The 70,948-nt window shown below is 47.4% G+C and overlaps 1 protein-coding gene across 1 annotated transcript; it reads left to right on the plus strand.

Moving 5' to 3' along the window:
• The first annotated feature begins 910 nt into the window (after positions 1-910).
• On the plus strand, positions 911-26,300 carry LOC120760918 (heparan sulfate glucosamine 3-O-sulfotransferase 3B1-like). The gene is made up of 2 exons (XM_040081686.1): positions 911-1,403; positions 25,263-26,300. The coding sequence occupies exons 1-2, from the start codon at positions 961-963 to the stop codon at positions 25,879-25,881; spliced, it is 1,062 nt and encodes a 353-aa protein (XP_039937620.1). The 5' UTR covers positions 911-960; the 3' UTR covers positions 25,882-26,300.
• Positions 26,301-70,948: the final 44,648 nt, after the last annotated feature.

Consider the following 70,948-nt stretch of genomic DNA (forward strand, 5'->3'; position numbering starts at 1 on the left):
TCAGGACCTGTTCTGTTGGGTTCAGTTTCTGTGTGTTACTCCCATAATGTGAACTGTGGCAAATCTCACCAGGGATTTCAGAAAATACAGCACAACAGAAGGTGCAGCTGATTAAAAAGGCAACTAATCAAAAGAACAAACAAATCACAGTATCATAGAATAGTTTTGGTTGGAAGGGACCATTAAAGGTCTTATAGTCCAGCCCCTGCCATATGCGGGGACACCTTCCACTAGACCAGGTTGCTCCAAGCCCCATCCACCCCGGCTTTGAATGTTTCTAAGGATGGGCCATCCACAGCTTTTCTGGGCAACCTCAGACTGTTTTCTATCACTGTCATTGTAAAAAAATTCTCCCTAATATCTAATCTAACCCTGCTCTTTGTCAGTTTAAAACCATTATCCCTTGACTGTGCTAAAAGGTTTAGTTGTTGGGTTTTTTTTGTTTTGTTTTGTTTTAAATAATCCCTCCTTAGGAACTGAAAGTCCACAATAAAGTTGCCCTGGAAACCTTGCTATCCAAGTATTTGTGGGTAAAGGAGGAGAAAAAAAATTACTGAGGTGCCCGCAGGGTCACGGCGCGCGCAGCGCGGGACCGCCAGCCGCGGCTGCCGCGCGGGGACGGGGCGCGCGGACCCCCCGAGCCCCCGCCCACGGCGCGACCCTCCCCGCCACCCGCCAATGGGAGCGTCCCCTGCTCCCTCGCCCCGCCCCTCCTCATTATGCGAGAACCCGCGCCTGTGATTGGCTGAGGACGCCGCCCGCCCCTGGGCCCCGCCCCGCCCCGCCGCTGCCTCTGCCCGCGCCGCCGGCGGCGGGAGACGGCGCTGGGCGGGCGGCAGCGCCGGGTACTCGGCGGCGATGGGGCCGTGCTGAGGCTCCGCGGGGGCCCATGAGGCGCCGGGCAGAGCAGAGCCGAGCCGGGCGGGCTCCAGCCATGCATCCCGGCGCGCCCGCGGGCACATGGGGCAGCGCTTGAACCGCTGCCTCGATGTCCCCGTCACGTTGCCGCCGCTGAGGCGGAGGCTGCTGCTGCTCTTCATCATGCTCTTCCTCTGGCTCTATATGTTCTACTCGTGCGCCGGCTCCTGCGCCGGGCTGACGACCCGCGGGTCACCCGCGCCGCTCCGCGCCGCCCCGCCGCTGCTCCCGCTGCTGCCGGGAGAGCCGGGCGAGGACAGCAGCCTGGAGGAGCAGCGGGCAGCGCCCGACGCCGGCAGCCCCATCTCCAGCTTCTTCAACGGTTCCGGTACCAAGCGGCTCCCGCAGGCCATCATTATCGGCGTAAAGAAGGGGGGGACGCGGGCGCTGCTGGAGTTCCTGCGGGTGCACCCCGACGTGCGCGCCGTTGGCGCCGAGCCCCATTTCTTCGACCGCAACTACGAGCGGGGACTCGCCTGGTACAGGTACGGGCCGGGCCGGGCAGCGGCCCCGCGGCGGGCCGGGGCTGAGCGGCGTCCCCGCCATCCTGCGCTCGCCGTCCCGGCGCGGGGATGCGGCAGCCCCGGGCTCCGGAGCAGGTCGGGGAGCGCCCGGGGTGGGTAAGAGAAAATGTTCCGCTGAATGCTTTCACTCGAAAAACAGCCCTTAAGAGTATATTAAGCTCAGCGAGCAACTGCGGTCCCCGTCAGCCCAGGCGGCAACGGGGCGTCTGCAGGTTTTCCGCGAGCCAACCCGTATTTGTATCTATATAAAGGTTAAATATTAATTTAATATTTTTAAACACTCTTATTCCGCTGTACTTCCAGGTCTTTTTCTGGAGCCTATTTTTCCTCCAGCTCAGGGTGTTGCTGAGGGATGACTGCTGTGTCTCCCGGGGCTGCACGAGCTGGCGGGCGGTGCGCTCAGCGACCGCAAGTTTGAGGGGTTTTGACTCGGTGGGTTTTTTTGTGGGTTTTTTTTGGGGGGGGGGGGGGGGGTGTGGGGTTTTTTTGTTTGTTTTTGGTTTTTTTGTGGTTTGTTTTTTTTTTTTTTTTTTTTTTCGCTTTTGTGTGTGTGTTTTGTTTTGTTTGTTGTTTTGTTTTACCTGTTGGGGTGGGATTTGACCCGTTTTCTTTTTCCCCTTTTTTTGTGTGGGGGAGGCAAAGTGGGGAGCGTTTACCCGTTTAGGAATTTTTTGATACGTTTGGAGGGGTTTGACCCATTCCGGGAGCGCTGCTTGGGACTGGCATGCGGCAGCTCCACGTTCCAGATAAAACTTCCTCACTCGCTCTCTGCGTTCAGTCTCCGTTAACTTTCTCCTGCCCCGTAATCATCTCTGGAACTGATCGATCGCCCGAGGTCTCGGTCGCCAGCCCGGCGCTGGACTGCGGGAGGAGTGAGGCGTGTAGTGGGTAACGGGCGCGTCGGGAACGGGATGAACCCCTTGGACTGGGAGAAAATGATAAATTTCTGCCTTGCATCCTGTAAGGATGGATGTAATTCTGAGCGATTTTGCGAGGAGCAGCCCGGTCCGGGATATCTGTGTGCGGGTGGGCTCGGCGGAGGATGCGGAGAAGAGCGATCGGACACCGAGCGAGGGGCGACGGCTGTTTCGCTGCCTTTCTCACCCTTTTCCGATTTAAGTTCCTTTAGCAGGAGTATTTTGAGTATGTTTTTCTACTGAGCGTTTACAGGAATGCTAAAGGAGCAGGATGGAAACTTTGAAGCTAGATGCGAGCTGTGAATTTACGAATTGTAACCTCTTTGAAACTCCCACCCGGCAAGTCCGATTAGGTTTATGTCTCTTTTTTTTGATGTTGCCATCTCTCAGCAGTTAGTGAAATGAGTGCAGGATAAGATCTGATGAGGAAGAACTAACATTTGAAAGCTGTTTTGTTTTAGGAAATTCTGTCATCTCGGTGTAGGATGTAGCGTGTTGTCCCACAGCAGCCCAAATGAAAACTTTGTAGATTCCAGTGAGTTTTAAAAAGTATTGATCTTGCATTTTGAAAGAGAACTTGCATATAACAGAGCAGAAAACCTGTCAGGATTTATTAGCAAAATGGTGTTGTATGTGTTGAATTCTGTTTTTAATTAGGCACCTAAATTAGACCATAAAATGGTTGATTAATCTTTTACAAGTAGGAGGTGGAAGGGGAGAAGGAGGGAATAATGCTTACGACCGAGTTCATCTGTTATCCCAGATGTAGTGGGTGAAAGCCAATATTTAAAGGATACACATTATTTTTAAATTTGGAGAACTGGTGTCAAAGTTGTGTTTAACTTCCTAAAACTGCACCTTACCAGCTCCTGGATTTTAAGCAGTGTGGGCCCTATCCTTGCAAATACACTGTACTTTTTCATTAGTACCTTTGCAAAAGGGCTGGTTTAGCTGAAATCTGACAAATCTTGAGGTCTGAATGGTGGTGCTCTCAAGCAGCAAGAGTAAGTGATGCTGGAAGCTTTGTAATCAGTCGTGTGTGATTCACCCCAAAGATGGGACTGTGTCTGTCTTGCTGTGGAACCCCATGGGACCTGGGTCACTTGGGGGGGACTAAATAATGCAGAATACTTGGGGGAGGATGAAAATCGGCAGACAAGTTGTTATATATTGTGCATTATTTCTAACTTAATTAGAATTAAACACAGAAATTTGTTCCTATGCATTTTGTCATTAGAAGTCAGATCCTATACAATAGTAACTCTAAGCTCTGGCTGATTTCAGTGAATTTTGGCTTCTCAGCACTCCTCAAGAACATGCTTATTCCTCCCAGACCTAATGAGGCTTTTATTTATTATCTTAGTATCAATAAGGAGTTGTGTTTATATTTTGTTAGTGGTTCAGTACAGTTGGATTAAAGATGCTATAAAAGGTGCGTGGTGTCAGCATCATTCAGTGAGCTGGACAAGCCTCATCTCTATTTTTCAGATACTTTCGCTCAAATCAACTGAACTTTGGAACTGGGGAAGTTACTGTGTCCTCAGCACTTGGAGTGTGGTGTAAATCCAATTGCTTGGCTTTGAAAAGATGAAGATAGAGTTTTTGACCGGTCTCATTTGACGTGTGTTTTAGCCAACTGGATATATTTGTTTATATTTGTGAGGAGGTTGTTTTGTTTTGTTGGTTTTGTTTTGTTTTAGCTGTTCCTGCCATCCAGAATCTTTTTCAGCTTTTCAAGATGCAGAGGAATCAGATTTAATTGTTTAGCTTGATGAATTCTTATTTTTGGAAGTAATTGTGATTAATACTGTTTAGCTACTTATTTCTTTCTGAAGTTTTCATCTATTGAAAATAACTTTGGAAGGTGGGAACACAAACTTGTTCCTTGCTCCATTTCTGTCAAGTGAAATGAAACCTGTTGGTTTGTTTCTGTAGTGTGGAATGCAGAACACCATCAAGTGGTGCTGAGTATCATTCCTGAAAAGCAGGGGAAAAACCGGAAAAAATTAAATGCCTTTTTTTTTAAATAGTGAAATAACTAAAATTTGGTGGAAATAACTTCTGCATGCACACTGCAGGGTTCCTCCCCACCCCCGCAATGAGTACAGCATGTTAACTGCTTCTAGTGAAAATATGTACCATGATATAGGAGAAGTGGGATCCAGCCACTATTGCAAACTAATTTCATGAAGTGCCTTGAATTTTTGGGTAGTAGAGAAGTTCCCTCTTTGCGGCAGTAGGGAGTTCAACTCGACAGCCTGTGTGCATGTGTCTGGCTGAGCAGCCTGCAGGGATGTCGTTGTTCTCTTTGGGGTTTACTGTAGAGCTTGGTGGGGAGGAAAGGAGTGTTTCTTGCAAGCCTAGAAAATCAGTTGTTGAATTTCTCTTACTATTTTCTTCATTTGATCGAACAATGATGCATTTTGAAATTTCCTAGGGACTTGAAAGCCTGTTGTCCTATAATTAATGTAAGAAAAAGGATTATCATTAATGTTACATGTTTTGAGTTTTTTCTTTTTTTTATTATTATTTTCAGCCCAGTGGGCTGTAATGCCCACTCCTTCCTGCCTTGGGCTGGGTGTTGCCAGCCCTACTCAACATCACTGATTTATATTTCAAGTCTGCAGCTCTCTGCTAGGAACCCCTGTGCCGCGGCTGTGCAAGCTGTAACAGCGACAGCAGGGCTAAGCTGAGCTCCTCTGCCTTTAGCACTCCACCAGGGAGACCTCTTGTCCTGTTTTCTTCTTTTCTCTTATGGAAAATTCTTAAAATGCTGATGCTTTGTCTTCCCAATACTGCTAAGTTGCCTTAATTCGTTCTCCATGCTGAGACTGGGTGATTTGGATCAGCAGGATCAGGCCCTGTGGTCTGGTGGTGCGTGATAAACTGTTTCAAACATGCATTTCTTAGACTTCCAAATTGCTTGGACTTTGGTGTGCAAAGTTCTGCTCGACAGCAATTCCTGTGTCAGGAGAAACTTCCTTATTTTTTTTATTTTTTCTCTATGAGCCTCCTTTTTTTCTTTCCCCCAAGGAATTGTGTGGGGGTACAAGCTGATGCTTGCAATCGGCCAGGCTGGGAGCAAGGGAAGAATAAGGAAATGATGGTTAAAAGTTTGGGATGAAAGTCCTGATGATCCAAATCTTGAGCAAGGCAGGATTTTGCCCCTGTGTTTGGCCATTGTCTATAATCTCAGCTTTAGTGAAGGTTTAATACCTGCTGCTTAATTGCCTTCCCAGTGAAGCATGGACCCGGCAGCACAGACAGAACCGTGGCTGGTTTCCACAGAGTGCCACATGGTTGATTTGGCCCAGGAAGTTTGTGAACAGTCCTGATACCCCTAACTGGACTTTGGTTGCCAATGACTGCACCTGGGCAAAGACCAGTTCCCCCTCTGCAGTCCTGTGAGTTGTGCTGAGTCAGAACAACCATCTCCTAAATGATGGTTGTGTTCTCTGGGAAGGTTTTGCCAAACCATTTTGGTATTGAGATTTTTCTTTTCTTGATGTGAAAAAGTAAATTTAAAACTCAGCTATTGACCCTACATTGTGTTGTGCTTAAGCAAGTGGAGATTTTTAATGGTCGCCTCAGAATGTGCATGGGGTTCAGTGCCCCCTTGGCCGCTGCAGCGGCTCCCTACGACGTGCCCTGAGCTGCTGTGTAGCGTTCGGAGGAAAGTGGCCCCCCAAAAGAAGGGCTGGGCTGCTATAATCAGTCAGCAAGGCCCTTGTGTTTGCATGGGATCATTCCTTAGATCTGAGGAGGGTTGAGTTGCTCAAACAGATGGCAAAGATTATTCGTGTTGCTGGGGTTTCAGTGCACTGTCTGTTTCAAGCATGTTGCCTGATATGACGCACGTGACAAGTTCTTCCCAGCACGACGCTGGGGGGATGACATTGTCTGTTGTGATCGGGTTTCATGGCCTCACCTGTTGAGCTGCTGAACTTTTCAAAGTTGACCAAGCGTTGGGGGTGACGGATGTGCATGGTGGATCTGCCTGGCTAATCGTGTTAGCATGGGACCAGACGGCCTGCCGGGAGCGTTGTGCTCCTTGGCGTGAAAATGATGGGCATGAAAAACCCACAGGCTCAGCTCTGGGTTTGGGGTTTTTTTATTTTTTTCTTTTCAAGTGGGCCATGGCAGGTGTCTGCAACACACACCTTGCACTGGATATCTCAAGGCACTTCCAGACAAGGGTTTGTTTTTAAAAGCATCCAGCGAGCTCTGGGTGCAGTGACTATAGAAACTCTACCTGAACCACTGTTCTTTGGAACTGTATTTCCAATCTGCCTGATGATAAGAATGTCCTGTCTTTGGGCCTCTCTTGCTGAGCTGCTCTGTTCACTAGAGCCTGGGTTTGGAGGCATTTACCCATCCCAACTAGGAAGAAATCCGATTTAGTGATCATTCAGCACGGGATTCATGTCTCCTGGTGGTGTGACCATGGGTGACCAATGGGTTCAGGTGATAATGAATGGGCCAGGGCCATGTGGGATGGGCAACATATGGGTTCAAAGAACAACATATAGTGGGGATGTTGTCTCAGTGTTGTAATTAGTGGGTCAGGGGCTATAGGCTACTATCTGTTGTCACTGCATGGTGTGTGAGGACAGGCTGGAGAGGTTTCTTCCTCTGTTTGTGGGAAATGACTAAGTGCTGTGCTGGGTCCTGACTTGCTGCTGATGACTGTACCGGGGCTTGCCCTAACCGTTGCAATTCCAGGTCTTTCAGCAGCTTGCTGTGTGTTTAATTAGCTTGCCAGAAACACCATGTGCTTTTTAAAGGTGCTCAGCCCAGCAGCAGCCAGAAGGTGACGGGGTAAATGGACCTTATCTTAGCTTCCTTAATGGAAACGAGGGGTCCTGTGATGAAACATATTGATTATCAGCAGGCTCAGGGGAAAGGTGGGGTGAATTCAGGACCGGTGTTTGTGGTGGTGTAACTTTGCCACCAGGGAGCTTCTCCCAGTCTAAAGTGGTGGGAAGGGCTGCAGAGACAAGTGGGGAAGGGCATCACATTGTCCCGTGGGTCAAATGAGGGGAAGAAATTGGGAAAGAGGTCAGGAGCACGGTCACTCTGTCTCCACCTAGGGAGAGCAGGGTCTGCTTGGCTGGGATGATCAGTGTACCTTAGTCCATTCATAATAGTGATCCAATGGGAACAATCTCTCCTGGTGCCACTCTGGCTTTGTGTGTTCCCCATGGTGGTTTTCCTCTTAAGAATCGCACTGAAGGAGGAGGAAAATGAACTCAGTGATGATGATTTAGCATGTGGTGCCTTTGTGCTGGGACGGTCCAGAGGTGAGGAGGAGCTGTTTGCTGGCTTGCTTGGCTGCCTGACCTGTCTTCCTGGCCCTGTGGCCTCAGGAATCATTCAGAGAAGACCAGAAACTCAGGTTCAGATGATGTTGGTGGGAATGTTAGAGGAAAACAGGTGTACAGGTTTTGCTGGCAGATCTCATGCTGATTTCTGGAGAATGAATAATTCCATTTTTAAAATTTTTCCATCAAGATATGTGAGCATGGCAGTGCCCTGCCACGTGGTGGCTAGTAAAACTTTGTTTAGAGAGAAATAATTCCAGGTTCTTCTAAGTGCCTTACATCTGCATTTACCTCCTTGGAAATGCCCTGGAATTAGCCTGCTTCTACAGCAGCTTTGTTTTCTCCTCTCTGTACAGAAAAGGGAGTGAGGAAGAACATCTCTGCAGAGGGATGGTGTGACCCAGCCCTGGCATCACGGGAGTCATGGCTCTGTTTGGTGGAAGGTCTGACCCAGAGTTTAATTTGCAGCCTGTCTGGGATGCAGAGCACCGTGGCTGACCCTGCCCTCGGTGTGGTTTTTGCAGTGTCACACACGGCGTCCGGCTTTGCTATCCCTCTGCTGGTGGGTGTCGTCCTCTCTTGTCCTGGTCTTCTTGTGAGTGTTGTGCTGATAAAATTCCAGAAGTTAGAGTTGTAATGTGACCAGTCTTCTCTGCTGGTACTGCTGGGGATTTCTGCGAACCCACCAAAGCGGCTGGTTTGTAACAAAAGTGAGCAGTTGTAACCTTTCCCTGGAACTGGCACGGACTTTGCATTCCTGTCAGTGCCGCAGGCAGCTCTTCCAGAAGAAAGGGAGAATTATTGTGTGCGGGTTTTCATTTTATATGCCAATGTACAATATTGTAGGTGGATATGTGCATTTGATAGATCCCTCCTGAAAGTGAACAGGAGGCCAACTCCTGTATTGCTACAAACATGGTCCTGAGTGTGACTGTATTCTGCTACACTAGTTCCCTTTAAAAAATATGCTTTTTCATGTGGGAAGTTGGCTCTGATGAGGAAAAGAGTCTACAGGAGCATGTGGTGACAAAGACTGAACCAGGTGGTGACAAAGACTGAACCAGCTCCCCAAACATTACTGTGTCTAATGCAGTCCAGGACTCTGCCTAGGGAAGGGCTCCAGGATCAGACCTTCAGTGTGTATCCATGTGACTGTGCAGAAAACATCCCCACAGAACCCAAAATCCATTACAATTATTAACTTCAATAAATAAAGCTGCTTGACAAGCTTTATATTAAAGCTGCATGCTTTCAGCCTCTTTCAATTATCAAACACAAACTTGCATTAAAGCCTGAAAGTCTTGAAATTTGAAAACGTAAAACTTCAAGTTTGGGTGAATGGCACGGGAAGGTGTAGGAAATCTTTGGAAAATTGCTCATTTAGTGAAAGGGCAGTTGCACTGGGGTTAAGCTGCAGTAGTATTTTTGATTTTGAATCGGATCCAGGGGCTGTGGTGGCTGAGCAGGCTCAGAGCACGGATCCTCCTGTCACTAGGGGGAGGACGAAACCCCAGCGTCTTCCCCATCAAGTGCTTTGCTGCTTCACTGAGCTATTAAATATTTGTTTAAAAACTGACAAGGCCTGCAGCTTTGGCATGCCTTCAGTTTGTTTTCCTAAAGGTGTATTAGACTTGGAAGAAAATCAGGTGGTGTTGGAGTAAACAGGAGGTGTGTCCCAGTCCTTCGGTCCCGGAGTGGCTGTACAGGGTCCTCAGCCGGTTTGCACACAGGGCTGGGAATGTTGTTGCTGAACGTGAATTGCAGAGGGACCCTGTGACTGTGCTGTGCCCTGCGCCTCTGTGTGTTGGAAAAAACATGCTGCCTGACACTGAGGTGCTGTGCCTCTGCTCTGAACGCCCTACACACACCTCTGGTGCCACGCTTAGTGAATTGTGCCAGATCGGAGGCAGTCTCCTGAGTGCTGGGGGGTTCCCATCTTCTGCAAGTGGGTTGGAATGGAGCAAGCTTGTGAAGGTCTCACCTGGGACCAGTGGGGCAGTGGTAGATATCTGGGGGGCTCTGAGCATCCCTGAGCTCCTGCTCTGACTTTACTGTGGCTGGACCAAACAAAGTGAGCTGCAACAAGCCAGGCAGCTGGGCACTGCCCCTTGTCGAGGGCATGCTTAGCAAAACCCATATTCCTTTTTCCTAGTGCAGGGCACTGAACCTGTTGCAACTTAACACAAAACTTGTAAGATTTTTGTTTTTTTTTTTCCCCGTTAAAATTTCCCTCTTGAGGTGTCTGGTAACTACTGAGCCATGGGCTGTCTGCCTGACATTTGGAAAATAGCAAATTTTGGCAGAGGGAATAGCTAATACAGGGTGTTGAGCTGGGAAGGAAGCCTTGAGAGGAGATAATCGGCCTTGCCAAAGCAGAAGTGGAATAGCCGGTTAGGATTTCAACCTGGGTTTGCTGCAGGCCGAGAGGGGCCAGGAGCTGCTGTTTGCTCTGAAGCCTGGTACTTGCAGGCTGGTGCTGCCTGGACAGCCGGACGCGCAGGAGGAGGCACCGGCCCCGCGCGGGTGTCTGGGCACACACCGGAGCCTTGGCCGGCTGCCCTGGCTGCGCTGCCATTGCTGCCTGCCCCTAGAGATGATTGCAAGGTCAAACTGCTCAATGCAGTGTAATAATTAATTAGGCTATATATAAACAGAAAGCTCATGTGGTCCAAAAGTAGATTAAGAGCCCATGAGTTTCCTCTTCTCCGCCTTCTTCCACACAGTCTTCCTCTTACGGGCTTCCTCTGCGGGTGGGCCCTACAGTTGTCGCAGGCTCGGCTGTTCCAGCAGGGCTCACCAGTTGGGTTAAGCAGCTGCACAGCTGGGGCACAGCCCAAAAATTATAGGGGCAGAACAGCGCCAGCTCTGCCTCACCCAGTTCCCCCATCAAGCCCACTCCTGGTGCCGGAGGACAGGGCACATGCCAAGTCTCTGCCTTCCCAGAGTGAATCCCTTTACTCAGTGGTGATGCCTGATGCTGTGAATAGCCCTGTGCTGGGAATAGCTGCTGGCATTTGCCTTCAGTAACAGGCATTCCAAAGCTCCTGTTGCTTTGAGACTTAATCTAGCAAGAGCTAAGGTGGACAGCTTGTTCCCAGTAACGGGGAACATTGGGAATCTGCAGTGTGGGGTTCAAAACCTCCCCAAAGGCATGTTTGTGCGGTATTTGCAGAATGAAGGGGGAAGAATAAGCTGGGCTGAGTTTCCTGGAAGAGTTACAGAAACCTAAGTTTGTAATGTAATGTGTCTTGAAACTAAACCCAAACAATTGCTTGACTTGTGACTCCTGGGGAGCTGAGGTTTGTGTGTTTTCAAAACTGATAATGATCTTTTATTTATTTTCTCATGTAACTATCTAAAACTGGTCAAAACTCTCTCCGAACTCCAAATGTAAAAATTCAGGGATAACATTTATTTAAGCTCTGTGTTATTTTCAATGTATCTGCAGAAACATCTTAGGGAAAATTTTAAAAAATCAGATTTCTTAATCACGCATAAGTGATTATGTGCTGTTAAGGCAGTTGGAGAAGGACAGAGCAGCTTCCAGCTCTTCTAGACCAGCCCAGGTTTTACAGTGGGGGCATGTACCTGCCCTGAACCCATCAGCAAAGTCTGATCCCTGATTTTCACAGGGAAATCCTTGAAAACCAAAGAGACCTCATGTCCGGCTCCAGGAGCAGTGGGGGAATGAGCATCATCACTGCCCATGTTTGCTTCTGCTTCCTAGGCCATCTCCTCATGCTCCTCTAGTTGACTGAGAGCCACCACCAGGGGTGAGGGCTGGTGGAGGAGATGCCCAGGGTGATGGGCTCCACGTGAGAGCCTCTGTTTTGGTTGTATAGGTTATCTATCTCCAGCTCTCCAAGGCAGAGCTGACTTTTCTCACTTTTCAAGCACCAGGCTGCATCTACATCCAGGGGATGGAGGCAGAGAGAAAGGACTTTTTGAGGCTCACAATGGAGCCCAGATCGGTTCAGCCCAGGTCGGAGGGGGTTGGGCTGTCTCTTTGAGAACCCAGGGGTGCAGAGATCAAAGGTGTGGGTGAGTCAATTACAATTCACATTTGGTTCGTCCATATGTTTGGGTATTTGAAAAGCTTCAATGGTCACCCATTTTATATTTCTTATCCCATTGATTTGTTAATCTGACACTTGATTTCATCTGAATAATAAAAGCTGTCATTCACAGTCCTCAGTGTTCAGGGGAAAGTCATTTCACTTGGGTTGTGCTCTAAGGCCTTGGCAGACTGGCCCACGGTGCTCTTTATGTACAAGGGCTTAAAGGACTTGGGGATGATTCAGCCCCATGGCTGGCTCTGGAAGGAAATTGGCTCTGAATGAAAGCAGGGTGGGATGCTGGAGGTTGCTGGTGGGCTTTGGCATGTGCACTTTTGCTCATAAGGTCCTTCCTGGTTGTCACCATAGCCATGGACCTGCCTTTGCAATGTGTGGGGTGTGAAGGGATGGCAGGGTTACACACAAAAACAACCCCAACAATCAAAAATGGGAAGCAGGCCCTCTTAAATACTGCCTGAGTGCTCTGGACTAGATCAAACCATTGGCATGGTCATGTGAAGTCTCTAATTATGTGAATACCTTTTTAATGAGAAGCAGTGGTTTGCATCTGTTGTCCTTGCAGCACAGCATCTCTCCCAGCTGAGCCTGTTCTTCAGAGCTCTTGGCTGGATGTTACTGACTGTTTATGACCATGCCATGATCCCAGGTAATGACTGGGCAGAAAGGCAGTCCACAGACAAACCTGCTCCTTCATGTTTCCCTAATGGGCACCTGTCTCTCTCCTTCACTGGGTATTTCTCTTCTTCCCAAGGCTGTTTTGGTTCCTTCTGCTTTACTCCAAGTCCTGCAGTGTCACTGGGGACACAGGGATATGGTGATACCACAAACCTGCAGCCTGATTGCCTCGACGGGCATGCTGGGATTTTGTCCTGGCAATTAATTGTGTTTTCCATCTCTGATGCTTGATGTGAGTTTTCAAAGGGAGGGGAGAGTCAGGAGGTTCATCCTAGCCTGACTAGAGATGTCGGCAGGAAAAAAATCTCATTCTGGACAAATGTCTCACTGCCCTGGTATGTTTACCATGGAGAGACCTTGATTTCCAGTGCTACTCCTTTATGAGAGCGAATCACAATCCATTAACAAATGAGTTGAGGTGACAATCCCATTTGTGTTAAAATGCATTTAGGGATCAGTACTGAGAGGATCACCAGTGTATTAATTTGCCAGGACTTTTGTTCCAGTGGGTGGCAAAATTAGCTCATCCCAGGGAGGGTCACACTGACAGGGCCAGTGCCCAGATTACTGATGGTTCAGGTTGTGATTGGCGCCACTCCTCCATTCTGAGAAGCAAACAAGAGACTTTCAGAAGTTAATTAGGTGTCTCAGCTGGGGATAAAGCCTAAACCAATTTTAAATTCTTGACCCAGTCAATGAAACACTGGGGGTAACGAGCAGCTGGTGAGTACAGGACCTGCTTGGTTGGATGAACCCCCCTGGTTTTATTCTGATGGGTTTGTTCTTCCCTGCTGTTACTGGCCACAGGGAAGGTCCTCTGGTGGTCAGAGGGGCATCCCCTTCCCTTTACCACAGCTGAGGAGAAGCCTCAGTGCTGCCCTGTTTCAAGGCTGGTTTGGGTATTGCTGAAGAGGCAGATGGAGTTGTGCAGCTGAGGTTTGGCAGCACATGGTTGGAATTACTTGGCCTGTGGAACACGTGTATGTGATCAGAAAGGGCAGAAAAACCCATAACTTAATTTTTTCATCACGAAAATAGAAAGCTGGCTGTTTTCTGAGCTGTTGTTTCGAAGGTCTTTGCTCTTCAGGTGGTGCTGGATGCCCATTGGATCCCTTTAGGTGCAAAAAGTGAATTCCTGGAGATTCTTCATGCCTTTTTTGAAAAACTGCAGATGTAAATGTGTTTCAAGGTTTGTTTCAAGCCTGGTCTGGCCCTGTGCACCCTGGGAGATCCCTTCCCACACGCTGTGGAAGAGCTAGTGCTCTCTGGTTGAGATGCGACGTGGAAGATGTTCCAGGGCATGTCAGTGCACAGAGGAAAGTGCTGCTGGGTGAGTAAAGTGTCCCTGCTCCCCTCCTTGCTCTATATAAGACCATCGTGAGGAAGAGGAGCAGACCTGCCACCAGCGCCTTTTTGGGGTTCTAACTCAGCACAGTGGTTCAAGCCTGACTTGGGCATGACTTACCCCAAGGCTAGACAAATCACTGGGGATATTCCCCCAGCGTGGGTTATGATCCAAAGGGTGGGAGCTGGGGTGTCACTCAGGTCTCCAAAGTTTATCAGGAGGCTTTTTTCTCTAATCATGGCTGTAAAGACCCAGTGCAGGAAGGCTGGGCTTAATTAGGAGAAATGTGTTTAAGGCGGCAAAGTCCTCCCTGTGCAAATGCTGGGCCACTCATGCAGGTGTTTAACAAAGGGCAACATTATCAGTGTAACTCATTACCTGCCCGTACAGGCACACAGATTAGGGCATTTGTTTCTGTGTTGGGAAAAATACAAAAGACCTCTCAGCAGGGCTGTGATTTATGAATGTTGCATTAGGGGAACATGGTCCTACCCATATCCTGCTGGAGTGGCTGTTGACATGTATTTCCTTTTTGGGCTGGCTCTTTGCTGTGTGGGTTGGGGTTTTTGTCTTGTTTTGTTTTGTTTTTTTTTCTTCTCACCTTTTAGCAGAGTTGGAGCAGGTGAAATGTTGTGGCTTGGCAGTGCTGACCCAGTCCAAATGCTGGCTTCAGTTTCCCATAAGGGCAGGATTGGTGCTACCTAAGTAAAGCCGAGTTCAAGAATTCGTATCTCTGATACAAGGATGGGTTGAACGAGCAGAGCAGAGCTTTGTCTTGCAATGAATCCACAAGTGGATCTATCAAACCTTTACACAGTAGGAGGTTAGTATACATAATGCTAACTCTAGGCTATAAATTCTTGAGGGAGGAGAAGTTGCTGGTTTTTCTGGCTGCAAAAGAGTAAGAGGCAGTCCAGAGAATTTAGTTTTCAGCAAGAATGAGTTGTAAGCACTGAAATCTCTCTGGATGCCTAAAATTCTTCCTCTTTCCTCCCTTTCAGGCTGTTGTCTATTTAATTTATTGAGAAAAATGTTTCTGCAGCTTTGCAATAAGCTCTCGCACACTGTGACAGTAATTTTGGCTTGTTACAAGCCTGCAAATGGTGCAGCTCTGGAGCAGTTGAATAGTTGCTGATTTCCCAGAGCGAGCAGAGCTGAGCTGCCTGCTTCTGGTGGAAGTGCTGGGGACCCACACTGATGGCCTCCAGGTGCCAGAAGAGAGGGAAGAGGATTACACCGGCGCAACTGAGGCACTCCTGCAGGGATGAAATCCAGTTAAACACTCCAGCAGGGGTGTATGAAGAGGTGTCATGGAGCAGGAATAAAACACACAGTTTGGTGTAGGCAGTTGATGCTGCGATCTGCTGATAAAGGGGCTTTAGTCGTGGTTTGCCAGTTAACTCAGTCATATTTCCTGCTGAGTTCAGGGGATTTTTCCCCCTTAAATTATAAGTTTCACAGAACCTCCCTCTCCTTGCTCTGCTTTTAAACAAAACCAGGGTTTTTTTGTCCTTTTTGGGGGAAATGGAGACAGATTAGAGTAATCTCACATGACTTGACCAGTGGACAGCACAGCCCAGTGATGCTGGGCAATATTCTAAAGAACTCACCCACAAACAGCAATTGGCTTTTAATTGTGGTACTGCTGCCGGCCCGGGGCTGCAGGAGCAGCGCCGGCAGCTCTTTGTCGCCAGAGCGGCACCGGGGGGGACCCTCGGCCATGAAAGGGGAGCAGCGGTGACCAAGGGGAATAAGATGCTCATTTCAGCCCCACCCCCTTTCTGCGCTCAAAAGCTCTTATTTTCAAACCAAAGCACTATTGAAGCACAGGGACAATGGAGCCCAAATCCTGCTGGGGGAAGGGAGATGCTGGCAATTGCATCTTTTGTTGCTTTTCCTTCTCTACTTGCCTATGGCCTCCCCCATCCCACCCTCCAAGATATCCACATAGATGCTCACTAGATGATAATGCAATCACTTTCTTGGGACCTTGCTAATAGGATTATAATTATTACTGGAGATGAACTGGAATGAATAGAATATTTACCATTTCATCTTTAAATTATTGTAAATCCCTTCAAAGCAGCCCTTTGATATGTAAAGTGCTGCTCCTCTCCCCCCAGTGAAGATAATTATTTAGTAGAAGTTCAGAGCTTTTAAGTATAGTGGGGAGTAGAAAGAGGCTTCCGTGTTTACATAAAGAGAAGAGGAGGGCCTGTGTAATGAACTGGGGACATTGATGAATATCTTGCCTGGCTCCAGCAAAGGAGGAGGGAAAGTTCTTGCTTAGTGGTTGTAACATCTTGCACTGTTATTTGGGGAAGAGGTGAAAAAAAATTTGGAAATTTGGCCCTTCCTAATCCAAAGAAAGTGCCACATCCCTGCAGCCTGTGTTTGGTTGGTGCACGATCTGCTCAGTGACAGCGGCAACTTTCTGAGTTTGTTCTGAAGGGCTGGAGGAATTTCTGTTTGAGGATTGACCAAGTAGCCTGGGAGATTTCTTGGGGGAAGGCATGGTACTCGCCAGACTTGGAGCTAGGCTGGAGATGGAGGCAGGGACGGACTGGTGTGATGGCGTAAGGACTGGGGCTATGGAGTGAGGGCAGAGGCTGGTGAAAATGGGCAAAGCAAGGAGCCTTTCCTTGGATGGGCTGGACATGTTTAGGTTCAGGAGGAATCATAGAATGGCCTGGGTTGGAAGGGACTTTGAATATCCCCTCATGTCATCCCCCTGCAGGGATACCACCCACTAGACCAGATTTCTCAGGGCCCCATCCAGCCTGGCCTTGAACACTTACAGGAATGGGGCAGCCACCTAGACAATGGGTTGGAAGAGAGATTGACTGAGGATTATTGGGTGGAAGAAGTGCTTCAGGCAAAAGAAGGCCTTTGGAGCTGAATTTGGATGGAGGCTGGGAAAGCAGTGGGGGACAGTGTGCTGCTTGTCCCTTTCATGCTCTGCCCTTTCCCTCCTCTGGCCAGGGCTGGAGATCCCCAGGCCACAGGAGAGGAGAGGGCTGCACCCTGTGGGCACTTTCATGTGAGCATCTGTGAGGAGGTTACACTTCTCCCAAGTTTCCAGGGCAGTCTCAGCTCCTTGAACCCTTCCTCCCAGAGGCTGCCCTGCATGGAGCATGAGTTCAGGTAGGAAGGGGGGGTTGCTTCAATCAGCCACCTCCAGGACCATCTTTATCCTCTGCATCCTTTGCCAAGGCATGGGCATGTCCCAGGAGTGATGGTGACATCACTCATCAGCCTCCCGGGAGCCTTTGTGGAACCTGGGCTTCTCTACTGCTGTTTCTGGTGAAGGAACAAGCCTGTCCTGTGCAGGCAAAACTCCCACCAAGTGTTTCTGTTGAGCTGTTATTCCCCTGCTACAGGTTACAGCTATATGGTACACCATATATAACACTTTGACACAGAAGGCAGCAGCCCTGCAAAGGATAGCATGTCGTATCTTGGTTATGAGGATTGCTTCTAATTAACCCATTCACTCTCATGCACTAGGGGAGGCGTTTGGGTGAGAGATGTGTTTTGGCTGGCGCAGGGTAAGAGGCTGCCTTTACAGCAGGGGCTGGTGGAGCTCATTACACCCATTGCTGTTCCCAGAGGCACAAACCCTCCAGGGTTTGTACGTGGGTCAGGCCCTGCTTTGTCCAGGTTCGTGCTTGGATGCTGCTGCAAACTCTCTGTTCAGCTTTGTGGCTGGGTTAGCTCCCCGTGTCCCAGCATAGAGAGGGTCAAGCCTCTGTGGTGACTCCTAGGTCTGATTTGAATGCAGTGACTTTTGAAGAGGGTGGATAAAGTCTCTTTTTTAAAAAAATAAACCCCTAAACACCCTCCCCCCAAAAAACTTAAAAACTTAAAAACCCACAAAACAAAACCCAACCCAAAAAAAACCCCAAAAAGCCAACCAAACAACCCCCAAGCCCTGGTATTTGCCGCAGTGTGTTGCCCCCTCCTTGGGGCACTGCTTGGTTTGATTTCCCAGAGCCATTTGGTGTGTCCTGGCTGTGCCATGTGGAGTGGGGACCAAAGGGCCATCTGCTGCTGCCCTGCATCTCCCCACTGCCCACAACCTTTGATGGGGTGTTTTATCTGCATCAAAGGAGCACAGATCAGGCTCCACAGCTGGACCAGAGCCTGTTCCTGTGGGGTACGTGGTGATGCCGCCCATGGCCGTTGACTCTTTGGTCCCATTGAAGTCCCTTCATGATGGGTACTCTCCACACACCATTACTGTCCTCTCCCTCCTTCAATCCCCAAAATTCCCCAACGAGTGAAGGGCGCCTAGCAGATTTGGGGGCAGAGAGAAAGGAGGGCAAGAAAAACATTAATTTCAGGCTGATATATTATTTTCCTCCTTTCCCTCCTCCTTCACCTACTCCTTCCTCACCCCCAAAGTTCATTAATTCCTATCATCTGGTTTGTGTAATCGTTGTGGCGAGTGTGTGATGGAGCTGTATAGGGTTACATCCATTTCAAAAAGGCCGAGGCTGGTTCCCAGCCATTCCCTTTTATTGTTGTATAATTTGCCAACCCAAACAACAGACTCCTGCTTGAGACAAAGGCACACATGTTGCTCTTACCACTGGCCATAAAAGAGGAGAGACTGCCTGCTACTGTACAGGTCTGTGGTGCAAGAGCAGCTAAAGCCAAGAAAAATTTTGGTGAGATGATGTATCAAATAATAAAGCAACAAGCCCTCACACCCCCAAAGAGGAATTTACTATTGCTTCTTCTCTCTCTATTTCTTCCTCTTCCTCCATCTCCCTCATTCCCCCATCCCATTGCTGCCACCAGAAAGCAGTGTCAAAGCCAAGAAGGTAATTTTGAAGCCACTTGACCTGTGTGCAGGTGGCAGGTTTGTGTGAAAGCAGTTAAAATGCTTTATTACTTTAACAGTCTTTCCCAGAGCTGGTCAGGTTCTTGGTTTTCAGGAGTATTGCTATGATTCGATGGTTTTGTGATCAGACATGCAGGGGAAAGGGCCTGGCAGAGTCAGGGTGGGACCAGTTTGGTGGCCTCAGGAGCTGAGCTGGTGATGCTTTGGGGGTTTGATTACCAGAGCGTCTCTGAGCTCTTGCTCATGATCAGGTGCCAGTATAGGGCCACAGCTGTATGGTTTTAATCCAGCCCCTGTCTGTTCTTTCCAGCACTGTTCATTTTTCCTGTTTTCTGACAGCAACATGCTGCCTCGGAAACTGGGAACGATTGCGTATCACCTTGGCAGAGGGAATGAGCTGTAAGGCAAAGCCACCACCAATGGAGCTACCACCCCATCCTTCCCTGGGTGTCTACAGGTCTTTTTCAAGATAGTAGAATTAGCTGTCTTGGCTGAATTTATTTATTGAGATGGGGAGGAGAGAAAAGGCAGAGAAGCAGCAGGAATTAGAGTGAGAATTGGCTGTTGCAGTAAAGCACTCCTTAAAAATGTTTGACTTAAGGTGACACATGGACAGATAGACTGTGGTGTGAAATGAGCTGTTTGGCTTTGGTGGGATTCTGACTGGTGCAAAGATGAACAGGGTACCAAAGTGCCTGTGGGATGGGGATAAGACAAAGGGAGATGCAGCAGGCTGGAAAGCATCAACTTCTTCACTTGGTTCCTCAGAGCTGTTCTAAGCAGGCACCACTGGGCCTGTTTGCTTTCCTGTAAATTAAAAATGCAGCAAAAATCTTAAATTTATCATGTTTGTTGCGTTGTACCATGTTCTGGGTTTTTCTGGTTCTGGCTGTACTTTAGCTTGGTGTCATCTTGAGTTTTCAAACCCTCTTTCATTACTCTGAAGGCTAAAAGTTTGTTTTCCCCCCAAGATGGGAGAAGAACTTTGGTGTTTACCTTTTGTATTTCTATTCACCTTCTCACCATAACTCTTCAATCTAATTTGTGCAGTTTCTTGGACGGCCTCTTGGGAGGATTTTTTTGGATTTTTAGATTTTTAATTTAGATTTTGGATTTTTGGATTTTTAGGATTTTTTTGGGAGGGCACTTTTCCCAGAAAAAAAATCAGATTGTCCAAATTTGGTTTTCTGAAAAGGAATCACTTTTTGTCTTCTTGAAACATCAGTGAGGAATGGGGTAGAAACTGGCCAGAAATAAGTTGGATTCTCTGTGTGTGCAGTGCTGGACTGCAAAGCAAATGGTTCTGGGTTACGGACCCGAATTTGATATGAATGTGGCTGATGTCCAAAATAGTTTGACTTGCTTTTCCTCCCATATCCCATGTTTTCCTTGCTTCTAGGGAACAGGTGTGGGAGGAAAGCCCAGAAATTCTGCACTAAAGATGGTTCTTGCTGTATTTGCTGGCAGAGCTGCTGTGGGGACTGCTGTGAGTGCTCCCCAGTCTGCATCTCATAGCTGCATCCAGGTGTGGTGTTGTTTTATCCTGACCATAACAGCACTTCTGCCTTTTCAATACCCCTTGCACAGCTGTCCATCTCCTCTGGGAGAGTTTTGTCACCTTTGCCGAGGGAAACTGAGGGAGTATGTTGGTGTAGAGCAGAGGGGTTTGAGACTGGAAGGTGCCGTTGCTGGAGCTGCATCACAGGACAACCCGATTTTAAGACTTAGCTGTGGGACTCATTAACTGAATTTGTGGGAACGGGGGTAACATCTCCCAGAGTGACGCTGGGTAGGAATATATCCAGGACGAAACCTTGCAGAGCCCGGGGGGTTTCTCCCAGCAGCTGTTTGCCGTGGCAGGAGGTGCACGGGGGGTCCAAACAAACGTCCCCAGGGATAAAACCAGACGCTGGTGCTGCGCTCTGCCCTGCACTGCTCTGTCCTACCTGTGGCAAATAATGCCACCAACAGGTTGTGGGGGTGCCCTCACCCCCCCTGGCCTGTTCCTCCTTGAGAAGTAGCAGCAGATTAGCATGGAGCCCCTCTGTGCAGACAAAAGCTGCCACAAAGGGCATTAGGCTTCGGGATTGGATTACCATGTGGCCACCTGTCATCCCCACTTTGTAAATTTATCGCACTCTGGGTCCGGTTTTCACATTGCAGAAATTTGCACTTAAAAAAACCCCCATAAAATCCCCAGCCCGGTGCCTCTCCAAGCAACAGCCTGGCCGAGTTCATCTTAGTATCCCTTCTTATTCCAGGCTTCAGAGCTGCGTGGGGCTGGGGATTAGGGCTGTTTGAATGAAGAGAGCCTTCATTACATTAGTTTAAGTGGTTAATAGGTAAAGTAGGCCAATCCATCTTTAGATTAAGCCTATCACTTTGCCGACGAAGGGTGCAGCCTTCACTGAGGAAATGTTCATTAAAGGAAAAGCTTTTCTTCTGTCCCACTTGACATGTTAATAGCTGAGGGTTAGGGGCTTGCTCTTTGGGCAAAATTCATAGCTGTGCTCACAGAGCAACTTCCTCCCCTCCCTGGGACTCAGCTGCTGGCAGCTCTGCCCTAGTCAGCAGTGCTGAACCCCGCTAGTGCTTTGCTGCCTGGGCTGGGTGGGGAATAAAGGATGCTGGGAGTCTGCTGGTGATCCTCATCCTCATTTCCTTCTTCCATGCTCACTAGGCTGGTGCCTCATCCCTTCCCAAGCAGGAAAGTGGGGATGGAGTTCAAATGACAGGGAGAGGCAGTGCTTTGGTGCTGGGACTCTCTGCTGTGGGATATTCTCAAGGCCAGAAGTATTTGGGGGTTTGAAAGGATTAGACAGTTCACAGCCACCATGAAATGGGATGATTTGGATGCAGATGCTGTCTCCAGAGGGCTTTGAACTCCAGGTTGCCAGAAGGCAGGAGGATAACAAGGCAGGAGGGATGGCTTACTAAGGTTTTCATACTATATTTTCTAGTGCAGTGTCTGCTATGGCCATCAGTGGTGTCTCTATCAAGCCCTGAGGCTCAGCTGAGCTCCCTGTTTCCCACAGCCTGATTCCCTCTGTCATTTCCTTTTGCCCTTCCATACGGACAGCGGTGTCAGCTGCACCTCTGCCGTTCTCACCTTGTGTGAGGCGGTGCTGGCAGGAGCTGCCCATGTCTCTGTGGTGCCTGTGAATCCTCCATGGGGGCAGAGGCTCCCCAGTGGTCACAAGCTGCCCCGGGGTGATCTGTATCCACTGCGGAGCTGAAAGCGGGTTTCTGCTGGACACCACTTCTTTCTCCCAAGGGGCTGTGTCCTGCCAGGGCATTGTGGCCTCTCACCGTCACGGCTCCTCTCTCCCCTCCCAAAGCAGCAGCTGTAGTTTAGCATGGCCCTTGTTGTCTTGGAGCCCCAGAGGCAGATGTGTTCGGGTATGGATCTGGTCTTCCTCCCACCAAAAGCTGTGTCCAGTGTGTTGTGTGGGAGCTGCTGAGCCAAGTTGCCCTTCTCCAGTTGTGGCTTGAATGGGAATAAATTTTTCTTGGTGATTTTTTTCACCAGTGTGAGTTCAGACCAGCCAATGTAGCAGTTCCTTCTGTCCCCGAGGCTCTGCTGTCTCTGGCTGCCAGCATGATGGATGGTGCCTCTGTGGGAGATTATGGAAACCATGGGAAAGCTCCTCACAACTGACATGCCCATGCAGTAAAACTTTGCTTTTCCTGGATGTGGTGTTGTCAGAGGTTCAAGCCACATCCATGGGCCACAATATTTGGCTTCACTTGCAGCCATCTTCCTTTCATGCAGCCTCTTTACAAACAAAGCAGAGTCTGAGACAATCTTGGGGGGTCTTAGTTTAGGGCTATGCCTGGCACCTGCGTGGGAGAGCAGAAGCAAGGGCCTGAGGGCTTTTTTTGGTGGATCCAGATCTTGTGCATGGGTTGAAGATTCTGTTTCTACCTCTGTTCACCTCAGCCTGCGTTGGCCAACCTGAGGGCAGTAGGTGTGTCAATGTGCCTTGTTGTGCTTTTCTTGCTGTGATGGGTCACCAACAAAATGTTCTTAAATTGCCAAGAATTCAGGCAAATATAATCTCTCCAAAATAACAGTCTGGGAGGTTTAGACTTGCCCAGAGCTGAGCGCTTTCAGCTGCAGCTGCAGTGTGGGTCCAGGAGATGAACTGCTCTGCAAAGGGACTGACACCAGGCCAATGGATGCCTCTTAGGTAAAGAGTTACTCCCTGTTTTCTTCCACTTATGGTGTGCACCTCTATATTTTCTGAAACGCCAATTACAAACCTGTGTTTTCCAGCTGGATCCAACAGGCTTGGCACTCTATCCCCAGCAATTTCCTCCTGTTTCACAGCCCAGTCCTACCCAATGCCTTTCTTGTGCAAGGAGGGGAAAAATAAACCTTCCGTCATTCCCATGAGACTGATAAATACTGGCTGTAGCAGTCCTGGAGGAGAAATCAGTCCCAAAATGCAGGGCCCCATACAACCAGCAATCTAATGAACCTGGCCTAAAGCTAAAGGGCTTCACTGCAACACAGGCAACTTCTGAGAAAGTTTTGGGGAGCTTTCTCCTCTCTAGGCAGATCCCAGGCCATTAAGGACTTCATGGGTGGAAAACAACCTCTTAAATCAAGCTGAAAAGCAATTGGTGGCCAGTGTAGGATGTGGAACTTGGGTTTAATGTGGCCATAAAAGGAGACACCACTTAATGAGCAAATGTGGAACTCTACATCAGCCTATGACAAATTTAAGAGTTGCTCTGAGCATTATTGACCGGCCCTATTCTGTGACAGCATTATGGGGCTGCAGAGTTGGCCAGAAAGTGAAGGATTAGTCAGAGTTTTATTCTGGTTGCTGTTTTTGGCACTCATACTGGCTCCTGCCTTCCAGAAGCTCTCATATCCCAGGTATCTGGTAGACCAGCGTGATTTTTATCTGCATGTGAAACTCCACTTGTGTGGACTTGAAATCCCAGCCTTCAGGGTTGCCACCACCTCTGGCTATGACTGGAGGTTTCCACAAGCTGATATCCTCCTCCTCCACAGTCCAGCTTGTCCATCACCACTTCTCGGAGAGTGCCATGCAGATCTGGCAGAAGGGGCTTTATGGGAAGCCTCTGGGCACAGCTCAGGTGGAGGATGGAGGTGCAGCCACCACGTGCCCCTTGCCAGTAAACACCTTGCACAAAGATAATGCCAGAAGCTGATGAAGTAAAATACCAGGTACAGTGTGAGCTCACTGGTAATTGCATAAATAGCTACTGACCAAATTTCATAGATGTGGTATGATTTTCAATGCAAACAAACCTCTCATTCCTGGATCCCCTCTTATTTGCCCTCAGAACAGATTGGTCAATTTTCTTCACTTGAGTTCTTAATCAGGGCAACCATTGGCTGTAGCACAAATTATCAGTGGCTGTTTTAATTGCAAGAGCCTGGTGACCTTTGCTGTGGCAGCATAAAAGCAGTGAGGGAGGAGATGGCTGTTGGGAACAGCCTCCGTGCGGTGTCGTATGGTTGAGGGAAGCACGGCTTCAGGCTGGCAGATCACACACTGGCTACTTATTTCTCTGTGCTGGGTGGGTGCTTTGAAAACTTAATTGACATTTATAGCTTTAATTTTGTGACTGACTCCTCTTCTACCTTTTCTTTTCAACTGACTCGCAACCTAGAGCAAATGAGTCCATTTGGACTATAAAGGGAAAGAACTGGCAAATGGTCTAACGTATTTTAGCTTGCCTAGTGAACAACAGGAAAAAATTATTCTTCCTGCTTCATGCCATTTCCATAATTTCTGCAAGGTCCCTACTCCTTATCCATGCGGTTGATAAGAAACAGCCAGGGAATCAGGTGGAATTGCTGAAAGCTTTAAGGTTTAAAAATATTTTGTGAAGGTGTGCCCTGCCCACACTCTGAGGTCGTGTTGTCCACAGTTGTGTCCCATATCCTGCCCTGCTGTGACCTGTGGGGCAGTGCTGGGGTGGGGTTGTCCTCATTGTCACCAGGACTGGGGTGTGCTGAAAATGCCACGGGCAGCTCTTGATGCCCTTTCTAGTTCATGTGAGGAAACGTGACAGAGAATTGTAAAGCAGGGGGAGAAACTGGGTGCAAGAGGACACCTGTGAGTGAAGTCCTGCTGTTGAAAAGCCAGTGAAAAGTTGCACCCTGTTGCCTGAATTGGGAAAAGTTTTGCATTTGGGATGCTGAGGGAAAATGAGGTGGATGTGTTCTAGTGATCTCCTGCTTTTCTGCTGTACCATCCCGTGGGGAAATGAGTTCTGGATTGCGGCTGAGGTGTCAGTGTGTTGACAGGAGCCAGAACAGTCACCTGGTACAGCTCAGGACCCATCCTGACCACTGTGGAGCTGGTGTGGTACATGCAGCCATGGCCCAGGTACAGAGTGTAGCTCAGCTAATCCACTCCTGGATAACTGGGAGATTACTCAGCTGGATTCTAATACAGTGGCCTTTAATAATAGTTCCCTCCTAATCCTTAAATCAATGGGAAATTGATCTCTTTGTATGATCCAAATGGCCTGTGAAGGCATTTTAGGGAGAAGAATTCTTGTGCATCTATGTGTGAACATACATATAAATGCATATGGGTATTTTTTGTTCCTCTCCCTTGCCTTTCTGACCCATGTCCATGTGTTTTGCTGGCAGGGAGCTGATGCCCAGGACACTGGAGGGGCAGATCACCATGGAGAAGACCCCCAGCTACTTCGTCACCAAGGAGGCCCCAGCCCGCATCTCCTCCATGTCCAAGGGCACCAAGCTCATCGTGGTGGTGCGGGACCCCGTGACCAGAGCCATCTCGGACTACACCCAGACGCTCTCCAAGAAGCCTGACATCCCCACCTTTGAGAGCCTGACCTTCAAAAACAGGACTACGGGCCTGATCGACACCTCGTGGAGCGCCATCCAGATTGGCATCTATGCCAAGCACCTGGAGAACTGGCTGCTCTACTTCCCCATCGGGCAGATCCTCTTTGTCAGCGGGGAGAGGCTGATCAGCGATCCCGCGGGGGAGCTGGGCAGGGTCCAGGACTTTCTGGGCCTCAAGAGGATCATCACGGACAAACACTTCTACTTCAACAAAACCAAGGGCTTCCCGTGCCTGAAGAAGGCGGAGGGCAGCAGCAAACCCCATTGCCTGGGGAAGACAAAAGGCAGGACCCACCCTGACATCGACCAGGAGGTGGTGCAGAGGCTGCGGGACTTCTACCGGCCCTTCAACATGAAGTTCTACCAGATGACAGGGCAGGACTTTGGCTGGGACTGAGCCTGGAATGGGAAAGTCCCCTGTAATTACTTGCCCAGCACGGTTTGCTTATATAAAGAGATATATATGTATGTAAAATGTACAGAAATCTATTTTATAATAATTTATTTTTAATTCCTAAGCAATTAATTCACTAAGCTGCCTAACCACACTGGCTAGAACGGTAGCCTGTAACCTGTTTAACATTCCACAGTGTTTAATTCTAACGTCTCTCCTTTCCTTGTGGGTTGTTTTTTTTTTTCTTCCCCTTCTGCTTTCTCTTTGGTTTGGTTTGTAACAGACAGTGCTTCCACTTTTCCTAAACAAAATTTGTATCTAAAAATCAAAAGAAGCGAGGGAGGGGAGGGAAGGGAGAGAGGGAAAGCACAAGTTTATTTTTGTTACGGGTATCTGGCCTTTATAAACACTTGCTTTCCCTATTCCAGTGTCCCAGTCTCTGCTCTGCTGTTGTGCTCCCTCGTCCCACAGTTTTCTGGTTAGTTCCACGGCCCTTGGGGGGGTATTCCTCTGGGGTGAGGTGGGAGGAAGGCTGGGCATCCCTGCACCCCAAATGCCTCTGCTGAGCAGCAGCATGTTTTCCCAGTGGCTGTAAGCGTGGGAACCCCAAGCCATAGGGCTTCTGCTCAGGATTGCCAGGAGGGCAGTGTGCTCTTTTTCCAGCAGAGAAGCTGCAGAGCCTGTTGCATGGGCAGAGCTCTCCTCAGTAGTTTTCCTTCCTGCTTTTTGTCCAGGAGGTTCTTTCCCACAATCCCTCTATGCATTTAAGATCTTTACTGCAGGACTAATGTAAAATGCTGTCTGTGTGTGACGTGTGGTGCTCGTCAGAGCGACTTGCAGAAAGTCTTGCTCCAGGAATACCCAGGCACCCCAGGCACTGCTGGGAGCTGGCAGTGCCTGCAGCACATGGAGCACCCTCCACCCACCAAAGACACCAGCAGAACCACCGGGAAAACCTCATGTGTCTGCCTGGCATCATGCCCAGCATGGAGTGTGTCCCAGGATGTGGCACAGGCACTGTTACCTCCAGCCCCACGGCCACCACAGCATGTCCCAGTACGTGAGTCTCGGGTACATCACCCTAGCCCTCTTAATTCCCATCACTTTTTTGGTCCAGCCCATCCATGGTCTTTCCCAAGGAGCATCCTTTGCTTAAGCCAAGAAGTGCTGTTTACCAAAAAGGGTGATTCTGTAGGAAGGCAGGGGGGGAATCTGGCCACGCTGGGGTTGGGTATTCCTGGCAGTCCCTGGGTGCCCTGGCTGAGCACAGGGGTGGCAGCCAGGCAGGGCAGGAGCCTCCAAATATGTAACTGTTAAGGAATCAAACCCTTCTCCTCGGGTGTAACCAGCTGCTGTGGGGCTCCAGGACAGGTCAGGTGTGCTGTCCTGAGAGCTCTGCCAGTGTTTTGTGAGCTCAGGAGGTCCTGATAAGCACCATGTGTGTCCAATGCCTTATCATTGCTGTCAGAGGGTCTGCCAGCTTGACTGGAACACTTTAAGAGTAAGGTGGCAGCAGAAGGGATTTTTCTCATTGAATTTTTAACAGGAAGAGAGCTATGATGTCTTTGGGCAGCGAAACTCCCCACACCTCACCTGCAGTACTGAACTGATGCACTGCACCGAGCATCCCCTGCGGTTGCTGTGGGAGCGCTTCCATAAGCAGTGTGGGTGAAGCTGGAAACAGCAAAAGCACCAATGGGCAGAGCATCTAATTTCATAAGCATTGCCTATAGAAATCCAGGCCCTGCACCTCTCCACAGTTCTCCATCCTTGGAGCTGCCCATTTACTGAGCTGTGCCCAGCTGTGGTGGGGCCCATTCAGTGGTGTTTCCCAAATGATTGTTTTACTTTTGCAGCCTCCTCACTCTTGCCTGCCCCTTCCATCTCTCTGCTGTGGCTGTTGGGTGATGAAAATGTTCCTCAGAGCCCAGGCTGCTCTGTCTGTGTCTTAATCTAGTCCTGCTCCAACAGACAGAGCAAAGAGCAGACTCTGCTCTGGGTCTGCTGCAGGTGCCAGGGCGCTGCCCTTCTGAGCTTTGTTTAAACCTGAGGCCTTTGGTTTGGCTCCACAGTGTCACACCTCCAAAGGGATTTAGGGACTCATGCCACGCGTGTGGGTTCACACTTGGGGTTCAGTGCACGTGGGTGACCTCAAGGAAAGGGAGATTTTAAGCATAACTTCATCAGGCTGAGCTGCCTACAAAGCTACTGTGAGCAGGATGCAAATCCCTCCTTGGGGTTTGTCTCCAAACACGTCTTCCCACAAACAGGGAAGTTCTTCTTGCCCTGACCCACTTCTAGTGAAGAAATGACACTTTGGGCTGGTGCAGTCTGACTTCAGGGGGTGCAGGTGGCATGTGGGACGTGATGGGCTGTGCAGGCTGACAGCCTCTCCGCCTGTCCTGCAAAATCCGGCTGCAGGCCTGAGCGGCTGCGTGGATCTATGCACTTTTGAGGGGTTTGGCTTCAACTCCAGCCAGGTCCCTGGCTGTTTCCTGCTGCCAGGACAGCTGATGAATGCAGGAGTGTGTCTGCTTTATCCCAGACCCTGCCACTGTTGGGTGACTGAGGGGAAGGAACCGCAGACAGAGAAGAAAATACTTCCTAGTGGAAAAACAAGTGATTTTTTTTTGTTCTCAAAACCTCAGTCTTCCTTCTAGCAGCTTATGCAATGCATGAAAGAAGCTCCACCTCTCCAGCTGGCCCTTTGGGTGAGCTCTGAGCTGTGGCCGTGCCACTCCCCAGGGCGTTTCAGTGGTGGAGCCTCCAGGACCTGTGTGTTGGCATGGGCTCCTTTCCAGGTGCTTCCCTCCAGAGTGTGTGCCGGCTGCTCAGTGCCAGAAGAGTTTTGCATCCCCTGTGTCTTCCTTGCTTCCCTGGAAACAAGTTTTTAATATCCCAATGCCTTCCTCTGCTGCCCAGCACAGTGTAGGCTTAATTTGTGTAATCAAGCCCTGCTGTGAAGAACTCTTGTGGAGCAAACTTGTTGGAGATTGGAAATACAGTGAGTGAGGAATAACTCTTCTAACCATAAGCAAATTGTTAGTCCTGACTCAATATCCTTCATAATGAAGTCTGCACTAGACTTTAAATGTGAAAAAGCCTTACCTAATGAATACGACAGTGAAGGTGAATTATCTGTGGTGTTCATCTGGTTGCTAATATTGGAATCGGTGCATTTTTTTTTTTTTTTTAATATACCCCACCCTTATTTTTAAATTAAGCTTGGAGATGTGAGTAGAAGTTTGGTTGGTTGATTTTTTTTTTCCACGTTGTAACATTAATTTATGGCTGAGTTTCATTCAGTCCTATATTCAGAAGTGCAGTATAGCTATTAGTGATGTGTTGTCTGTAACATGGTTCTGTAGTGTAGTAGCCAATTTGTAAAAAAAAAAAAAGAACAAAATAGAAAGAAAAAGAAACAAACAAACAAAAAAAGCCACAAAAAAAAAAAATTTAAAAAAGGTCTATGGAGTATTTTGTGGTATGTACAACACAAATTAATTTTACACAGAGAAAGATGTTTCTAGGAAAATGAAATTCTGATAATTCATACTATTTGTATGAACAAATAAAAGCTCTATTTTACGAAGCGACAGGCACGGCTGTGTTCATTCGGGAGGGTTGGAAGTGCTGTCCCCACGCTGGCACATCCATCCCAGGGCTGCTGCAAACCCGGGAGCCTGTGCTGAGGCCAGGGGGACAAATCCTGAGCACGGGCTCCAGGCAGCTGCTCTGGAGCCTGGGGCTGGGCTGGGGGCGGAGGTGTCCGGGGGCTGGTCCGTCCCGCTGGACACGCCTGCGTCCAGCGCCAGGTCGGGGAAGAGATCTGAGGGGGAACCCTCGGCCCTGCTGCAAAACCTGCATGGGCTCAGGGATGCTCCAGGACAAACTCAGTCCTTTACAGCTGCAATGGAGAACCCCTTCCGTGCCAAGTTAATTTTCCAAAGCTTTGCTTTTACTGTAGTGATGCTGATCCAGCCTCTGCAGCCACTGGTTGCTGTTGCTCCCTACACACAGCATTTTTTGACGTAGAACTTCATTATAGCTAAATTCAGAAGAGTCCTGGGGCAGTGCTATACAAAACAACACCTGAAGAATTATACAGATCTATGCAATGTACCAAATGCCACTGAAAATGAATTTACATAATTTCATTTTTCTTTTCAAGCCTTGTCTCTGCTGTAGAGTAATTGATGGTACTCTTTCGGATTGTCCATTTTTCAGAGACCCTCCAGAGAAGGAGTCAGAACAGAGCACAAGGTTTAATTTAGCAATTTAAGAAGAATTTAACCTGGAAACCTCCAGATGGTCAGGGCTGTAATTAGTTGCTCCCAAACTCTGGCAATGCTTAAACTCCATAGGTGTCTCATTTTCAAAATATGTAGATCTTACTTTAACATTCCCATGTAACTTTCAAGCAGCGCAGCTGGATGACCTCAGCTTGGTGGAGTTGATCGGCTCCTTACCTCATTCTCACCTCCCCTTGATTTCATTCCAAACCAGGTGTGAATGCCCCAGCAGTTGTCAGTCCTGGAGGCAGTTTGGATCTGAGCTCACCCTGATTTTACAGCAGCTCATGGACCCCTGTCCCTCATTTCTGTATTTTATATGAGTTCAGTTCTGCTCAGTTCTGGGTTGGAAAGAGTGTGGGTGCTTTTCCTTCGCGGGGGGAGTGGTGCTGCAGAGGAAAGGGAAGAGGAGTCCTTGTGCAGTTTGGGATCGTCCCTGTCCTCTGTATGTCCCTGAAAACTGTTCCCAGTTTGAATAAGAACTATATGTGGGCTCACAGATATTGGGGATTCATTCCCCTGTTTGGTTTGGGGACCATTCCCAGATGCAGTTTTGGCAAGAGCACCCAGAAGACAAGGATAAGGATGTCTGCAGTTCATGGGGTCCAGGATACAGAGAAGGGTTTGCTCTGAAGATGGGCTGAAGGGTTGTCATGTAGGTCTGGGAACCCCAGCTGAAGGAGGAAGTTCCTGAAGGCAAATGGATTGATGAAGAGGTAGGTGAGACTGTTGAAACATTGCTGCTAAACATGCTGATACCCAAGGTGGACTTTTTCTCTTGGTTGATACAAGAAAGATCTTTTTGCCTTTTTAAGAAATAAAGAACTACTTCTTTAACACGGAAGTCAAACAGATCTCCAGGCTGTACCTCTCCTAGAATGTGTCATTTCTAGGGGAGATGCTTGAGCTGATGGCAGCATCCCAGAGAAACATCACCTTGCAGAGATGAGAATACCCAGAGCAGGGAGGAATCCACCTGAAAGGGTACAGGCTGCTCTCAGGAACATCTCTGTGTGGCACTCAGAGCGTTGAGACCTCCCTGAGGAAGGTGAGGGAAGGTTGAAATGAGAAAGGATGATCTGGAGAGCCTGTGAGCACTAGGAAAAGGTCTGAAGGGGCTCTGCAAGGGCAAGAAGTGCTGGTTAATCTTGGAGTTGAGTCCATGTTAACAAAGGATTGCAAGAATCAGCCACTCTCACTGGAAGATTTTGCTTAAGAACTGGAGAGCATCGTCCTCTAGAAATATTATTTGCAACTATTTATAAAGTCAGCTCTGACTGTGAGCCTTAATTCATGCTCATTAAGTCCCCTGAGATGGTTGATGAGCAGCACTGCAGCAGTGCTACGGGCTCCTGGTTATTTGAGCTGCTCGCAGCAGGGAAGGCATCACCATTTTTATTGCCTTGATCTTTTCCCCATCACACCAGGGACTGGTAGGGAGAATATTGGTACCAGCTGCCCTCAGGAAGAATCTGGATATTGAGCTTTTGCCAGAAATTACAAGCCATATGCTGGTAGCCACCAAAATCCTGAACAAAGGGATGAAGTTTTAAAACAATACACTCCAAAAATGGCTTGGCAGAGAAGATGCAACTGGATGCTTTAACACTGAGATTATTTAGCTGGGAATTGATGTATAAAAACCTTAAAAGCTTCACCAAAGGAAATTTAAGAAAGTGCCATGATTCCAGCTAATTAACTAGTGTCAGCCAAACAGAATTTATTTCTCACCATCACTCATGTCTACAACAGAATTATCTCATTTTTGATTTCTAATGACTTACTCTCTCTCATTAATCTGGCCATTAATTATTTTTATATAACTTTTTGGCATTACAACAATTTTTTTTTATTATTATTTTTTTTTTTTTTAATTAGGAGAGACTCCCTAGATAATTCTGCATCACCCTTGAAAGGGGTCAGGGAGTGTAGCTTAGGTTTCATGGCACAGCTCCAGCCTCTCTTCCCAGGAACTCTGGTAGGCTCTAACCCAGGTCTTACCCAGCACTTCAGCTTATCCTTGGTCCCTGAGAAATTCCATCTAGTACCACACTGCATATTGAGGCTCTGGTTTGGGCTTTTATTCTATAAAAAAGAGGCTTTTTCCTGCAGTTCTCAGGGAATTTTTTTCAAGTACTTTTCACTGAACGTCAGTGGCTTTTCTGTTCCTTTCAGGCTCCCTGGCTCTTCTCATAGATACAGGAGGTTGCTGAGGTTTAAAATTTGGTCCCTTCCAGTTGAATCACCCACAGTTCTGTTCTAGGCATGTGTGTCCTGGTTGCTGGAAGTGTTTCTGTTCCTGCTTTACCACTTTGCTTTCTGTGTTGGTTTTTACTAGTGATTTGTTATCTCAAGTTCAGCTTGTTTCCAAGTCCCTGGAGCAAGCCCCAAGGATGCTCCCAAGCAGGACTGTTTTGTTCATCTAGTACCCCACCTCTGATCCCAGATAGCTCCAAGGGCAAGGAGCTGAACCTTTGTTTTCTGCTTCTCGTGGGTGAAGAGGGGTGAATCTGCAATGTGGAGGTCTGTGCTCTGCTGGGATTTCTGTAGCAGTGTAGTCTTTGAGCATAACCTGAAGACACCAGCAAAAACCCTTTGTGTGAAAGGACCAGTCCCAGCTACAGAGCAAAGCAACTCAGGTGATTTAGAAAGGCAGGAAAGTGCATACATATATTGGCCTCACCTCCAAAAGAAGCCCATTTTTTCCAAGCACTTCAGAAGCAGAGCCTGCTACCCTCAGCCGCCAAGAGCTCTACATCTCCCATGGGAGGAACTGCCACTTCCAGCCAGCCCGGGCTGCTGCGAGGGAACCAGGCTGGCAGGTGACTCAGGCAGGCAGCAAGAGCTGCTCCAGCACCTCCCTGGGGAAAGCAGCAGCGAGCGCAGCCAGGAGTGCCAGGCAGGCAGAGATCCACTGCCTTCAAAGGGTGAGCTGGGAGGGAGCTGCAGGCAGTGAACGGATGGCTGCAGGGTGGTGTGGAGCGTGGCAAAGGGAGCACTGCACAGGGACAAATATTGCTTTTCTGTGTCCTTTGCGTGGGCTGGGGCTGCTTAGAGGGACCTTATATGTGAGGGTGTTTCTGAAACTCGGTGTGTCATGCCCTCCTTGACAATAGATGTGTAATTTAAGTTGAATATGGCTGACTGGCCACAGGTCATGGAACTCACAGCAGGGGTGAAACTGCAGTAAGATGAGTCACCTACAGTCCAGCATTTCCCTGGTGCTTCACCAGCATCTTTCAAGGGCTATATGGTTACAGCAGGCTAGGATTTACCACTGTCTTCTTCTCTGACATGGTTCAACTCCAGCCGGGATCTGTCTCACTCACTCACTGTCCCCTCTTGGGATGAGGGACAGAATTGGGAGGCTAAATCTGAGAAAACCCGTGGCTTGAGATAAAGACAGTTCAATATGTAAAGCAAAAGGCATGTTAGCAAGGAGATCAAAACCAGTCACACATTCCCGACTTCCCGTGGCAGGCAGGTGCTCTGCCATCCCAGGACCGCAGGGCTCCATCACATGTAACGGTGACCTGGGAAGACAAACACCATCCCTCCAAATGTTCTCCCTTTCTCCTTCTTCCTCAGCTCTCTATGCTGGGGTTGATGCCACATTGTCTGGAATATCCCTTGAATCATCTGTCCTGGCTGCGTCTCCTCCCCACCCTTTGTGCCCCCTCAGCCTCTTAAGCGGTGGGATGGAAGGGGGTGGGCAGCAGAAAAGGCTCTGACTCTGTGCCAGCCTGCTCAGCAGTAGGGAAAACATCCCTGGGTTATCAATGCTGTTTCCAGCACAAATCTAAATCAGAGCCCTGTAACATCTGCTATAAAGAAATTTAACTGTATCCCTGCCCAAACCAGCATATGTTTTCACCTGTGTCCTCCTGGACGACCAGGCTCCAGGGCTGAATTTCTAAAGCTGAGCTCAGGGAGGAACAAGGGGGAGGTGTGTAGGTAAATCAAATTCCTGTGGTTGCAGCCCACAAGAATGGAGGACTCTGGTTTCTTCATGATCTATCTCTGCTGAGGACTGGGAGAGGCTCTGGCAAACCTGCTCTCAGTCCAGGATCCCACATCTCAGTGGGCAAAGGACAGATCAAGCTGTTTACATCCTGCTGTAGGAGAGGCAGAGCTGCTCTACTCTATGCCCCCTCTCCCCTCCTCCTAGGTCAAAACAAAACTCGAAAATCAAAAAGCCAAACAAGGAAGATGTCTCTAAAATCCAAAGGAGTTTTTGATTCATTTCTCCCTCCCAGATTTTCATTACTTCCTATGGAAAATCCACTTCATCCACAAAAACTTGCTTTGCAGAAACTTCCATATAGTTAAAAACTAAGAAAACATCTTTTTGGAAAATGGAATGGCACTAAAACTTTTGCTAATTCTGGCCCAGCAGAAGGCTGGCAGATAGGACAGTGGGGACTGTGGGGTGAGGGCCTTGACACCTGGATGTGTCTCTGCAGCAGGAGGCAGGTAAAAGCCCAATATCCCAGCTGATGTCTTAGCAGACCCGCAGGTGAATACTATCAGGCAGACAGGGAGATGTGCTGAAGACACTGGGCTGTTCTGGTATCCAAATCCACTTGAAGCGTTGTTCAGTCATGGGCTAAAACAAGATTGACTGCAGAACTGTCAAACAGCCCTTGGCTTTCTTCGATCACAAGAACGATGGAAAGAGTAAACTTCAGGCCAAGTACTGCTCTGCCAGGAATAAGCTCCAAAGCACAAATCTCCTGGGGCCTATTAGCACCAAGAAAGCACAGGGATGGCACCACTGCTGAAGTGCAGTGTGGAATTTAGCAGGCATTGACAGAAAACCTGGGCTCACAGTCATGTGGGCAAGGGGGAATATCTTCAAAGTGAAGGAGGACAAGTTTACACTAATCATAAGGAAGAAATTCTTCCCTGCGAGAGTGGTGAAGCCCTGGCACAGGGTGCCCAGAGAAGTTGTGACTGCCCCTGGACCCCTGGAAATGTCCAAGGCCAGGTTGGATGGGGCTCTGCACAAGCTGGTCTGGTGGAAGGTGTCTCTGCCCACGACAGGGAGCTTGGAACTAGGTGATCCTTGAAGTTCTTTCCAATAAAAACCATTCCATGATTCTACATATTGCAACTCCACCTGCAGCACGGGCTGTGGTCTGCTCAGGTGATCTTCAGACAGGGACATAGAACAATACTGTATTAATTTTCTTCCAAGCCTTTTTTATCAAATTCCAATGTGGAGGGCTAGATCCTCAGTTTGGTATAAATCATTTCACATGCTGCAGCTGAAGTTGTCCAAGTAATTTCAGTTGTTCCTGTGGGGTTTATGGCACCTGGTGTGATCTGTATTTATGGAGCTTCTAAGCTCAAATGCAGCAGCAAACACCTGGACAGCCGGTCTTCGGCCCCTCCCTGAGCAGCCCAGTGGTACCGATGTAGATTGGTCATCTTGACAAGACCATGGACGCATGAAGTCACAGAGCTGTACAAGAAATCCAGCTGGCTGTCAGTCCTCGGGAAATTCATATGTCTTGTCTGGGGCTGGCATATTCATCCCTGGAGGGGGAATGGTGCTCGGATCTCGTTACATTACTCTGTGTATATTTGCTTTATGCCTCTTTGTTTAAGAGCATGTTTGGCAACTTGATTGCTCAAGCATTGTACTGGAAAATACAGTGGTTTTGTGTCAGCAGTGAAAAACTTTGAGCAGTCAGGGGTGCAATTCCAACCGGACAGCACGTGAGGGATGCGGGGTGAGGGACCCTGTGCAGGAGCTCTTGCAGTGAGGAAGTCACGATGCTGGGATTTGGGACACAAGGACTGGAATACCTGTGGAACAGGAGTCCATGAAGCATTTCTTGTGCGTCTGCATTGCCATTTGTGGCAGAGCCCACGCCACCTGTGAAAGGGATCAACCCTTGTGCTTGTGTGCAGGTCTTTAAAGATGACACTGAAGGCTGTGTTTGCGTCTGCACAGACCAAACCATGGGGTGACTGCAGAAGGTCACCTCCAGAGGTCCTGACTGGCTCAGGGACCCCACTTTCTGCCCTCTGGGTAGAAATAAATGGTGGGAGACTTGGATCTTCTGGATGTTTCTTGGTATTTTGCAGATACTCCAAAAGATTTATAATGAGGAACTTTTCTTATTCTGTAAATCCTATTTTCAATAGCGACTTGGTCCCTTGGCACTCATTTTCCTATGGAATACTGATGAGGACTAGTTTTCTGTGGCCTCTAGCTTCAAAATATAGAAACGATTTGCTTACAATGTTAGTTAGAAGCCTATTTAGGATCTGAGCCTCAGGACCAATGATTTCTGAAATTGTTACCTCAGAACACTTCAGCCCCAGGTGTTCGGGTTGTTTTGCTGGCTCTTCAGATGTTCACAACCCTTTTAGGAGGTTATCTAAAAAGCTGAAACAAAGTTCTGTGTTTTGGAAGGCTTCCTTTATGCTCCTGGATTGCTTCAATGGAGGGGTTTTGGCAAGCTGCTTCCCCTGCCAGACCACCTCTGTGTTGTTTCCATCCTGAGAGTAGAGATCCCAAATCTGCCTTACCTTACCCTGACAAAATTGTTAATTCTGAATCAGTACTTGGATGGATCCACGCATATCTTTTTGCTCTTCACCACCTTCACTCTCCTATTTTAAAGTTTAAATAATGATGTAACCTGGGAATAAATGGTAAATTCAGGAGCAACTTATAGTTTAGAAAAGATTGACTAATTCTTGTCAAGGGCAAGCTGGCATAGCAGTGTTGACTCCAAGGGAGCAGAGTTGATTGATGTTAACAATGTGGCTGGCCCTGTTTCTCCAGATGTTCTGGAGAATGCCTGCAGATAATGAATTCTGTCTGGAAATCTGCAGAAATTTATGAATATTTGTAGGATAAAGATGTTGTTACATGGATTACTGTGACCCGCTCCAGGCATGACTCAGTGCAGGACAAGAAGCAGCTCTACTCTGCTTGCTGAGGCATAAATGCTGTCAGAGAGACCCTAATTCAGCTGCGGAGGACAAAGTTGTTGCAACCACTGCTGAAGGTGGATTTATCAGGTGAGTAGCTCGCTCTGTGTATACGTGTGTGTGACATAAGCATCTATTATCTTCATTTGTAAAATTTCTCCTTGGCTCACCTCAGGGCAGATACTTCCGAGAGCTCAATTACAGGCAGTTGTAGCTGCTTGACAACACTTCTGGCAGAGTGCAGGGCTGTGTCCCTGTCAGAGAGCAGACCTCTGTTTATTGATGTACTGACATCAGTCAGTGCCCGAAGTCACCTGGGAAGCTGCTGAGCTTCTCACAGGGATGGAAAGAGGTGAAACCTGGCGTGTAAGGTCCTTGTGGCTGTTGCAGAAATTTCCAAGAGGTCTTTGGTCAGTTTGAATCCCACTGGGATGGAAGGACAGCTTCTCTGTGGAATGGTCAGTCCTTGTCTCCAAAAGCATTGCCATTCAGACAGGAGAATTTCCATCCCTGCACGAGTGCAAAGGGATTTACACAAGGACGGGCAGGGAGCCTGTGGCTGTGCTTGTAATCAAAGGTGGATTCCTGGCTCTCAGCCCACAGTTCTTTAACGCATTTAAGCAGATACAAATCCCATCTGAGGACTGGACCCCTGCTCTCCAGAGGGATTAGAGAGCAGAAACTGTCCTGGTGTCAGAGCCACCAACTGAAGCCGCGCCTATGGAGCTTGAGGAGGTGATCCCTGCTGTTCACCAGTCTGAGGGGGACTCCGAATGTTTCTTCCGGATGATTGCCCACAACGCAATCACCAGTTTTGGAAGAAAGATGTTGCACATTGTGTCACTTTGATGGGAAACAGTGACCCACCAAGACCCAGCACCAGAGAGCCCTGTTTCAGCTACTGAGCGCTGCAGAAGTGAGAATGAAGGGGAACTCAGGGCTGATTTTCCTCTCTTGAGGCTGATAAAACTCCACCAAGGTTATAACCCAGCAGCCAGGAATGACACCACTGAAGCCTTGGAGGGATAAAACTGATGCTCCCCAGCCTGAAAATGACAAATGGGCTCAGGTGGGTCCTTTACCTTGGAATCAGAAAATTGCTAAATTTGGAAAGGACCACCCAGATCATTGAGTCCAGTATTCCTGTGCCACTGTGATGAGCTCTATAACCTCCCAATTCTCCAGAAACTTGCATCTAGGCTTAATCTTCTTTTAAATTTATCCTAATTGTTAATGTAACACATCTGTCAGAAATCACGTCAGCTCAGAGTAAGGGAAGGGATCAAGTAGGGGTTGGGATATGCTTCAAGTGCCTGTACTGAACATTTCTATCTCTTGACATCTTTACAGGAGCAGAAAGGTTTGCCCAGAGCCCTAAGCCATCAGCTCATTGCTGAATTTAAGGCACAGTGTGACTAATTCATATTTAGGAGCTTGCATTATATATATCAGAGCTCTCTCTGTGCTTGCACGTAGGGAGAACCCAAGCCCAGAGGGTCTCACCCCCACAGCCCATGGGCGCTGGGTCTGTGCCACCCCCTGAGCCGGGAGCGGGCACCAGGGGGTTAACCTGCCCCTCCCGTGGAAGGGCTGGAGCACACGGGAGCCCCAGTCCTGCCGCTGCCCTTGGCAAATAGGACATCATCCCCTGCCTGCCAGTGGGGCCCGTTTCTTAGGCTGTCACTGAGCTGTTAAAGGTTCTTGCATCTTCCTAGGATGTAAAATTTTATGTAAGGGTAGGCAGCACAACTGAAGAGGAATTGTACCTTTGAAATATCAATGACAGAGCCAGAAGTAAATTTCTGTAGCTGTGGAATCTCAAATCCATGCATAGGCTCCCTCAGCAGTCAGCAGAAAACTGGGAATACTCCCAAACTATGGCTGAGGTGTGCTGTCAGTGGAAGCAGAGCCCTGAATGTTGGCTCTGCGACATTCAGGTCAAAGTTAATTATCTCCAAAAAGGTAATTCTGTTGGGTGTAAGTGATACACTGTTTTGCTCACATTTACATGTTGTCTGAAATGATTTGTCAACAATCTTCTGTAATTAGATCTTGATTTAGGCTAATCAGGATATGTCTTGTTAACTCAAAGTATGCACTTAAAGCCCCATTGAATGTAATAGGGCACAAGCGTGTGCTGAGGAAATATGAAATATTTTCACAAAAAGACTCAACTGAAATGCTCAGCCTTTTTGCTGCTTCAACCATTCTTGCCACTGGCAAGGAAAATAATCCATTATTCTAATATTATGAGTTGCCTCCAATGATTTTGCCAAGCTAGGAAATTTGTGAAAATTCCACTCTGGAAATGTGAAAGCAAAACAAGCCAGTACATTAAAGTGTTTCAAAGCCACTGCTGAGAAAGTGGTGGCATAGTGGCGTTGTTCCAATTTTCTATCTGATTTTTGTTTTTCCTTGTGTCCCTACAGAAATTTCAGGACTGAGTTAATTTTGTAAAAGTCACTTGGATTCCACAAGGGCTGAATTTGCAGCCTTGCTAATGTAATTAATGTCTATTAAGTGAGCACGTGCCCCGAGCAGCTTAATAGGAAAATCTAATAATGTTTCCTATTGGAATGTTCCCTGTTAAATGGTCAAATTGCTTTAGTGTATGTTTTCTGTAGGCAGCACTGTATAATGGAAATGTTACACAAATTAGTATTAGGCCCTTGGTGAAATGGGATCCTTTACTTAATTTGATTTTACAGCCAGGATGCAGAGTGATTGGTGCTTTGGCCTCACCAGCATGTGGCCAGGCAGAATTAGGTTTTGTTGGGATCACCTTTGGAATGACACCTCCACAGCCCTTGCCTACAGAGTGCCCGGGGTTCCTTTTTAACCTGACCTCTAAATGGCATTTGTAATGTCCTTGTGGAGCAATAGCGTGGCAGGGTGGGCTCCATAAAAACAGGAATCCCGTGGCTGACCCGTGTTGTGTTTTATATTTTTAAGGTGGGTAATAAAAGAAGAAAATGGAAAGCTTGTGCCTTTGTTTTTGTTTGGGAACAGAGCGGCAGGTGTTTGAATAAAGCCCTCCTTTTCCTTCAGGCATCGCTGCTGCCCCATTTTCTGGAGCCTGACTGGGTTTACTCGGGGGCTTAGTGGTGGTTAATGGAGCAGGGGCAGCCAGACCCTCATGCCAAGCTCTCTCCCTGACCTCTCCATGTGCTGGGAGGGCAGAGATCAGCTGGGTCCAAGGTGGTGTTTGTCCTTGTAGAACTGGCAGCCGAACCTCCTGATGCATACTTTGGAAGCTTTCGTGGTTTGAATTTTCCTATGATCTGGGGCAGTGCAACTAAATGTAGCAGAGTGAAAAGGGGGATGAAATGTGGAAAAGGAGAGACAAAGTGAAATATTGTGCTAGGTTTTGTCTGCAACCAAACCCCAATGTGTGTGTGCTGTTTGACTTTGTCAGATGCTCTTGTCACAAAGACTGTTTTCTGCAGGGACAGTGTCTGGGTGATGCTGATATGAGCAGGAGTTTGGGATTTGTGATGGACTATCTGGTTTGAATCAAATAAAGAATCACTCTGAATCCCTGCCCAAAGCACAAATGAAGCCTGCAGCATGTTAACAAGATGAGAAAGTCTGGCCAACTCTCTTAATCTATTCCAGGCTCCTCTTGGCTTCCAGGTGTTCATCCTGGATCACAAGCCAAAACATCCTGGGAGAGGCTCTTGCTGTCATATTTCCAGCCCATCTGATAAGGCTCTTGCCTTCAAGCCGGCATGCTGCTGCAAGATTCCCACTCTGCCCTAGCCAGGGATGTCAGCTTGGGGTATCGAGGCCAGATCCAAACTGCAAATGGAAAAATGGAGGTTTTGTCAGCCGAATGTTTCACCAGCTGTGGGCCTTTGACCTCAGAGCTCCCCTTTGGGACATGTGCTTTTTCTACCGATGGGCAACTTATTTTCTTGTCCCATGTCCCATGTCCTATCAAATCCTGATGGCACTTTTGGCACTTTTCTCTGTTTCAAAGGGTGTGCATGGAACTGGGCAATGACGGTTGATGTAAAGGAGGCCCAAACTCACTTCTGTCCCCAGACAAATCTACCTGACAGCTACACGCTACCTTGTTGACAGAACCATGCCAGGACACCTTGGCTGTGCCTAGGCTTCCAGGCGGGCTTTAGGAAGCAGGGAGAGCCCTGTGCTAACGTGGGAATGGGTTTGGGGCTGGGGATGGTCACGCACTTCATATACATTCACAATCCACAGCTCCAGACACGGACTCCCTTGCTCTTCCTTGTCTCTCTGGGCTCTGACCAGCTCTGCAAAGAGCAGTGCAGTTTTTGACAGTGCTCAGAAGCCCCTGCTGGAAGGACAGAGCCCCATGGCCAGGCTTCTCTGAGGAGCCTGGTGGGCGAAGGGGGAGCAGGGGAAGCAAGAAAGGGGAAACGATCATCCCTGATGACTTTCTCAAGCAGTTGATGGGGGTTGGGCTGCCCGGACAAGGCTAAAACTTAACCCAAGGGACTTGTCTTTGCCACAGAGCCCTGGCTTTTCCATAGCTAAATAGAAGATGCTTCAGACTGACGTTCAGTGTTTTTCTGAATTATCTGTGTGTTCTCCTACCAAACATTGCAAGTACTTTCAATTTTTTTTTCCCCCAAAGAGCTGAATCTAGTCACTTTTTTCCTCTAGGCTTCAGAGGAAATGGAAAGGTACTTAAGTTATGTTTTATTCATTGCAGTCACTATCTCTTGTTAATTTACTTACATTATTTACAGAATTTTAAAGTATTTTGTGTGTCAGGCGGCATCCCAGGCCCTATAAAATGCTAATTTGCAAACTGTATCAGAGGCAAACATCTTTCCTGGGCCTCTAGGTAGACAAAGGGTCATCCCCATCCTTAATTTATTTTTTATGGTTCTATATTTAAATGCAATAAAGCCTGCTTGAATGGCAGATCTCAGGCAACCCACTTCTCTGTGTGGTTAAATTTTATGAAGATCCATTGTGCTTGCGCTACTGGTACAATAAATTTAATTTTTGATCTCGTGCCCTTAATTACTAAGGATGACTGAACCTGGTTTAAGTACAGGGATAACTATCTTGGATCTTTGCCCTCGATGGGAATGAACAGAAGGTTCTGAAAGTTCAAGTAACTTTCTGAAAAGAAATTAAGTTTTATTTCCACAGTTGCTTCTTTGCACTTCCTGATTCCTGTGAGAGAGGAAGTGGGGGAAAACTCAAACCCCAGAATGGTCTTAATGTTTTAGGTTTTAATCTCATGTCTGTGAGCTCTTGGCAAATTGGTCCAGTTCCCAGCCTTGCAGTGTTGGAATCTTCTGAAGTGCTGGGGCAGTTGACCCCATAAAACTGGGCAACACCTGAAGATTTAGGGATGTTTTAAGGTAGTCTGAATCACTGTGACGTGCCTGAACTGTGTGTTTCTTGCTGCTCAGCTGCCTCTCAAGGTTTCAAGCCTGTCAATAGGAAACACGAGACAGAAGATCCCAGTGGTTTTTGTACTGGCAGAGTAAGGCCAGAGGTGTGTGGCCACCACAGCACATCCTATGAGTGTCTCTTGGTCACAGCGGTTGTCACCGCTGGTGTCTGTCGTACTTCTCCAGGTGTCCCTGAGGCGTTCCGGTGCTCCTCTGCCCATTTAAGATGACATGATCATCCCAGTGCTGACGAGGAGCACAGCTTATCCAAGCCTCCCCTGATTGCTCTGGGGAAATCTTAGGTGACAATGAGATGTTTTGCTGTGAAGCATCTAAGTCAGCAACCTGTACACATGGCATTACACTGCTCAAAATCTCCCTGTGCGTGCACTGTAGCCAGAAAGAATGTACTTAACATACAAAAGATGTCATTCTACTAAGGAAAAAGAATCCCATTTACAAGCTTGTTTGAAAGATTTCCTCCCCCTTTCATCTTCACCAAGAAATAGGCATGTTAATAAATGCAAGTCCCAAGAATCTGCATGCTGCTCAGACGCTGTGGACAGGTTTCTCTGCAGCTGAGCGAGGCTCCCTGGGAGCCTGAGTGCTGCTCACCCAGCCCAGGAGCACACCCTGATCCAGAGCTGGTTCTGCCACCCCAGCCAAGTCAGGGACACAGCCCTGCCCCGGATGTGTTAGATTTATCTGCAAAGCATGGCTGAGAGCGGATGAACTTTGACAGAAATTAAGAATATGATAATTTTGCAAGTTCATTCTTTATGACGTCCTTATGAAATGGGGAAAGGCATCGAAGGTTGCCCATTGGAAGTTACTGGCAGCTAAATTTAAATATGTTCCTCTTCCATCCACAATCTTGTCACCCTCTTGCTGCCATGTTCCGGTGGGCCCATGAATCTAGATCACCTTCTTTCACCATCAGTAAGACCACCAATTGCTCCAAGCATTCTCTTCAAGCTGACTTGAATATGCATTGCCAAATATTCTTCCTTTTACCAGATCTTGGTTTGTCCCACTATGAGATGAGAAAATCCTTCTGACTGGTTTCATAAGTACACACGATGTGGCATTTACCAACATTGGTTAAATCCAAATAAATAAATCCATCTGTTCCCCAAAAGAACCTGCTTCTTCTCTGATGTCAAAGCCTGGCCTTGGTGACACCGTTAATCATCACAGGTATTGCTGTCATGTCCCAGGAAATTACTGGCTAAAGCAGTCAGGAGCCCGTTACTGAATGGAGGAATTATTCTCTTCAGATAAGAGCATGGGACAAGAAAGAATGGAAATTTAGAACTGATTAAGGGACCTTTTAATGTGCAGAATGTAATATTCCCCTGTGTGTGGCAGAGATGAATTTTTTTGCAGGGTAAAGAACCCCCAAGGAAATACATTCTAATCAGGCTGATGTATCCCAGTGCAACAGGCAGAGAATGCTACCACTCTAAAGCTGCCTACCTGGAGATAAATGAAGAGGGGAAACTCTTTCTCTGAGGGCTACACCCCAATGCTTCCTGATCCCAGAAATCTCCTTCATGTATGGGACAGTTAAGACATACCAAGCTGGATCTGCCATCTGATCATTTCAGTGCACTTGCTGCAGTGCATTATACATCCAGGATGTAATTTGCTTTAGTGAAATCATCATTTTTAGTCCTAAATAGCTGGTGGCCACTGGGCTAAAGACAGCTCTCCAAAAGTGACCTTGAGAATCACACACCATTACTGACTTCTTGTTTAAATTGCAGAGAAACACCGGGGCTGCATAATAAGGTGCTGATTGTCAGGCTGAGCAAGCAGACTGAGGTGAGGATGATGCTGGGAGGAACTGCTTCTTTGACATCTCCGCCTGCCCCTGTTCAAAACGCTTTTCTTGATTCACTGTTCATCCACTATCTTCCCTCAGCAAACTTCCTGGAGATAAGTTTCTACTCTTCTTGGACAAATATTTTTCAGAATAAACATGGAGGCCGAGGCAAAGTGTTTGTTTTATACCTCGGTGAAGTGATAAAAAAAATTCTCGATGTTATGCAGCCCTTGAACCATTGTTCCTTTGTGTTTTTGGCAGAAATGTTTGTGCTGTATTGATTTCTTGTGAAATGAAATGTTAACAAATGTGTAGCAACAATGGAAGTTGTTCCCTTCTCTTTCTTGTGAATTTTCTGAGCCTGGAGGATTTTTTTGACCTTTATTCCCTAGGCTCCTGGTTGGAAATTGAATGAGGTTCATGGGGAAACAGTGTAACAATTAGTTACTGGTTTCTCTCTCCCTGTAGTGTCTGTGTCACATGAACCTGCCTGAGGTTGTCAAAAATGACAACAGTTAAATATCCATGAAACTTTGGACACAAAGCATTATAAAAATAATGTAACTTTTTTTCCCTTATTATTTCAAAATTTATTAATTAGTATTCTTTTGGAGGGGGAAGCTCCTTGGCAAGTTAATCTCATTCCTGGGTTTTCTGCGGTGCTATGAGCCCGTACAAGCTTTACAGTGCCCTGCAAGCTGAGGCAGCTGCTGGCAACAGCCTGGGAGCAAAGCTGGTCCCACAACACATTCCCGAGGTGCCCGCAGCTGTGGGGCAGAAAACACGAACCTTACTGTGCTATTTGCCATCTCGTGACAGAAAAAAAGGCTACCACGGGGAAATGAATGGGGATCAGCTCCTCCTGGTGCCCACTGAAGTGTTGGTTTTAAGCCACAGATTTTATCTAAATCTCGGCAAGGTGCGTCCAGCCCCTGTGCTTTGTGTTGTAACACTCAGCCCCCGAGCTGCCCTCCTGCACTGCTGGATGTTCCCTGCTCTGATGAATCAATCCCATAATATCCCACTCCCCCATGCGTGACCTCCCTGCACTGTGGGGCTGTTTGCAGGGTTATCCAGGTGCACTGCTGTAAGTACGAGCTCCCAGCACTCTTTCCCTCCTGTAGTTTATAGCTCTCACTGTTCTGGCAGGGAACAAAAGGATCTGACCTTCCTGAGGGCGAGCAGGGAAGTTACTAAATAACCGAGTTCTCCTTTCCCCAAAAGGCTGTAAATTGTGCTGAAATAGTGGTTTCACTATGTGCCAGATGAGAAGCTGCTGTCGGCCACCAAATGATTTTTAATTGAACATGAACCAGAGGAAATGCTTTACCGTGGAAAACTCCCACCTTCTCTCTCCTGCAGAGCACACATGTGCTGCCTGCCCTTGTCTCAACCTGATGGAAGCACTGGCAGCATCCCGTGGGTCAGGGAAGTTTCTGGTCCACCCCAGGAGAGGACACAGAGATGCCATGCAGCTTTCAAATCGCTGCTGGTGTCTCCTTGGAGTGCTCAGGGACAGCTCATGGTCTTCGGACTCGTTGAAGATTTGTGCATGTGCTGGGGTCAGGGAGGGCAGTGCTGGAAAGCCGACAGCACCCTGTGGGTTCAGGCTGCTTGTTTTGTTTTGGGGACAGCCTGGAAGGGGCATTGAGCATCCCAGTCTAGTGGGAGGTGTCCCCACCCATGGCAGGGAGATGGAACAAGCTGCTCTTCCAGGTCTCTTCAAACTCAGTCTTTTCTGAGACTGTGTGGCAGGTCCACTGCGCCAGAGGGTTGAGGAAGAACAGAGGAAATGGCTCTGCTCTGTTGAGAATACTTTGATTAACGGTGGCAAAACAAGGTCCCAAGGCCTGAAGGAGAATGAACTGGATTTGTGCCACCTGTCCTCCAGCTGCAGCCTGTATTTCTGAAGAAGGCAAGACAACAAGTGCCGCCAGACACTTCTTTTTTTTTTACCCTTGTAAGTTTTATTGAGCACCCTAAAAATCTTCCCTTCTTTAGAGTTCAGTCCTTCAAAAATGGCTCTTTCACACTTTTTTCCCCTCCTCTTGGTTATTTTCTTCCATGCTTTGACATTATCATGTGAGGGACATTACTGAGCCCCAAAGTGTGGAAGAAATGGTTCAGAGACAAATAGTTCTGCTGGGAAAAAAAAAAAAAAAAAAAAAAAAAAAAAAAAAAAAAAAAAAAAAAAAAAAAGGGTATTTCCATGGCTTCTCTGCATTCAGCCAACTTGGTTTTCTGTGGTTCCAGTTTTATAGGAGAGATTTCTGAAGTCCTACCCTGAGGTCATCAACTGGTGAGAAAGTACTTGTGATTACTCCCTCCCCAGCCAATAACTATCAGTGCTACTTTTCACACTATTGCAGAATGACCCTAATTAAGCTTATTAAAGTTGGTTCTATACTAATGTTGTGGCACGATCCTGCAAACACCTCTGCATATGCACAGACATTATTGATGTTGAGCTCCTGCTAAAGCCAGTGAAGCTGGATCTGTGCTGAAAACTAGATGTCAGGGATGGTGAGAACAAAATCTGTGGCCAGACATTCACTGCATTTTGTTGTAAGAGAAAATTTTCTGATCACTGCTGAAATGTTTAAGATAAGTTGTCTACAGATGGAAGCAAGAGTCTTACATAAAATAAGACCTGAACCAAAAATTTCCTCAAATCAAAGCAAAATCCCGAGGCTTTGGTTTGTTTTTTTTTTTTCCTGTCAAGGAAAAGATGAGTTTTTATTTAGTATTTTTATGCCATATTATTTTGACTGAGCGCTCTGCTGGTGTTTTCATTCCTCCTTACCAAGTGTTGCTACTGTTTCACCCGCTGCAGGTTCCTCATGGGCTTCTTCCTCTCCAGGGTGGTTTCCCAGCACAGGCAGGAGCAGCACTACGCCCGGGGAGCTCCCAAGCCCTGGGAAAGCTCGTGCCCCATGCACCTTTACCACCCAGAAATGCTGCTCCTGCCCGTCCTGGTACCCCCAAGGTGAGCAGTGGCTGCAGGAGGTGACAAGAGGCTTGAAGCTGTGCCAATCCTGGGTGCACCCAGCTGACCTGGGAGTAACACTGGCCTTGCACCCTCTGGGGCCGGATCTCTGTCTTGCCTTGGGATCAGATGTCCCCAGGGATGATGACAGAAGCCCGTCTCTCACTCGTTTCATGCTTCGGTGAGACAGAGCACTTTTTTTCTCATGCAGTTTCGAGCCTTCCCCTTATCATGTCTCTGCTGCTGGGTTATGATTTCTAGGAAAGGCCTCCTAGGGTCTGCCTTTGTTCTTTGGCTAATTGGAACCTCGGGGAGGAGATGTGCATGGCGGGCACCAGTGTCCCCAGGTTTGATTCATTGTAGCAGGTCCTACTGAGAGCTTCTCACCACTGCCGTGACTCACCATGTGTTTTCTCCTTGGGGTTATGGTTCATTAAGTAATTAAGTAAACTTACTGCTCCTTAGATAGAGGCTACATGAGAGCTTCCCACTGAGTTTCTTAAGAGTTCTTGGTTTTGGTGACTTTGACCGATTCAGGAGCTTGGTGTTGAATGTGTTAGAATAGATAGAAAGAGTTCAGTTGATTTGGGGGGGAAGTTTTCTTTTGGCCATTCACAAAGGAGAAAGGATACCACCTAAAGATGTTCCCCTGAAGTATTTCTTCCTTACCACTAATTTCCAAAGAGCTGAGGAAGTGGCAGTCGATTATAAGGAGGAGCCACCACAGGTCAAGGGAAGCCCTCAGCCCTTGCCCAGACCCAGTGGGCAGCTGCCTATGAACAGTGGCTGCTCTCACAAATCCATTGCTACCCTTTGCCGTGGAGATCCCTAATTAGACAGGAGCGCTGGAATATTTCCAACACATCTCCCCTGCTGGCTGCCCTCCCATTTGGTCATGCTAAATGAGTAGGTAAATAGGCCTTTCATGAAATCTAACACCCGCCCTACCTAATCCCCCCTGCCTTCAAACTGTGGGGCTAATCAGTTGTTTTGACATAACTGGGATCCAAATTCTATAAGGAACATTGCCAAGAAAAGTTCAAATCCAAGACCAAGATTAATGAGAACTTCAAAGAAATTTGCCACCAAATGTTACTAATTTAGTACACCCTCTGTTTGAAACCAATGACCTAATTGGAAACTATATTCTTTAAAAGCCTTTATGTTCCAGCTCTTTAGTATTCGAGAGGTGACTTCTGAGATCAGAGTGGGTTTATGTCATTTGGTGGGACAGGACTCTTGATTTCCACTCCCACCTCCCTAAAACTGGGATAAAATATCCTGCGCTAGGTGATCGTGCTCTTAAAGCACAATAAATAACAGGTTTGTAATCAGACAAACAATTTCCTCCTGTTCTCCAAAAACTGAGTATAATATTACAAATCCCTTAAAGCTGGTTAGAGAAATGAAAGGTCTGACTGACTTTGCTGCTTCACGTTGCCAAAAAATCAGCACATCAAAAAAAATTGTACTTAGTGTAAAAATGTGTTTTGTTTCCCAGAGCTGTTGGTACTACCTCTGCCATCCCAGATTTTCACAAAGGTCCAAGCAACTGTGTGCTCTGTACTTGGCTATGGCTTTGGGAAGAAAACCTGAGGAGAAAATCAGATCATTTATGCCCTCAGCAAGGATCAGTCAATCTGCTGTGCAGGTCAGGTGTGCTGTTGTCAGCTCAGGCATGTCTCTGAGTCTTGTGCTCTGCCTAGAACTCCACAGAGGTCCACGCTTTCCTGAGAGGCTCCTGCTGCCACCTGGGATGAAGTTGTTTGTCCTGCACCCGACTATGTTGATCTTCACCCCTAGAGCCAGGACAGAGGCAAACTCAGTTCTGCAGGGTTTTCCGAGCAGATGGAGTGGGATAGAATGAGGTCAAGGTGGGACTTGTCTCACCTGCTGCTGCAGGTGGAAATTTTGTGTGGATGTACATGCTAAATCACTGCTTTCTGTATATTAGGAGGAAAAATTCTCCCTCTTGGGCCTCTACTTTAGTGTGAACCTCTGGCACTGGCTGTTTCTCTGCTCTGACTGCAGGGAGACTGTGTGACAGCTCAGGGTTGTATCTTCATGTCCTGAGCATCAGTTAATCACAGATTTCCAGAAGGTTTTGGGTTGAAAGCCACCTTAAAGCCCACCCAGTGGCACCCCTGCCATGGCAGGGACACCTTCCACTCTCCCAGGCTGCTCCCAGCCCCAGTGTCCAACCTGGCCTTGGGCACTGCCAGGGATCCAGGGGCAGCCACAGCTGCTCTGGGCACCCTGTGCTAGGGCCTGTGCATCCTCACAGGGAACAATTCCTGCCCAATACCCCACCTAAACCTACTCTCTGTCAGTGTGAAGACTTTCCTCCTTGTCCTGGCACTCCAGGCCCTTATAAAGAGTCTTTCTCCATCTTTCCTGTTGGTTCCCTTCAGGTGCTGGAAGGTCACCCCAAAGCTTCTCCTCTCCAGGTGAACAATCCCCATCCGCTCAGCCTCTCCTTCCAGCAGAGCTGCTCCATCCCACTGGTGGGCAGGAAGCAGCTATAAAGCAAAGCCTTCTGAAAAAAATCGTCATTGGTTTTTGGGACAGAATAACAGCTCTGGAAGGATCTGTAGAGAAGACTTTGATCCATACCCCTGCATCACCCTTAAGTGGATTATTTGGGATGCACTGCAGCTCATTTCAGTCACTAGAAGACCTGGGATACCTGATTTGCCAATGCTGCCGTCTCCCACCGCGTCTGTACCACGGTGCGGAGGTGACACACTGTAGAATAAGTAATGTCACACTTTGACATAAATCCAGGCTTGAGCTTCTTACCTGACACTGCACAGGGGCTTGAGAAACTTCTCTGGAGCCAGGGGACACAGCATTCAAACCTGACGCGCTCTGAGGATTTTCTAGTAATTTGGACATAAAAGTTAGTTTTTAATGGAGGTTACATGATATCTCAGGTTGAGAGTTGGTGCTTTCCATTCATAAATCACAGTGGAATTCCCCCTTTCTGCATAAATTAAAATGCAGAGAGTAGCTATCTGTTTAAAAATAAATAAAGAAACAGCAGAAAAGAAAAAGCTGGAGCACTTGGGATATATTCAACCTTTAAGAAAAATTCCTTGTTTTCACATCAGAGATATTTTGCCAGTAACAGCTTAGTGAACATCAAGGAAGGTTTTTCTTGGGTTATTTTCAGAAAACAGCTCAAAAAAAATTAAAAAGCCTAAACCAAATGTGGTCCTTTGCTGGCTGAGGAGCTGATTCCTGCTGGGTGTGTGTTACCTAATGCAGGTTGGATACTCAGCCTGGTGGGGATGGGGGAGGTTTGAGATTCGCCCCGACCAAAGACGTTTCTGTGCCTGTCCAGTGTTGCCAAACTCATTTATTAGACATTTATTAGTTTCTGCTGGATGAAGATCCTTCCCGGCTCCAGCGAGGGCAGCATCCCCCGGCAGCACTCAGTGCTGTGGGAGCAATCCTGCATCTGCTGGGGAGAGCTGGATATTGGAGTGATTTCCTCTTCAGCCCTTACAGGTCTTGTGGGGTTCGTGCCACCTTAGGAGTCTGGGCAGAGTTTTAAAGGCTTAAGTGCGGGAGAGACCAAATTTCCCAGAAAAAGGAAAGTTGTGTTTTATAAACCCCGCAGTACCCATTTTGCTCACGTCCATTTTATGATTATAATTACTTAGATCACTTTTTAGATGAAGAAAAACAATAATGAAAGAGTAACTAAATAAAAAACTCAGAAAAAAAAAAAAAGAAAGAAAATGCTGTGGTTTCTGTTCAGAAATTTTAACCCTTCAGTGAGAAGAACGGCTGGATTTTTAGAGGTGGGGGAAAAAGCTGGCTTGTATCTACATATATTCCACTATTTCCTGCCGCTCCTTTCTTCATTCCTGCCCTTAAAGAAAGGTGGATCTCCCATGCCTTTTCCATGCTTAAATGAGTTGTGGCTCTCTAGATGTCTGCAATAAAACTGGGCATTATAAATACATATATATATTAAATATTATATCTATGCACACACATGATAAATACACATGTGTAATGTGGTTCAAGTGAGCTTAGAGGGCAGGTCCAAGCTCCAGAAGATCCTTTGTACCTTTATCTCTGTGTGGTGGGCACCAGGAAATGCTTACCCATGGGTTCTGGTTGCTCTGTTATGGGTGAATTACTGGTGCACAGAACTGCTGCCGCTGGGAATTTCCAGGAGACTTGTGGGAATAAACTCCAGAATTTCCTGCCAAAGGGAGGTCTAATTCCCACAGGAGTGCCTATTGCAGGCAGACCTGCTGTGTCCGTCCTTGCTGGGGTGCGCTGAGCGGGGAAGGCTGGAGCTCAGCCCAGGAGCAGAGGGATTGGGGAGTGGATGGGGTGTTGCAGCACATCAGATCTGTAGGCTGCTGGAGCATTCACGGAGCATGCCCAAGGGATGGAGCAACAGTCTCCACCCCTGGCTGTTCTTGTCTGAATTCTGGCAGGGCTCACTGACCCATGTTCTATGTGTGGGGCAGCACCAAATATCTGTGACCCCCTGTCAGAGTCCCCTGTTGGGCTCTGAGTCTGAATGAGGCTTTTCAGCCTCAAACAAGTGACTTTATGTGACCTAGATAAATAATTAGGATAATCATCAATCTGTTGGTGTTTCAGGCCCCATTTCAGATTCCAGCAGAGAGATTATAATCCTGTAAATGCTTTGGAGTGTGATATTTTCCAAAATAAGTGAAACCTCGAACCAGGGACTGATGGTTGCTGGAGACCCTGTAACCTCTCATCCCTTTTCCAGTTCTCTCCGTGGTGGAAGCTGCTCTTCCTTCTGGTGTAATACCTAAAACCCCACAAGGTACAGGAAGCTTGTTCTTTCCAGGGTCTTATGCTGCCCTGGGCTGCGCCTGTTTGAGATGCCCAGAGGTCAGAACACCACAGGCATCACCTGAGCTGCCTGAGTCATGTTTGCTGAATTTTATTGATCTTCTCTGGGTGTTTAACCCAGAAAAAGACACAGCATCCTTTTCTGGATCGTGAGCCCTGGGAAGCAAATGCCGTGAATCTTTACAGCCACTGCAAAGTGCATGGCAGGCTGCAAGGAAAGCAAGCACACATATTGGTTTCTCTGCAGTGGAAATCAGGAAGGGAATTAAAATTATGATATGTTGCCATGGTAATGAAGTCCCAGGATTTGGCTAGGAGGAAAAGTGAGTTTGTAGCTAGTCGCTCATGAATTCCTCAGTAGGCTTTTCAATACTCTGTTTCCTTTAAATGAAATTGGAGAAAGACTTGCAGTTCATAGTGGGGATAAAAATTTTATGAAGCTAAATCTAGGCAGTGTTTTAGTGTCAGTCAGCATTAACCCACAGCATGAACACATAAATAATTGAAATTTCAAATACCCCTGGATTAGAGCACCAGCAGCACTTGAGGGCCAGTGTTCCATGGGTGTCCCAGAAGCTCTCCAGCCTCTTCCACAGCATCCTGGGATGGAAGCACCCGCTCCTGCCTCCTCCCCTGCCTCACCTCTTAGAGTGTCCTCTAGCAGAATAAAACAAGATAAATCCAGCTGTTCCTCTGCCTTGGAGAAGGTGAGTTGAGCTGCTCAGGGAGATATTTGCAGCTCTCCTGAAGACCAGGTTTCTCCTTACCCACAGGCTCCTGACTGCTGTCAGCAGCGTGCCTGTGGGCTGGAGTTTGTGTGTTTGACATCCACTCTGCCCTGCCAGAGCCCAAATAAAGACAATCCTGACAATCCTGATACAGGTAAACAGTCGACAAAAAATACACAGAAATGTAGCAGAGAGAAGAGATCGCAAAGCGCTCCTTATTTTGGGGAGGGAAGTGATGTTTCATTTTGAAAATGAATACTTTATGGAGATTTAAAAAAAAAAAAAACTTGAAAAACAGGGGGTTTTTTTGGACCAACCATAACCTTAATTCTTTCTTTACATCTATAACAAGTTTAAGTCAAGCAGGGTGAAGATTAATTTGGAAAGAGAAAAAATAATGATATAACCTAAGCTTTGAATATTTTCAGCAAGAATACTACCAAGAAAAAGAAACTGGCCTAAATATTTTCTCTCTCTCTCTCTCTTTTTTTTTTTTTTTTTTTTTTTTTTTTTCCTTCCCATCTCATTTTTTTAGAGACAAATGAGGAAAATAGAAGGTGAAAACAGATCACTCATCTGCAGGGCAGGACAGTCCAGGAAAAGAGAGGGGACAAAACCAAAGCCAGGAAAGTGAGTTTTCTCATAGCTTTTAAGGCCCATTTTCAGGGAGAAAAAAGAGACATTTTCTGCGACAGTGAGATGCCCTACATCATAAAAGAATCTCGGATGAAAATGCTTCACTAGAGAGTAAGAAATGCCACGTGGAGGCTCCCAGGTAGACAGGGATGCGGTTCCCTCTTCAGCTGCAACCCGCTGGCCTCTCCGGCAGGGACACAGCTGCCAGCCCCCTCCCGGGCTGCCGTCCCCTCTGCTCCCCCGGCACCCTCGGGCCCCTCCCGGGCTGCTGTCCCCTCTGCTCCCCCGGCACCCTCGGGCCCCTCCCGGGCTGCTGTCCCCTCTGCTCCCCCGGCACGCTCGCAGCCACTGCCAGCTCTGCAGAGCCGCGCTGGGCTGGACCGCGCAGCACGGCCTCCTATTGCAAACATCCCATTTCCCACGCCGGCACCAGTGCCAGGGGGTCATCAGCGGCTGGGAGGGAGGAAGCTCTGCTTGTTGTGGCGGCTGAAGGATGCTGGTTGGGCAGATGTCTGTGTAGAGCTAAAACTCCCTCCTCGATGCCGCGGGATGGTCCCGTTGGCAGGGACACCTTCCACCGTCCCAGGGTGCTCCAAACTCTGTCCTACCTGGCCTTGGGCAATGCCAGGGATCCAAGGGCAGCCGCAGCCCCCCTGTGCCAGGGCCTGCCCACCCTCACAGGGAAGCATTTCCTCCCAGAAGCCCATCTAACCCTTCCCTCTGCCAGTGTGAAGCCATTCCCTGTGTCCTGTTACTCCGGCCCCTCGTAAACAGTCTCTCTCCATCATTCTTTATCTCCTTTCAAGTACCCAAAGGCTGCAACTGGGTCACCCCAAAGCCTTCTTTTTCCAGGCTGAACAATTCCCAAAAATGGCTTAGATTCACTTTCTGTTTCCAGTACAAACTTGAATATCAGAATGAATTTGAGCAGTACAAACAGAAGCAGTTGTGACAGGGAAATTTACAAGGTGCTGATCCCGGACAGAGATTTTTGAAAACTCTTCCATTTGGAAGGTTTGTCATTCAAATGTTTGCTAAGTCAAAGCTGACAATCATAAATCTCTAGTAGCATGTTCAAGAAAGGTATGTTAATAAGTTAATAAATCTGAGGTTGGGATTGCCTCCAATTTCCTGCCAGCAGCCATGCTGCAGAAACTAAATAGAATAAACAGGGAGAAGTTAAATCTGAGCAGGACTATAGCGTAATTTAAGAGCAATTTTTACTTAGGCAAAAGTTTTCCAAAACTTTTAATAGCCTTTTGTGATAAAAGCTCCCATTTAGGTAAGTTTCTCTCAAACGTTTTTTCAAAACAGTAAAATTAAACTGTTAAAACCCCAGAGGTAACAACACACTGCTTCAGCCAAAACAATTAAAGTTTCCAGCTTAAAAACAAACTGTATTTTACTGTGAGAATGAAAACTTCCAAAGGAAATATGGACTTCTTCTTTGGGAAAAGTGGGAAATGGGAAGACACCCCACTTACTGAATGTGTTTTTCCAGCAAAAGCACTCTAAAACAAATTCTCATTTCCCACGAGAAATGTGCACATCTCTTCTCAGCTGACAAAACGTGTTTTGGCATTAAAAGTAGTTGTTAAAAGATCTTAAGCAGAATCAGGAGGTGAATTGGATCAAGGGAAACCTCCATGGGATGTGTGTTGCTACCCTGGAGTGTCAGGAAGGGTCTGGCTGGAGTGGAGGTCTGCGGTGCTGGGCTTAATGAGGAAAATTGGTACACAAACACAGGGCTCTCGTGGCAAGCCTGTAAGTGTCAAACCTTTATTACACTGATCTTGGGGATGTTCATTTTAATCAGTGCCTGGATGGTCAGATTAGGTCTGTTTGCTCTCTTTTGTGAAATCTCTGCAATTCAGCATTAATGCAGGTCTAATTTTACAGTGTTATTGTTACAGAAGGAAATACAAGCCCCAGAATACTGGCAAGGAAATAAACTTTTGAGGTCCATGCCAGTAGTCAGTTGTCTGAACTAGTTAATTTACTAACTGGTAAATGAGATCAAACAAAACTTTGACTTTCAGCTCAAACGGAGCAATCACCCATTTCCATTAAGTTCTCCTCAATGCTTTTTAATTACGTTTCTGTTCTTTGCAGTTCTTTGGCAAGAGAACTTCACTGAAGGGGAAGGACCACGGTTTTTTCTGGGACCATCTGTGCTGATTAGACCTGGGAAGCAACAGAAACTTCAAAATGCCACATCTCTTGCCAGAGGGCTGTAATGACCTTGAATCCAGAGCCTTGCTTTTGACTCTGCTCCTTGGAGCTCTCTTTGCCTGTCTCTTGGCATCCACATTTTCATACAATCATAGAAAGGCCTGGCGTGGAAGGGACCTTAAAGCTCATCTCATCCACCCCTGCCAGGAGCAGGGACACCTTCCACTACCCCATGTTCTCCAAGCCCAGTCCAACCTGGCCTCGAACATTTCCAGGACTGGCGCAGCCACAGCTCCTCTGGGGAACTTGTGCCAAGTCCTCACATCACTCCCACCACAAAATCATGTGTGATGTCAGGACAAATCACTGCACCTCTGCTCCTATCTCCAGCCAAGGTGCCTTTGTCTTGGCTACCCCTGATCCCTGTCTGGCTGCACGTGGAGATAGATGTGTGGTCTCTTCCTCCAGTCATGTCTCCATCTTACCAGGGGTATTATCACAAAGTAAATAAGAGGAAAACCTTTTTGCAGTGAGCCCTGCAAGGATGTTCTGGTGAATGGATGAGCGGGTCCAGGCGCTACTGGTGAAGGTGGGACTCAGGCTGAGTGGACATCAGGATGGGTGGTGGTAAGCTCCTGGGGCTGATGGTGATGGTTGACAGCAGTAAGTCTGAGCTCTCTTTCTTTTGTGGGGAGCCTGCATTGAATTAGAACAAGCTTGGCCAATGCTTCTTGAAAATTTTCTTCATCCTGTTCTTACATCTCTTTCTTTCCTCTCCAATTCTGTCCTTATTATAAGAGGAGGTATCAAGGTGAAACCAGGCATAACATCCTGGACACCCTGTTTCTTCAGAGCCCACTGTGTGTTTGACTTGGCTAAGGTTTCCTCCTCACGACTGGTGAATGCCCATCCTGTTTGCCTTTCTCTGAAGAGAAAACAGATTAAAAAACTCCCTCCTAGTCCTCCAGGGATTCGATTCCAGACCTGGGCAGCCCAGCTGTGACAAAGGACAGGTGTGGGTCTGCAGGCAGGACAGAGCACTGGGGCATCCCTGCGGGTGCTGCTCTTGCAGGATGAACTATCTTTGTGATTACTCCAAGTAGGAAAGGCCTCTGCTCCCTGTCCTGATCAGCAGGGTCCGTGTGTTTGGAGAGAAAAATTAGACAAGGGACTGAAAGACATTAGTGCTCAGAGGAAGTGTGGATGGGAGAGTAATAGATGTGAGGAAGGAGGGAAAAAGACAAGAAAATATTCCAAGAGTTGCATTAGGAATGGACAAATTGATAGTGTGCAATGTGAGGCGGGCAGTATTTCTCATTTTGGTGGTGGGCTTGTATCTCTAAACTCCCTTACTTCTCAGACTTGGCTGTGTGTGGTCCTGTGCTTGTTGGGAAGGGTCTGGAAAGCAGAGGATGCCTGTGGCTCTGCAGCATCCCTGGAAAGACGAACGCAAACCCACTGTGCTGCATAAACTGGCAGAGTCACAGCCATGGAGCAACCAGGACAACCGTGGTCCAACAGATACAGCCTGATGCAGATGTGGCCTTACTCCTTCACTCATCCAGGCAGAGACAAAACCCAGCACTGCTTGTTGTGGGCCAGGGAAAAATCCAGAGCTGAGCTGGGACCAGCTCTTCTTGCAGCTGAGTGGACCAAGACGCTCTCTCATACTCTAATGCCAAAATTAATCTCCTTTACCAGTGCCAGCATGGAGTCTTGCAACAAGGCCGAGCACAAATCCCATACTGAAAGATTTTGGTGAAATTGTGACTTGTTTTTTCCTGCACTGCTGCTTAGTTTATGTGTCACTATAGGCGTCCCTGCTGTGGTCTAACACCAACAACGCTGTGAAGAAAAAGCTTTCAAAAAACCCACAAAAATGCTAATTCCCTTGACCAATTATGTTTGGAGGAAGGCAGAGACAACAGAGAGAAACTGCAGAACTTAACCTAGGTTAACTAAACAGACTCTTAAACTCTGTTTCAACATAAGGCTTCTAACATTACCTGCTTGGCATGTCACAGCCAGGGATGAGAGCCGCCACCCTGTGCACAATGAATCACAGAGCCAGCTGCTCCCAGGTGCACGGGGACATAAAGCTTGGGAGGGAGGAAGGGGGAGCTCTGTCTCTGACACTGTGACACAAGCAGGAAACTGAATAGAGGATGGGAAATCTCACATGACCAGGCAGACACCAGTCACTGAATGAGCCTGAAGTGCAAATGCTTCTGCAGAATGTCTGAAGCCATAAAGTCTGGTAGGGTTTTTTTTCCTTTTTGGTTTTTCTTCTCTGACTTTGCATAGCAGTGTAAAGGATAGCCATGAACTTCGCTCTTCAGTTCTTTCAATTCTGCCCAAAATAGGTCCCACTGTCTTTTTAATGTACCAGTCTTTATTTGGATTGTGGAACTAAACCAGACATATCCTTGTGCTATCATTGGCACACCAAAGGCAGATCAATTTAAGCACTTGCATCCTCTCATCCTGCCCTAAATTTTCCTTGTTCTCATTTCCTGGAGAGTGACTTCTTGACCACCACTTCCCACTCTTCTGTTAATGTGGACATTGAGGAGCAGCTCTGAGGCAGCTTTTCTCAACTTGTGTGTTCTTAGCAGTGGAGTCCAGACTTGCCAGCATCGGTCTCTGCCTTTGGACTTCGCTCTGGTGAAACTTCTGCTGTTTCTGCCATATCCCTTTCAGAAGTTTCTCTTGGAAACCAAGCCTCTCTGAATGTCTGCACTGATTCCTTACAGCCTCCTTTTCTGGGCATTTCTGCAAGGACCTAAATGAAATGCTGGAGAGAATACAGGCTTATTTGGGACAGCTTCATGGTTAAAGACACTTGACAGAGACTTGAGAGTGTTTTTTTCCCAGCTCTGTGTCACTGACCTCCAGCAAACCATTTTATCTCCCCGTTTCCTATCTGTGACGATGATAGAAATGTTCCCATTCTTTCTCCCTTTGTCTGTCTTATCTATTTTTATTGTAAGGTCTTTGGGGCAAGGACTGTCTCTTGATTGTGCAAAGGCTGTCAGACAAAGGCATTGACCTTGCTTGGGATCTCTAAGTGTTAATGTGATAACAGTACCAGAAGTACCAGAACAGTGGATGAATGCTAAACAGTAGCACAGTTTCCAATTTTGGAAAAGAAAGCAAAGTATTTTCCTTTCCTTCTAATAGCTTTTGAGATGCAATAATTAAGGCATCAAATAGAAAGTACATAGGGCTACGTGAAAAACTCCACATTCCACAAATCAATCTAAATGAAACTGTTTTGTCAAAACTGAGGTTATCTTCTTCAGTTTTCTAGGGGATTTGTTTGTTTGGTTAGTTGTTTTGTTTTGGTTGTTTTGTTTTCGTTTCTTTTGTTTTGCTTAAAGCAAAATCCAGCCTCTGAGAAGGGGAACATTCGTAGCTCGCTAAAGCTTTTAGGTCACTTTGGGTATTGGGGACTCTGAGACAGCAGCTTTGTCACTGAAGAAAGCTTTTGGGAGTATGTGGTCCGCAACCCCGGAGCTGAGCATGTGCGTGTGGCTGGCACTGCAGAAATGGCTCGGGCCATTTTCAACCATGTAAACTTGCTTTGGAGTTTACTCATAGAGGAGGCTTTTCTTCTGTTGCAATGCTGAGAAAAAGCTTCCAAATCCTGCTAGAAAATTGAGTTCTTCCCCTCAAATAGGAAAATGTCCCCTCATCTCCACAGGTAACCTGTTTTTTTTTTTCCTGAAACCAGGAGAAAAGTGTTAATACTCTGCTCATTAGGAATCTAAAATTTCTGCTATCCTTTCCTGCATCCTAATCTAAATACATTTAATCTCTTTCTTATACAGAGATCCAAACAAAAATTAAAATGTTAGTGTTAACATAAACTCAGCAGGAAATCCAGTTTCCCTCTGCAGCAGTAGATGTGGTTTTGACCTCCTAAAATGTGACTTTTTGTGTTAATTTAATACTAAATTCCCATCAGATTAAGCACAATCTGAAGACACAACAGGAGAATGGCAGAGGAGGGGAAGCCAAGCAGCACTTAACGTCATCTTTACTTGTGTTTCCTGCTGAAAGATCAGATCAGGTAGTGAATTATTAATGCTGCAGTCTGGCACAATCCCGGGTGTGCAGCCTGCCAAAATGTAAAAAGTCCATTGCAAAGGCAGGATATTGGATCCCATCGGGGCAAAGAGGCATGCTTCCATGTTTGAAAGTTCACAGTGGGAGAATTCAAATCAACCTCTGAGGTTGGCTGCAGATTAAACTCCTCTATTTTTAATTAGATGCCATGCAAAGGACCTCATGTCAGGAAAAAAAGTAACACTAAACCCATGGAAATATCCGCAATAATTGTCCTACAGACTCAGACATTGTCGGTGGAGTAAAACATTAACATCCTTTTATCGTGCTTAAGCATTTGCTTGGTTTGGTGTTTTTTGTTTTTTTTTTTCTGCAGTCCAACAGCTTTAAAGGCTAATGAGTTAAGAATTGCCCAGGATGATAATGGGTCTGCTCAGAGACTTTAATGATTGGCATGGCTCAGGAAGGGGAGAAACAAAACTGGAGGAGGCTCCCTGGGGAAGGGGTAAGGCCAGAAAGGGTTGAGTGGGCAGTGTGGAGAAAAGGGCTATTGCTTTCACACTATTTGATGCTTAAAGGAAGACAAACCCTGGCCACAGCTGACTAATTTTGGCTAATTGGAACCTGCCTGGAGGCCCTGCTCCTGTTAGGTCAGGGCAGCATCCATTCCTGGGCTCTTCTCAAAGTGTGGCCCCTCCACAGCCTGTGACAGCAGTCACAAGATGGCAAATGGGTGGAAAATTATTCCTTGTGGAAGTTCATGTTCCTCCCCTTTGCCTTTGCTTTCCCATAGCTGGGATGGACCAAGCTCATGGGCTGTCCTGCCTTTTACAGGGTCATGTAGCGGCCGGGCGAGGGGCAATGGATCCACACCGACAGAGAGTAGGTTTAGGTCGGATATTATGAAAAGTTCTTCACCCTGCAGGCAGTGAGGGATTGGCACAGGGTGCCCAGAGATGCTGTGGCTGCCCCATCCCTGGCAGTGCCCAAGGCCAGGCTGGATGGGGCGTGGGGCAAGCTGCTCTAGTGGGAGGCGTGGGAGGTGTCACTGCCCACGGCAGAGGGCAGAACAAGAAGCTGTTCGAGGTCCCTCCCAAAGCCATTCGATGATTCCTTCTGCTTCAGCGGGTCACTGTGGAACCCTCCTTCTCTGATGATTAATCAGTTGCCACTCACCCACTGCTCCTCTCCTGCTGAAATCCGCACGGAAAGATCCCAGCTGATGCTGGTGGGGTTTGGTCCTTGACAGGGGTGGCTCCCAGCCAGGGCTTTGTCTTGGGAGTGGAGCTGAGTGACCCAAATTGCCTGTTTGCATTTTTGCTTCCAAACTGTGAGTATAAGAACCTGTATTATGTAACAGCACTTGCACAAATGTGGAATCCTTCTGCAAAAGGATGGAGGCTTCTGTGGGGTCAGGGGATGTGCCTGCTCACTCCTGCACTGTGAGCATTGGCCTGGTTTAGGGCAGCGATTTTCACTCAAATACATTTATCCTAAAATATGTCAGGGAAAAATATAATTTTGATGACATCTCTGCTCAATCACATTTTCACTGCCAAAAAATTATCCCACTGTGGGCTTATTTGGTAGAATTCATGTTTCTGGTAAATACAATTAATTACTTGGACACATTAAGGCCTGTTATAATTAGCAATAATAATAAAAGTAATAGTAATAGTAATAATATTTTTAGTGAGGTGCAGGACAGAGGAGGAGGAATTGTTCAGATATTTCCAATATAAATCTCATGGTAACCTGAGAATAATGGTTAAAGAGTTTCACTCTGTCTCTTTTAAATGCTACTGAAGTATTGTTTAGGGGGATTTTGTCATTGTTACTAGGGTTTTTTTTACTTGTTTTGGTTCTTAAAAGGAAATACCAGATGGATCTGTGAGTTTCTCTATCAAACTTTAAATCAAATCCACTTCTCTGCTCCATTTTTTGTATAACTTAACAAAAGGGGGAGGCTGTCAGGTAGCCCAGGGTGTCAAACAAGTAGATTTTTTAAAAAAATCTCTGTGTAAATGTTTCCACCACCCACTTGATGGTACTCAGTACTTTTAGGAATTGGACAGTGATACTAAATCAGAGCTTCGCATCAAAATAGCCGTGAATATGAAGTAAACCTTGAGGAGTTTGGATGAGGGATATGGACCTGTTTCAGATGTTACTGGTCCCCGCTGTTTCCCTTTCCAACACTTGGTTTCTGCTACAACGTTGTTGCCCTTTGACATTTGCTAAAACCAGCGAGTGGAGGAAATGACACGGTGGTATTTATTAACTTGCAGTGCGGATGCTGAACAGAGGAGGTTTCCCTGAGAGCAGCACAGAGCTGCCCTGCGGGAAAGAGTCCTTTAGAGCTTACCTGGATGACAAATACACAATAAAAGGGCTTATCATGAAAATAGTACTGGGCTGCAATGGGGTTGTGATTACAAGGAAGTGCAGCAGTTCTTTGGCCGTAACAGTCCAGCCTGGGCTGGGGGTCTGCTCTGCTTTGTTTGGAGTTTCAGCTCCGTTTTCTCCTTCCCTTGCAGCTGACTGCTCGCACGCCAGTGAGGCCTCATCCAGCAGCCATCCCACAAGGAATATGATGCCTTTGAAATGGGGTGGCCAATGCACCTTGGAAAACCCTTCTGCTTCCCTTTGGGTCAGGATTTAACGCTGCCATCAGACACTGCTCTTGTAATAATTTCAGCAAAGATCAAAGCAGAGGAGTTGAAGGGAGAAACAATTCTGGCTTCAGTTATGCTTTTTGAAATAAAAGAAAATCTTCACTTTTCTTTTGGGAATTGAGTAGAAGGTCTCATTAAAAACAAAGAAGGCATGTGCTGCCTTTTGTGTACCAAATCCTTGGATATCCAAGAAAAAATGTATCAAGTTAGACCTTCCCCCTGTTCTTTTCTCCAAGGAGGAGGCGGTCAGAGACAAATACATTCCCATGGGATGAGCTACAGGACAGGGATGGAGTAGAGGAATACATTCATGTCTCAGCAAGGCAGCAAGGTCCCATCCTGGGGAGATTCTCAGTGCCAAATTATCCCCTTGTCTGAGCACCTCCTGGGCAGGATTTAGGTCAGCGGGTGAACGCCTGCCTAGTGTGTTCTCTCCTTCCCCTCCCAGTGTGAGGCTCTGAAGCGATTGCTGTCTGGAATTGTACTAAGAAAAGTCACAGAAGTGCACCTTACGCTTGGAGGTACCAGAGATCCAGGAAATTCTGGTCAGCCAGGATAGATCTGGAATCCCTTTATATAAGGATAGGTGGATCCTCTGCCCCTGTCAGAGTAGTGTTACATGAGAGAACGATGCATGTTCTCCTCTCACCTCGCCTTCCCAGCACGGTGGAGACCTGCAGGGTGCCTGCTGGAGGAGGAAATGGGAGGGAACAGGACTTTGTTTCCTAATGTTTCTCTTCAGACCTCTTCCTCCTGCAGAAAAATCTCCTCAGCATGACTCCCTGGTACCTTGCAGGCAGAGGTGGCATTGCTCTCGGACTGCTGTCCACACTGCTGAGAGGCTGAAATCTCAGAGGGATTCCTGAGAAATTTCAGCAGTTCCTGTGGGCTTTACAAAGGAATATTTATGTAGGGCCATGAGTTAATCTGGTTAATAGCAAAGGGAGAAGAGCCTTTTCCACAGAGCTGGAGTTCTCTGCTGTTATTGGAAGAGCACCCAGCAGGAATGAAGGGTTCAGCTCTCCAGAAGTGCAGCTTGGGTTCTACCCTTACTCCCAGGCCAAAACATTAGTTTTGGTTTGCAGTTTGGTGTATTTATTCATTTTCTCCTCTTAACCTGAGTTATCTTTTCTTTGTTTTCAAGAATACTTCTGCACACCACATTCAATATAGCTTTAGTGTTTTGTTTTGTTTTTTTTTTTTCCAGTGAAACCTCCCCTTTTGCTGATTATTAGTTTCATATACTTGTAAAGGAGAACAAAAAAAGTGTTTCATACTTCTTGAGTGTGTAGACACCCATGGAATACAGATATATTACCACTGCCTATGACATTGATGTATGTGAGCCCTCAGAAGGAGGAGTGATCACTTAAAATGAAATTTGAACTATTTCAACTTCCTTCGGGGTTCAAAAATATGTCAAACAGCTCTAAAGCTGCCAGTTGTTTGTGACATGGCACTTTTCCTCTCTTTGAATGGAGTGGAACTGGATGCTCCAGCATTTGTGAGTGGGCATGTCCACACTGTGCTACCCAGAGTGGAGCTGGGATTGATGAGCAGGATCAAACTCCCTCTGGGATTGGAAATAGCTTGGGAGCAGGAGGATCATCCTATGTCTGGAGGACTTCACGGTGCTGAGAAATGCAGCTCAGAGAAAAGCACTATTGGGATTAGGAAACCTTACAGCATTTGAGACCTGAACTTGTCCCCTGGAGCTCCTCACTCAGCACTGAGGATGTGCTGACACCGTCTTCGTGGTCCCCTTGGCAGCACAGGTGACCAAACTCATCTTTTAAAACGAGCTCCACAATGAAGTAAAATGAATCCTGTGAAGACCAGGGTGTACCTGGAGCAGGTGCTGTAGTAAAACTGGGATGGAAAACCAGCTCCCCGTGGCTATGACTTCAGTTTGGAGATGAGAATGTTGAAATGCAGTATGGGAGGTTTGCAAGGTGATGAAGGTGGCAAATCAGCAGGCTCAAAGGGAAATTTTTAGATGCCATGCAAAGCAGCTTAATAAACGGACACTAAAATGACTGAGCAGGAATATGATGTTAGAATCCCATGTCCAGCAGCTGGGGATGCCTGATGTACAAAGGGAAGGAGCTGCAGGAGTGGTCGGGCTTGTGGGCTTTCTCTAAAGAGCATCTCCTGCTGCCTCTGTCAGACCAATGACTGTCCTGGGCAAGGGAATCCAAGCCAGTAGAGCACTTTTATGTGATGTAAAGCAGCTTTAGGAATTGTGGAGGAGTGAAACAAACTTGTGTTTAGGATCTGTGCTAAAGGCAAAGGCTTTGCAGACAAATCTAGTTTAGCTCAGTCCAAACTCCTTTGCTACAGAGCAGCCCAGAGATGGCAAGTAGATCTCTTTTCCATATGGAAAGCTGGAGGGAAAGGGCAGATGTCAGGCTGGTGTCAAGTGTTTTATACATTTGGAAACATTCAGGGTTTATATTGAATCAGAACTTTAATTGGCTGGTTTTTAATCATGTTGAACACTTGGAAAGAAATGCCTTTTTATTAGATTGGCTTTTGTAATTTCTCAGCCCTACTTGAAGCAGGGAAACCTGGGACATTGCTTTGGTCTTTCAAATCCACCAGCTCTCCTTACACAGCCAGAAGATCTGTGCTGTGTATTTACTGATTTAGGAGCTGAAGTAGCTAAAAGAGTAAAAGAGTGAAGCAGAGCCTTAAGGTTTGTCTGAGGGGATGCACATTCAACTGCTCTCTAGAAGTAGCAGTATTTTAAAAGACTCTAAGCATGAAATGATTAATCAAACAGAAAGAAAAGGGCGTTTCAGAGGATTTTGGCAAGGCATACTTGAGAAACTATTTTCCATCCATTGAAATGTAAATACTCAGAAGCACAGTCCCTTTAAAAGCCCAGAATTTTTACTGGGGATCTTTCTTATGCGGTTATTACCCATTTTCCTGTGATCACAAGCTAGGTATGGAGTGTTTCTGTCTAAGCATGGCAGAAAGAGAACTAAATTAATGTCACACCACCAGAGACACCATGGCTCAATTTACAAATTATTTGGCTCCCTATCATGAGGGTTTGCATGTTATGTCTTTTTTTTGCAGACGCAGCCTTCTGACACCACATTTAAAGAGGAAGAAAGCCTTGGACTTTGCTTTGATACCCTCACGTCCCATCCCGGAGCGCGCTGTGTGCAGCGATCCCCGAGCACTGGGAGGGGCTGGTTCAGCGGGCTGGGCTTTGGCAGGACCCGCGGCGGGCTCAGGGAAGCCCAGCAGCTGGCACCTCTGCAGGTCCTGACGCTGCTGCTTTGGGAGGTGGAAGAGCAGGGACAGGGGCATCAACATCAGCACCGGTGGGCCAGAAAGGCTTGCAGAATGAATATCATCTGTGTAAATTAGCTCAGAGTGAAACCCTGAGTCCCCAAAACCTTAGGGTTGAATGTGTTGTGGATCACATAGTTCCAGGGAGAACGGAATACAGACAATTATATCTCCCCTATTGCACCACGGTCTGTGCCCCATAATCTGTGTTTTGGTTTTAGTGGGACTTGCTAAAGCTGAATTGGGTTGGTGTGAACTTTTTTGGGCATGGAAAGAGGGAAATCATTGCAATGAGTTTGATTTTTTTTATTTTTTTTTTTTTTCATTTGACCATCTGATCCAGAGTAACCCAGAAAGCATTCTGTTGGATTTAAACTTTCCATTCTTTCAAATTCTTTCTGTAAATAAAGATTGTTCTCACTTCAAAAACAATGACACCATTTCAAAAGAAAAATGAAGTATTTTGCTTTGCAAACACCAATAATTTTATTTTATGGATTTTTTTCCCCCCAAGCAAGATCTATTTCAAATATAAACAATTTCAGTTTGCAGAAAAGTGTGGTTTTTGATGGATAATACATTCATCGGGAATGCTTGCCCAGCTCCAGATGGCAAATAACACCTCTGGGAGGCAGCTGGGATGATATACCTTGAAATCACCCCCGGAGCTGGCAAGGGGGACCTGGGGACATTCAGGGCTGGGGCTCCCCAAGCCCTGGTAACCAGCACTGAGGGCTGACATATGGACAGGGGACCAGAGGGGCCAGATGTGGGCACACGTAATTTAGTGCCTTGCCTGGGGAGATGGACCTAACAGGGGCTGTGCTTGTACAGCAGGGGCCAGATTAAAATCTTTTGTCATGAGGACTCTGAATTTGCTGCCAGGCAGCAGCAGATCCCCATTTTTGCCTCTGGCTCTGAGCTGCCTTTCCCCCCCCACCACTGAGTTTTGCAGCCTTTCTGCATGTGGGTTAGTCTCAAACAAGCTTTTATTTCTCTGGGTAAAAGGCCAAAATTAATACCATTTTGTAATAATTTACAGTGGCCCAGGGAGGTCCATCATGCCAAAGGCAACAGCACATTCACCCACTAAGCAACCTCAAGTGAGACCCTGGCCCCACTGATGGCAATGGCTGTGCTCCTGTAGCTTTATGGGGTCGGATGTTCACCCTACTGCTCCGTGAATGGAACTCGGGCTCAGCAAAGGAGCTAATTCTGGGGTTACCAGTGAGGCTTTTGGGTGCTCCTCCCCGCACTAGGGAGGAGGAAACTTCGATTTGTAAGTTTATCAACAACTGTTCTTAGCACAAACACAAACTTCATGTTTTATTGCCAGTTGGAGTGGTAGTTGGCTTTTTTATTCTTTTTTTTTCTTCTTTTTTTTTTCTTTTTATTCCTTTTACTTTCTTCTTAGAAAAAATACAATAGTGTAATCTCTACTTGGTTAGAAATCTTCCCATGAGCAAAGCCTGAGGTGGACTGTATGGTTTTGATCAAGAATAAGTCGCGTATAAAAAGGCTGGGAATCCAAAGATCTGGGTGATAATCCTATTCTCTTGTAGGATTTCTGTGCAATATTAGATAAAACACTTAAGGACTCTCTCCCTCTCTTTCCACAGCTAAGAAACAGTGATGGATAATGCTCAGCCCATCCACACAAGGGTCTTGAGGCTTGATTGAATAATGTTGACAAAGCTTCTGGAAATCCCCAGGTGTGGGCTGGCCCATGGGTGCCCCTGCACCAGGGCTGTCCGTGGGACGTGGCTGCTGGCTGAGCTGATGTTCGTGCTGAGCTGACTGCAGGGGGACGAGGAGGACCAGGAGGAGGAGCATGGGGGTGTGAAATTGAAATTTGAGGACTTGCTTCAATGGACTCGTGTTTAGTTTTGTTTGGAGGGCTCTTCTGCCTCTTGTCCTGCCCAGGAGCAGCGTGTGCTGTCTTTCCCTGGAGGGAGGTTCTTAGAGGAGAGGTGACACTGGCAAATTCTGTGCCTGGTCCTGCTCTGCCGGCAGGGAGCTCCTGTCCATAGTCTCACTTTCACAGCAATTCTGAGTCCTTGCAAACAGAGCTGGGAACACAATAACAGCAAAACATGTTCCTTTAACCTACCCGGCACCGGCGTGTAAAATAATACCCCAGATAGGTACCCTGAATGCTTTTATAATTTATTCATTCAACAATATCTTTTGATGTAGCTAATGTTGTATTTCCCTGGCCAGGGCTGGCACATGAAGCGTGAGAAATCCTTATGGACATATTGCTTTGCCTTTCTGAAAACAAACTCGTGTTATCTGCCTAAGTGAGCCGATTCCTCTGGGATGTGCTGCCAGGCCAGCGGGGATGCTCGGGCTGGCTACCGGAGTGTTCAGGCTCACCTTTAACCGAGGGAGGGGCAAAAGAGACCAGTGTCCAGGGAATTCTCATCCATTTTATCCACTCTGATCAGCACCTGAACTGATCAGAACCTGAATTCTCCTCCAGAATTATAAATTTATGTAAATACCAAGAAATGGGAAAAAAAGCATAGTCAATGTCCCCAGTGCACAGGTCTACAACAGCTTGCATCCATGAAAACCTTCCCATTCTCCCATTTCTTTTTCTCACTATGAGACTTCCTCGTACAAAAATTCACTCTTATCCTTGTTTTATCCTTACCCTTCTGTCATGTTATGTGCTGCCTTGGTCCTCCTGCAGCAGTGGAGTTGCAGCAGTGAGTGGTTTACTCCAGCTGAACCCAAGATTTCCATGCTTTAGGCCTAATTCTTAAAATGCCAAGCCAAAGGAATCAAATAGGATGAATGTATGTCAGTGGTTTTCTTTTGGAGGGAGATTTTTATTTTTTACTTTTAACAGCCTGGCCCTCCTAGTCCACTGAAAAACTAGAGGTATTTTTAAGCAGAGGGGTCCCTGAAGCAGCATTTTAGCCCCAGAGTGAGAGCTCCAAGGGTAAGTGTTAATCTCAATCTGATTTCATGTGCAAAACAGCTGCCTGTATCTCTTGCCCTGCATCTGTCTCAGATGGGGCTGGTTTCAACCACTATGGTTAATGCAGCCAGAAGTTAATTTAGTGCATATTGGGAAATTCCTCAAACACCATGAGACTTAACACCATTTTTTCCGTCAAACCCTTGAAGTTTGTGTTGATATTTAGAGGTGTGAGACTGCAGGGCTGGGGAGTGGAATGTTTCACTAATTTATTGGAGGGAGTTGATCTGGGGTGTTATCTCCATAGACCAAGCTGTTATTGTTTCACTTACAGGTTAGGTGCAATATAACTCAAAGTCACAAAGTGCTCCCTGTAAAGAGAGCCCCGTAATGCTCTTCTGTGGCTGACACCTGAGGTAAAGAATGTCTGCCAGCCTCCCCAAATAACTTGCCAGTGTGTTCTAATTGGGTTTACACAAGGCCCAAGTTTATTTATAGGTGTGCTTTGGAGCTCATTGTCCAGTGGTGAAGGTGCTGCTTTGGGAATCGTGAGATGGGAGCTCTTGGGCTGACTTTGCTCCTGCCCCTGGTGTGATTTGGGTGACTGTTTGATGACAGATGTTCCTGTGGGTCCTTCCTGAGGCTCTCAGCCTGAGCAGCTTAGCCTGACCCAGCCCAGTCCCCACTGCAGACAGTGGGAAACGCCAGTAACGTAATCAGAGTTGCAGAAACGTCAGTGTTCCTTCAAGGGAAAGGTCTGAGAAGTCTGCTTATGAGAGAATCACTCTCTTAGGCTCAGAACAGGAAACGAGGGTCAAAAAGCACAGGGCTGTTGCTTTGGAGTTCCCAGGGCTCTGTGCCGGGGAGGTTTCCAGGACGAAAGCGGGGAGCTTGGCAGAGGGGAGGGAGGGCGCATCTGGCTCTGTGTGAAAACAAGGGCTTGTTTGGAGAACCTGGTAACAGTTCAGTTCAGCACAGGAGCAGGAGCTGTGTCATTTTGGTTCCCCAACCAGCTCTTTCAGGGAGACAGAATTCAAGCTCAGGTCACTTCTGCCAGTCCCAGGGCTCCCCGTCTCAGTCAGCTTTAAGGCACTGGCTGGGTCTGTGCGAGGAAGTGCTGCAGAGAATGAGCAGCAGTCAGCTGGGGGTGGAGGGCACCAGCACTTCTGCACATCGGTGTCTCTGCTACAGCTGCTCCGTAAAAGCCGTGGTTATTGCAGAGAGGAGGAAAGCCGGGCAGGAGGCGGCCCAGAGGAGACAGCAGACGGGAAAGGAGCAGGAGAAGGAGCAGCCTGCGAGGGGTCAGGTGTGTCCTGTGAGGGGCTGCTGGACAGACCCAGACCCTGCTGCTCACAGCAGGCCAGGGTCCTCTCCTCCAGGGGGTTTGCTCCTGTGCTAAGCAGGCACATCAGGTCCCTAGGCAGGGACGTGCCTGGGGGATGGCAGAGGCGGGGGTGGCCTGGGAGGTTACGTACACCCTCCCACCCTGCTCCTGGCCCAGCCAGCCGCTGCACAGTGCCCGCCATCACCCGGATCATCCAACACATCCAGCCACCGTGAGGTGGGAGAAGGTCAAGCTCTGACCTCAGGGCCGTTAGCTGGGATATCTCGTGCCAGCAGATGAGCAGCAGCATGGCTGCATGTACATCTGTGTTGTTGTTTTCTTCTTCCCTCTCCACTTCCCTCTCTTCAAGGTGGTTCTGCTTTTTTTTGGAGAAAACCCAGAACCGACCCTGGCTTGTTTTCCCATTTTCCAGGCAACACGGAGCAGGTTTATCACACACAAGGACAAGTGGGCTTGGGTGTTACAGGGACACTTCTGCTCCTGCTCTCTACAGCACAATCTCAGCCCCCTTTGTCTTGGGACCCAAAAGCTGTTTTGGAGCTCAGTCCTACCAAAACCCTGCTCTGAGGATAGCTGATAGGCTGAGAGGAAGGAAAGCAGGCTGTGGAGACACAAAAAGGAGCCTCAAGGTCCTGACTTGCATATAAATCAGATATTAAAAAAAAAAAAGAAAAAAAAAATTAAAAGCTCAGTCCCACTCATAGCTTTTTACGGGGATGGAAGAAGTTATTCAGTAACCCGCACGTTCACAAAGGCACTTTTGTTGCTAATAGGGCCTGAAATGTTACGACCTAATGTGTAACTTCCCCATTTACTCGTGTCGCAGCGTCGAGGTCACTCTGTAAGGACATGAAGGAGCTGCTCCCGGACGATACGGCGGAGCGGCAGCCCCTCCTGCGTGGGGAGGAGCGATGTGCCAGCCCGGCCA

The sequence above is a fragment of the Hirundo rustica genome, chromosome 18 (assembly GCF_015227805.2).
Source record: "Hirundo rustica isolate bHirRus1 chromosome 18, bHirRus1.pri.v3, whole genome shotgun sequence".
NCBI classification, from domain to species: Eukaryota; Metazoa; Chordata; class Aves; order Passeriformes; family Hirundinidae; genus Hirundo; species Hirundo rustica.

Excerpts from the sequence above, each read along its gene's own strand:
- LOC120760918 (XM_040081686.1), top strand. The coding sequence starts at position 961 with ATGGGGCAGCGCTTGAACCGCTGCCTCGATGTCCCCGTCACGTTGCCG. Across the intron at positions 1,404-25,262 it reads CGGGGACTCGCCTGGTACAG|GGAGCTGATGCCCAGGACAC; the intron begins GTACGGGCCGGG and ends TTTTGCTGGCAG.